Here is a 71,647-nt window from a genome sequence, read left to right on the forward strand (position 1 = left end):
GTGGTTTTCATGCCACAGCTACTCCTCCCAAGTGACTCTTATGTTTTACTCTTCTAGATTGTGACATTGGTACTGAGGACAAGTTTCTTCAGAAGGAAGATGTTTCTGACAGTTTAGAATTTGAGGCAGAAGTGATAGAAGACAATGTCAGTGATGCATCCCAGACACCACCTGAGCTCAGAGGGCTCTCTGATGGCATACTGGAAGAATGGAGCATCCCTGAAAGGAAAAAGAACTTCACACCCATGACACTGCTCTTCAAGAAGACCCCTGCAGAAGAAGATCTAGGCTTTAGCAGTTTGGAGAAATGCTTCAGATTGAACCTAAACCTGGTAGCATGTCAGGGAATTCCTGCAGAAAAGAGGACATGTTCATAGGACACATGTGGTCAGAGCTTCCACCATAACATGGACCTTACTAGTCATGAAGAGGGCCACACAGCTCACAGCCCTTTCATATGCAGGGAGTGTGGAAAAGCCTTCAGAGGCAGCCCTGGTCATATTCAACATCAGATAATCCATAACGAAAATAAGTCCTTTGTGGGTAGTGAATGTGTAAAAGCTTTTAGCCAGACCCAGTTCTTAAAAACCATGAGGGAACTCACATGAGCGAGAAACACTACCAGTGCAGTGAATGTGAGAAAGCCTTCAGTGTGCACGCCAACTTTATCAGGCATCAGATCAACCACAGTGGAGAAAAGCCTTATGTATGCAATGCATGTGGGAAAGCCTTCAGCCAGAACTCAAGTCTTAAAAAGCATGAAAAGTCTCACTTGAGTGAGAAACCATATGAGTGCAATGAATGTGGCAAGGCCTTCAGGCGGAGCTCAAATCTCCTCCAACATCAAAGAATCCATTCTGGAGAGAAACCATATGTATGCAATGAATGTGGGAAGGCTTTCAGGCGGAGCTCAAACCTCATTAAACACCACAGAATTCATACAGGTGAAAGGCCATTTGAGTGTAACGAATGTGGCAAAGCATTTAGCCAGAGTGCACATCTGAGGAAGCATCACAGGGTTCACACTGGAGAAAAGCCCTACGAGTGTAATGACTGTGGCAAACCATTTAGTCGGGTGTCAAACCTCATTAAGCATCACAGGGTTCACACTGGAGAAAAGCCTTATAAATGCAGTGACTGTGGGAAAGCATTTAGTCAAAGCTCAAGCCTTGTTCAACATCAGAGAATCCACACTGGAGAAAAGCCTCATGTGTGTACTGTGTGTGGAAAAGCCTTTAGTTACAGCTCAGTGCTCAGAAAACACCAGATTATCCACACGGGAGAGAAGCCATATGAATGTGGTGTCTGTGGGAAGGCCTTTAGCCATAGCTCAGCCCTCCTTCAGCATCAAGGAATCCACACAGGTGACAAACCCTATGAGGGCCAGGAATGTGGGAAGACTTTTGGTCGTAGTTCTAATCTTATTCTTCACCAGCGAGTTCACACTGGAGAGAAACCTTATGAATGTATTCAGTGTGGGAAAACTTTCAGCCAAAGCTCAACCCTTATTCAGCATCAGAGAATTCATAAAGGATTAAAGCCTCATGAGTGTAATCAGTGTGGCAAAACCTTCAACAGAAGTTCAAATCTCATTCACCACCAGAAAGTTCACACTGGAGAGAAACCCTACACATGCGTGGAATGTGGTAAGGGCTTCAGTCAAAGTTCACGCCTATCCAGCATCAGATCATCCACACTGGTGAGAGACCCTATAAATGCAGTGAATGTGGGAAATCTTTTAGTCAGCATTCAGTCCTCATCCAGCACCTGAGGATTCACACTGGAGAGAAGCCCTACAGCTGTGCCACATGTGGGAAAGCCTTCAGCCAGTGGTCAAAGCTGGTTAAGCATCAGCTGATTCACCAGAAGTAGTAGCTTATTACACTGGTAGGAATGAAATTTCAGTGTGGCTTTACATCTAGCTCCTCTATAGTTGTGACTACAACAATGGGCTCAAGCTTAGGAAAAATGGTGAGGATGGCATAGGACCAGGCAGTATTTTGTTCTTTGTGCATAGCATCCATGTGGATTAGAACCGACTCGATGGCACATAACAACAACAGCCTCCAATCATTGTCTTTCCAGACACGAAACCCAGAGTTCCTCCCCAGTCCCTTTCCGAACCACTGTCTCTCAAACCCAGAAGCTTCCCTTGAACTTTCCTTTTCAGCCCCACACCCTTCCCAGTGCTTTGTACCTCCTGAACAGTTTGTGAGCAGCTTGCCACATTTCTTGAGGTGAGGGAAGACCAACTTATGCCCTGCTGGCCAAGTGTTACAAGCCTCTTCAGTTCTGTCAATAAGTGACCTGGGATACCCCATTCCACCAGTAATCCTTGGATTAAAGGGTTCTCAGATCTTGGTCATTGAGTTTAGCTCACACACATGCCTTTTAGCAGCAAGCCTGCTTGAAGGTACTTTGCTTTCTCACTGTGGATCAGCACATATGCTGCAATCAGCTTGCTCCATGGGTTGGGAAACCCCTGCACCATCGTCTCACACCAATTGACTGATGCTGCTATCATTTGTTTCTTTAACACCACGTCTTACCATCCTATACTACTCCAGGCTGACAGGGATCCCAGCCCAGAGGTAATACTTCCTTCTTCGTTCTTTCTTGGTGGTAGCTTGGTCCCCCTGTTCTGGGATGGCTCATTTTAAGCTTAGCAGGATGCAAAACTGACCAATCCTTTGTTAAGTTCCATACACCTTACATGAATGGTCTCAACTCTTCCAGAGTGCCGTGTACCTTATTTACATTATTAACAAATTGGTCCCCTTGTTAGACCTCAAGTACTTTATAGATAATTCTTAATAATTTAGTGGAAACTGAAAGACTGTGGTGAGAAAGGTCATATAAATGTGAGCTGTCATACCATACAGTCCAAGTTATTTCAGAGTTTATCTAGGAGCATGTGATGAATCTAGCTAGGTATCTCAAAGTGTTTGGTGACAAAAATAGCTGTCCTGTGGGGACTGGGTTTCTAGAGAAATAAAACCAGTGACACATAAATCTGTATAAGAAAGAACTTTATTTAAAAAAGAAAGAACTTTATATCAAGGAAGTGGCCTAGCCCAGTCCACCTCAAGTCCATGGATCAGATGCAGATGATCCCAGAAACTAGACACAGGATCCAAGCAACGGAAGAGGAAAGGGGCAAGAGAGAGTTCTCAGCATCTTATAAATAGATGACACCCAAGGAGATATCATTAGGCTGTGTCTCCATGGACTCCACCCATACCTTTACACAGGTACCGTAAGTTGAAACAAAAATCTAACCATTACCCACCGCCTAGACTAGCATAAAATGATGCAAGTTCACTGGAGGACTGCAAGCATATCCATTGCACAGCACCAAGGACAGGAAGTGGAGGCAGTAACAGCAACTGCAAGCTCTTTGTTCCTCTTCTTGTCCACTTTATTGTCAGGCTTGGGAAAGATCTCAATGTATCTTCGTTAACACTCCTCTCTTCCTCCAGCCTCTACATGAGAACTGGATTCCAAGTTAAGGACATGAAAATTGTCCCCTGGCCTACCCTCCTATGCTCCACAGACAGGCTAGTTCTGAAAGTGCCCATGGATGAGATCATTTCCCAAAAAACTATCATTTTTCATGTCATAAACACTGACCATTGTCCAGTAGACAGCTGAGAAGCTTCAGGAGTGTGTGGGGTTATTTTAGAGGGAAAATTTTAATTGGGGGATATAAGACCAAAGACAGGTGCTGCTTAGGAAATACATATCTCTGGGTTCATCTATCTGGAAATCTTGCACTCAAATCATAAATTCTTCCCAAGAGTGGATTTTTGGGAAAGGGAAGGGATTCTGACTCTACACGATGCCTGACAGGCCAAAGGAACAATAGTTGTCCATTGTGGGAAGGTTATGGTGTAGCTACATTGTTGGAAAGGAATGGGAATGTTTCCATCATCCTTAATCATCACTCACACAACTTGACCGTGGATGTTCCTGTTCATGACATTACAGAACATGGGTGAGGACTGGGTACTTGCTTTGAACACAAAGGCACTGCTTGCAGATAGGTTGCAAACCTGACAGTGCAGATTCCCTTGTCCCCAGTGGTCCATGTCATATCAGGACCTGTAAGCCTCATGTACTTGGTAGAATCTTGGGAGATCTTCAGGGACTCCCACAGCTCATGCACCTTGAATGGGTCCTATACCTAGAATTAAATTGCAGGAGGAAAGTGACAAACACACAGGAAGCAGGCACATCTGCAGTTAGGTAGAATCATCCCTGGTAGTTCTTTAACCCTCTGTAGACCAAAGCATCCTGCTCTACTAGATGGCTCCAGGGCTGGAGGGAGAGCCTGGCCCTGAGTAGCTGAGGACAGTTGGACACATCAGGTGTCCCAGTGGCGGTAGCCAAGTCTCAGCTAGACCCCTCACCTGTGGCTTGGCAAGAGCCAGTCACCCACTTGTCCCTGGCTTTGGCTGCAGGTAGGCAGGATGGTAGGTAATGGGGAGAGCAACCTTGCTCTGAGATGCCCCATGTGGTGTGTTCTGTTCAGAGCTACTGTGCCCACAGACTAGGTTCTAAGTTTTTTCCAAATGAGACCCCTCAAAAATGGGAATGTGGTATAAGAAAAAAAGTGACATCAGGGGGAGAAGAATCTTAATTCATAGAAAACCAAGGAGTTCAGGTGGCACTATAGGTTAGGCATTAGATTGCTAACCACAGAGGCAGTGGCTCAAATCCCCATTGCGGGGTAGAGAGGAAGTAAGCCGCTCTTGTAAAGATTTACAGGCCAGGGTCACTGTAAGTCAGAACCAAACGCAAAACATTTAGAAAAGATACAATTATATTCTTCATACCATATAGCAGAATTCCAGTGGATCAAAAGTGTAAAGAAAAATACAATGACTACATGAAATTATGAATTCTTTTAAAACCTTTCCTATGATTCAAAATCATGAATAATGAAAAATATTGATAACTTTTGTTACATTGAATTAAGCTTTTGCACAGCCAAAAGCACCACAAAGTAAAAAGGCAAATTGGTAAGCTGAGGGGGAATGTTTGTAATTTATATTCCTGCTAATACATGTAAAATATTATAACATTTTGGTTGTTAAAAGTTTCCATCTGCAACAAATGGTGCTAGAACTTTTAACAATCATATCTTTAAAAGAACCATATATGGCTGTTTTTCCTCCAGTCTCCGTGCCGTTCCTCCCGCTATTTGCTGAAGTGCAGCTCAAGCTGATGGAGAACAGAGTGCGGCCCGGTTGGGGTTTCAGGCCAGTGGCACTCCTGGGCTGGAGGAGGAGGGGCTGGGCTCTGTGCCCGTGCCTGCCTGTGTGCTGCTGCTGCTGCTCTTCCCTCCCACGGCTCAGAACGAGAATTTCAGGGAAAAACAGATTGAAGAACTAACTGAAGGGATAGGAAGTTAGTCCCAAAGTGTACTTCATGAAGCAGACCATCGGGAACTTGTGTGGCACCATCGGATTTATCCACGTGGTGGCCAATAAGCAGGATAAGCTGGCCTTCGAGAACGGCTCTGTCCTGCTGTAGGGTGATTTCCCATTTCTTCCCCATGGTCTTAGGGAATGGAGAGGGTGAAAACCCTATCCTAACCGGCCTAATGGGTAAAAAGAGTGGGACTTTACTTTTAGTTAAAAAAGTTCACTTGGGGTTAAGTGAACTTTGGTATTTAGAAATATAACTTGGCTTCTTGGAACTGTTAAGATATGATAGAACAAACTATTTTGCTTAACCTTGACTTGCAGAGTGTGTCTTTATTAAGATATGATAGAACAGACTATTTTGCTTAGCCTTGACTTAACAAGAAAGTGTCTGCAAAATCCAAGTGTCTTTGGACTTGGCTGTTATCCCAGAAGAATATGTTAGAAGCCAAGAAATGGGATATAAAAAGAAACTCAGCTTTTAATAAAGTGCCATTGCATACATTCACGCTTGAGAATGTTTCTTTGGTCCTTCTGAACCCTACTTTTTCTATGTTCTCCTTTTTTCTCAAGACCACTCACCCAACTTCAAGCTTTCTGTTAGGAACACTCCGGAGCCAGTCTTCGGCATCCTGCAGCAGTTATTTTCTGAGATGGAAAAGATGTCCCCAGAAGACAGAGCAAAGTGCTTTGAAAAGAACGAGGCCATCCAGGCAGAGGTCAGTGTCAGGTAGATGACAAAGTGAACTTCCATTTCATCCTATTTAACAATGTGGAGGGCCACCTATATGAACTTGATGAAGGAATGCCTTTTCTGGTGAACCATGGCTCCAATTCAGAGGACTCCCTGCTGCAGGATGCTGTCAAGGTCTGCAGAGAATTCACTGAGCGTGAGCAAGGGGAGGTCCTCTTCTCCACCGTGGCCCTCTGCAAGGCAGCCTAATGCCCTAACCTTCAGCATTGAAACGCGTACCTCTCCCTGCTGTCGAAAATGCTTTGTCTTGTAAAGCAGCTGTTGTCATTTTCTGTTCTGTAGAAACTCTCTTCCCCTCAGCCACACCCGCACAGCAGCACAACACCACTGCTGAGTCAAGCGCTTTTGGGTATATGCTTCAGATAGCCAAACATTCCCCCCACCCCCACCCCAAATTGGATGTCTTTTACCTTAATACCCATCTCATGCTGTAAGTGACTTTCTTTGGTTTACATCTGGAAGTTATGGCCTGGGGTGTGGTATAATCATATTGTTAAAAGAATAAAACTTTTATGCCGGAAAAAAACATACAAAAATTAACAAGAAAATGAACTCAAAATGTAGCATTGACCAATATGTAAGGCATACAACTTTTGGGAGAAATCCTCAGTGTTTAATGTAAGCGAAAATTAAATAAGACACAAGCATAAAATAGGACTTAAGTTTTAAAACTTAAGCTCTGAAAAGTTGAATAAATGAAATAGCAAGCACAAACCAGGAGAACGCGCGTGCGCGCGTGTGTGTGTGACAACCCAATTAAAAATAGGTACGGTTTACCCAAAATAGTAGTGAGGGGGGAGTGGCAGGCCTGGTAGGGAATGATCAAGGGTAAGGTTACGTAAAGAGGTATAGCTGTAACCCAGGTGGGGACGGAGCATGGTAGTGGGGCAGGCGGAAACTCAAGGGAGATGGAAGAAAGAGCTAGGAGTCAAAGGGCATTTATAGAGGTCTAGACAAAGACATGTACATGCAAATATATATATATGAGGATGGGGAAATAGATCTGTCTATATTTATAGGTTTAGTATTAAGGTGGCGGAAGGACCTTGGGCCTCTACTCAAGCACTCCCTCAATGCATGAATACTTTCTTTTATTAAATTGACACTCTATGATGCTCACCCTCCCGACACAACTGCTGAAGCCAAAGCAGGTGGACAAGTAAATGTGGTGAAGAAAGCTGATGGTGCCCGGCTATCAAAAGAGATAGTGTCTGGGATCTTAAAGGCTTGAAGATAAACAAGCGGCCATCTAGCTCAGAAGCCACAAAGCCCACATGGAAGAACACACCAGCCTGTGTGATCACATGGTCCCGAAGGGATCAGTTATCAGGCATCAAAGAACAAAAAATATCTTTGGCTGCACACCTCCGTGATATGATCGCCGAAGACAAACAGGTGCATAAGCAAATGTGGCGAAGAAAGCTGATGGTGCCCGGCTATCAAAAGAGATAGTGTCTGGGGTCTTAAAGGTTTGAAGGTGAACAAGCGGCCATCTAGCTCAGAAGCAACAAAGCCCACATGGAAGAAGCACACCAGCCTGTGCGATCACGAGGTGCCAAAGGGACCAGGTATAAGGCATCATGCAATATATATATATATATATATATATATATATATATATATATATATATATATATATATATATATATATATACCATAGTGAGTGAAGGGAGAAGTACAGAGTGGAGACCCAAAGCCCATTTGTCGGCCACTGGAGATCCCCTCACAGAGGGGTTTAGGAGAGGAGATCGGTTAGTCAGGGTGTGATGTAGTACCGATGAAGAACACAGCTTTCCCCCAGATCCTGGATGCTTCCTCCCACCAACTACCATGATCCGAATTCTACCCTGCAGGACTGGATAGGGCAGAGGTTGTACACTGGTGCATATGGGAGCTGGAGGCACAGGGAATCCAGGGTGGATGATACCTTCAGGACCAGGGGTGTGAGGAGCGATACTGGGAGAGTAGAGGGTGAGTGGGTTGGAAAGGGGGAACCGATTACAAGGATCCACATGTGACCTCCTCCCTGGGAGACGGACGGCAGAGAAGGGGGGGGAAGGGAGACTCCGGATAGGGGAAGATATGACAAAATAGCAATCTATAAATTGTCAGGGGCTCGTGGGGGAGGGGGGAGCGGGGAGGGAGGAGAAAAAAAAAGGAGGACCTGATGCAAGGGGCTTAAGTGGAGAGCAGGTGCTTTGAAAATGATTAGGGCAAAGAATGTACAGATGTGCTTTATACAATTGATGTGAAGAAAAGAACAACAACTTTGTAATGGCGTTTGACAGTTTCTTTAAGTTCAACAACACACCTACTGCACCAAGAAATGATTGATCCTTCTGACCCCAGGGCCTTTCTCTACTATTGAGCAGAAAAATAAACCAAACAAAAAATAGACGTACAGGTAAACAAAACGTTTTCTTAGTTTTGTGATAAAGGAATGACCCCGAAGAGGTGACATTTGAACTGAAAGGGAAGTAGGGCCAGTCAAGGGATCGATCAGGGCAAGTGCTCGGCAGTGGGGCTGGACTCGGCCTGCGAAGTAACGGGTGGGGGTGAGGGGTTGTGTCCGCGCACACGCCCGGATCTGTGGCCCGAATGCAGAGTGGCCTCTCTGGGCGTCACGGAGGACTTGGCTCTTCGTGGTTCCAGGACCCGCCACCAAGCCTTCCGTGGGGAAGAAACGCTCCCGGCGAGGGGGCGGGTCCGACAACAGGACCGAGTGGCGTCGCGATCTAGGATTGGTGGTCCTGACGGTGGGGCCGGGCCCGGAGGGGCGTGCCCTCTCGCTATTGGCGGTACGAGAGACGGGGCGGGGCAGCCCCTTTGTCTGGGTGCTCTGCGGGCCGCCGCCCCTTCACGCGGGAGGCTGCAGCGCCGACGGTGAGTGGGGGCTTGTGTGGCCCGGGGCTGGAACCTCTCCCCTCCCAGGCACCCGAACAGGTCCGTCCTCCTCGCGGAGCGGACACTTGCCCTGTGGGCACACACCGCCTCCTCCACTCACATTGCTCCCCACTGCTCCCGCGCGGACCCTGTGGGCTCCGCCATCCTCGGACCTGGCTCCCTCCAGCCGCTCATAGCCCGCTGCGACCCTCCCCGGGCGCCCACCTTCAGGAACCTCGCCACCCCTCACCGCTTGGCCCTACCGGGACCCTTACCCCGCGCCCCACCCTTGTCCGGAATGTGAGAGTCGCGGGCGGGGTCCCGGCCGCCCCCACGCCGCGCGCTCCACTTGTGGTCGGGTCGGGCCGAGGGTGGGCCACGCCGCAGGAGTTTGGCGCCAGGGCCGGCAGTGTTGCCCAGAGTCCGCAGGCCAAGGGGCTTCAGTGGAGGCTTACTGGTGTTTGACCTTTTTTCCTGTCTTTGCTGACCAAACCAAAACCAAAATCCTCCCTATCTTAATAGGTTGTAAGAGCTTCATTTTAATGAGATCAAGGGTTTTTTGTTGTTTTTTTGCGTAGTTTGCAAATCTTACTAAATTTTTCATGTGAAAGGCTTTTAAAATATAAAAGTATATAGCTTTTTTTTTTTAATACGAGCATGTCAAGAAAATATATTAAGTAAAAATCACTCTCCCCAGCAACCTGCCCACTGCACCCTGAGGTCAGCACTGTGGTCAGTTTTGCAAGCAGCCTTTAAGAATAATTTCATTCAATGACACGCCTGGCCGATGCCCACCACCATTCTGACCCTCACAGGTCTGAGAGTTGTTAGATGTCACTGCCTTGGGGCCTTCTCGGACCAGCAGACTTGAGGAAGTGCAATGAAGGCCAGAGATTAAAGTCTTGACGGGCACACCACATTCCACACTGGGATGTCTTTCTTGCTGGATTTAATTTTCACTCCTGATCATTGGAGAGGCTGAAATCTCTTCAGGTGCACTTTAGCCTTCTCCTTCCTATGTGACTTGCAGATTCCTTGTCCATTTTGTTGGTTTTCACTTAGAGATTGGTGTGATAAAAGTTCGTGTCCCCCAACCTGCCATTTTACTACCATCATTATTATGTTTGTTCTGGTTTGAGGGGTTTTTTTTGTTTGTTTTTTTAAATTTTTTTTTCTGGTTTGAGGTTTTTATGAGGTAAAAAATTTTAAGATTTTTTTTCATGGTTCTTTTTCCCTTAATGCTTTTTGGACTTTCTACTATGATGTAAAGGACTGTTCCACTCCAAGACTATTTTTATAGATACTTTGTTTTTTTCTGGTACTTGTAAAGTGCTTGATCCATCTGGAATGTCTTTTGGTTTAGTGTGAGGTTGAAATACTGCTTCATTCCCCCACACCCCCTAAATCATAGCCGCTGCTAACACTACCTATTGAATAATTCATTTTTTCCATAAAGTTGGAAAAAAAAACATTTGTCTCAGATTAAGTCTCTACATGTCTTTGGGCCTCTTTGGAGTTTGTGCTGGCATTGAGGTTCATAAGATTTTGATTTATATGTGCCAAATGCTGGGTCTCTGCCTCCAACCTTTCTTGTTTTGGTATTTCCTACCCTAAAATACTCTTTAAAATGTGTCCATGTTGTTTTTGTCCATGTTATTTCTATGATACAATATTTCCCTCTTATATCCATTAGACTCTCAGTGTCTAGTATGAGGTGAAGATGTAGAGGTCTGAAGTTTTTTTCTGAACTTTTTCCAATCTCTTTGTCTTGAGCTTTATGTAAAGACCTGAATTTATTTTTCACCAGATAACCCATCATGTTAGATTACTGACTGTTTTCACTCTTGTGTGGATGGTAAACTAAGTAGTTGCTCCGGTTAGATCATACTTTTTGTTAACTTGCTAGTCTGTCTTAGTGTTGTGCTTAGCAATGCACCAAGTATATGGAAGTAATCACATTTTTATGCCAAGTTATATTTTCCTGGATCATCTCCCTCCATATGTCACCACTCAGGGTTGTGCCCCTGAAGCAGATTCCTCTTCAACAGTCCAGAAGAGCCCAGAGCCCATTTACTATAGGATCAAAAGCTCCACAGGACCTCTCTGTCTCCCTACTCTGTCCTCTCTCACGGTTGGAGTGCGGTAGACAAATCAACTGAACTTGAACAAACCTGAACTCTGGTATTTTCTCAGTACCTACCCAATTGATGTCTCCCCTTCTCATTGGGCCACAGGTCCTTATTTAGTTGCTCAGGCCCGTGTGACCTTTGGCCTGGTGGGATCCATAAGACTATGGCTTCAGTTAGGCTCTATGGCCTAACTCTCCTTCCTGCATCATTTTGTATCGAGTCCTATGACACGAGAACCCAACCACTTCCCACACTTCACTGCCAACATCTGGCTCAGTTACCGCCATCTCTTACCTATGTTGCAACAGGAGTAGCAGAGCCTCAAGATAGGTCCATCTACAAGGTAGATAAGCTCACATCCTTGCCAGTCCCACCTGCCGCAGTCTCTCAGGCCTGTGTGGTCTCGCTGATAGTACCTTTTTTTCCTTCTTATTGTGAATTAGGTGAAGGCCCACTGTTAACTTTTGTTTTCCGTGAGTTTTATATCAGGAGATTTTGTTATATGTAGATTTTCTAAAACAATCTTGACCTTGTGATCTGGGTGAAAGTTTAGAGAGCAGATCATAACTTTACATTCCACAGTGCAGACACATTCTGATTCACCTCATTCGTGGTGGTCTCCTCAGTATGACACACTCACCGTGCATCCCATCTCCTTCGTGTGCTCCTTTCTCTTTTGTTAACCAAACTTTTTATTGTTAATTCAGTGAAGGTTTATAGAGCAGACCACAGTATTACATTCAACAATTCACACACATTCGGATTCAGCTCATCCATTGTAACCCCTCAAGGTACCATCCCTTACTCCATTTCCTCCCTGTGTTTCCTGTTTCCATTCTTCCTCCTTTCCTAACTCAAAAGCCCCCCGGGGGTGACCCCCCCCCCAGTGCCTTTACCCTCCGTGGTACCAGTGCCCATCTTCGGCTGTGATCTGGTGCCCACCTGACTGCTGTTGAGCTCTTTGTGGTGACTTGCCATGTCTTCCCTTCTTTATAGCATTGCATTGTGGAAGTTCAATGAGCCTACAAAGCAGAGCCGGGTACACCCCAAACTCGGGTAACTCATTCAATCAATTCAGAATGGATGAGGACCTTAAATGGTGCCTGTAAGTCAAAGGTGCTTTATTTTCATGTGCAGCCTGGCCATATAGGACATGCTAGACAGGCAAGCTGGGGGACCCTTCCTCCACGGCCTGAAGTTGGACATCCAAATCTAGGTGACAGTAAAAAGGCCAGTGAGAAAAACCTCCCATGTGGGCTGAGATGTTACTGAAGGCTCATGGAGGGAACAGTATCAGCCAGATGGCCCTTAGGAAGCTAGGTGGGCAGGTGGTCCAGGGATTTTTCCAGCTCCTTATGTGGATGCAGACTAGTCACCCTGAGGGCTCCAGAGCCCAGGGAGGAGTACCTAGAGCCTTGTGCCTAGGCCAGGTGTTTGAACGTTTACCTGGGCACTTGTTAAATGTGCCTTTCCTAGCTCATGACCCTGAGCGTGGCACTGGCTGGGGCAGGGCTAGGAACCACAGGTTTATTCAGTGCCTGGTTGCAGCCCCAGACTGTGGTGTCGGGGTCTATAGGTGGCGGGGAGCCCAACAAGGGTGGAGCAAAGCTTCAAGGACCAGTGAGAAGTCCTCCTCAACATATCCCTCAGCAATTTTGCTTGCCCGAAGGAACTTGGGAATTCTTAATGCCTCTCAGGAAATGGGGGTCTGCCAGTGACAAGGCTGGATCGCTTACGTGCCCCTTCCTCTTCCTCAGCCCCACGTGGATTCCCATCTGTCCTCAGAGGCCCCAGGACATCAGGCAATGGCAGCAGCTGGGGCCCTGCCAGTGGCAAGACCTCAGGTGAGCTTTCCCCAGGCCCAAACAGCCAACAGGTTCCCTGCTCCACTCAGCCTGGGGATGCCACAGCAGCCAAGGCATCTCTACCATGCCCTGCCCCTGTCAGACCTTCCCATCACTTGGTTCACTCGGCAGTTGACCCCAGGTTTTCTCACAGCCCCTCCCCACCCATTTGCACTTGGTTCTACCCTAGCACAGCGCCTGTCATTGCAGGCTGCAGTGACCTTCGAGGATGTGGCCGTGCTGCTTTCCCAGGAAGAGTGGGACCGCCTGGGCCCTGCTCAGCGGGGGCTCTACCGAAATGTGATGATGGAGACATATGGGAACGTGGTCTCACTGGGTAAGGCCCCCAGAGACAACGTGAGCTAGGCTTTCCATGAACCAAGCCTCATCTGGTAGGTGGGGGGAGGGGGAGGTCGGTGGGGGGAGGGAGTTTTGCAGTGAGTAGGGGCTCCCTCAGGAAGGTGGGAGCCAAGAGTGAGCAGAATATTGACCCTGAGCTCCCAGTGTTTGTGCCCAGTGTCCTCCCACCCCAGCCATATGCAGGGATTTTCTTATTCCTGTTCCCCATCATGTCTCCACAGACAGCATTGGGCACAGGGTGGGAGGTAGCCATATAAACAGAAGGACTTCCCTTCCATGGGCAGGACTCCCAGGATCCAAGCCTGACGTGATCTCCCAGCTGGAGCGAGGAGAAGAGCCGTGGGTCCTGGATGTGAAGGAGGCTGAAAGGGGAGGTAAGTGAGTGAAGCTAGCTGTACCACTCTCACTGAGGGCTGAGCAGTTCCGGCACAGCCCTGGGGCTGAGTTCAGAGGGTGCCCACCCCCTCACACTTGCGCCAGAGTACGATGAGGCCACATCGGTCTTCACCTGACAGAGCAGGATGCAGAGCAAGCAGGGGAAGAAGTGAGTCGGGTGGTGAATCATGGAATGACTGGTAGAGCTGAGTATGCGAAGACAGGGATGGGCATGGAGGGTGGTGCAGAGGTGTGATTCCCACATCTGTGTAACTGTATTTGGGACCCCATGTGTGCAATAAGGCAAAATAAATAATAAACAAAAACCTACAGCTATAAGGGCTGAAAAGGAAAAAGGATGTTTTTTGTTTTGTTTTCATTCAGTTTGCATGATTGTGTACTTGGAATTTCCTAAAGATTTTCAGAATTAGCAAGAGAGCTTAGTAATGTTGCTAGATACAAAAACCAATTGTATTTCTATTCTTTAGTAAAAAAACAGAAGTATAATTATTCAAAAAGATAACAGAAATATAAAAGATTCATGAGTTATTCTACCAAAAGGTATTTGTGGAAACAAATATATATAAAGAAGATGGTGGCAAACACCAAAAGTCCAATCTTACAGGAAGTAGCATCTCATCCTGTCCTACCAGGATGTAGACCACCCTTGGGGGGGGGTGGGGAGATACACTGGCAATCCTGCAGTAGACTTGAGGTGCTTGTATGCAGCAGGTTTCCACTTGAAAAGCAGTAATTTGTTCCTTAGTGACTGTATGGAGGGGTACCCCTTATTACAGACAGCCTGCCTCCCATTGGCCTATAAGATCAGATGTCCTAAGACATGCCAGGCCCAGGAGAATTAAATTTTCCAAAGAAAGCTAAAGAGGACATGGCATTACATTATAGAAATCTTACACAGACTCTTTATACTGTTTGCTCAGTCAGGGTGGATAAGAAAACACAGGGCCCATTTTACAGCCACCACCGAGCCCCAACCCACCCTCCATGGTGAGTGGCTGTAGCCTTACTTGTCTGAGACAACCCCCTTCACACTTGGTATATAAGTGCGAGTAGTATTTTTTCATGAGCATTATGGTGGGGCGATGGAGAGGAAGTTTTACCCAGTAGCAGCAGATGGTCTCTGCACAGGCCATGAAGAAAGGAACCAACTGTGTGTGATGGTTAGCGATTATGTCAACTAGACACTCCTAGGTAAGGGGAGGGACAGAGCTCAGCCTAACCATTGCATCACAACCTGCTGATACCTCCTTATATAAGAGCAAGACACAGAACAGAGTCCTCGGGCCCTTTGCCTTCTGCTAGAGCTGAATCTTGCATCTGGTTCCTCAACCTCCTGTTGTGTCTCCTGCCAATCCCAGGAACCATCAGTGGACTACCAACAGTGCATGGCTTTGGACTTCTACATCCACCAGCCTGTGCCCCTATCTGTCTCTACTTCATCCTTCTGCTTCTTGTTACTCAGCTTCCATGAGTCAGCATAATCCTGACTTGAACTAGAGTGGACTTATGTATTTCTTTTCATTTTTTAATTGTTTTATTAGGGGCTCATACAATTCTTATCACAATCCATACATACATACATCAATTGTGTAAAGCACATTTTTACATTCATTTCCCTCAGCATTCTCAGAACTTTGCTCTCCACTTACGCCCTTGGCATCAGCTCCTCATTTTTCCCCCTCTTTCCCCGCTCCCCCCTCCCTCATGAACCCTTGGTAATTTATAAATTATTATTTTGTCGTATCTTGCCCTGTCTGATGTCTCCCTTCACCCACTTTTCTGTTGTCCGTCCCCCAGGGAGGAGGTCACATGTAGATTCTTGTAATCAGTTCCCCCTTTCCAACCCACCCTCCCAGTATCGCCACTCACACCACTGGTCCTAAAGGGATCATCCGCCCTGAATTCCCTGTGTTTCCAGTTCCTATCTGTACCAGTGTACATCCTCTGGTCTAGCCAGACTTGCAAGGTAGAATTGGGATCATGATAGTGGAGGGGAAGGAAGCATTTAGGAACTAGAGGAAAGTTGTATTTTTCATCGTTGCTGCATCGCACCCTGACTGGCTCGTCTCCTCCCAGAGACAGTTCTGTAAAGGGATGTCCAGTGGCCGACAAATGGGCTTTGGGTCTCCACTCTGCATTACCCTCCACATTCACTATGGTAAAATTTTTTTGTTCTGATGGTGCCTGATAGCTGATCCCTTTTCGGCAGCTCATGATCACACAGGCTGGTGTGCTTCCTTTGGGCTTTGATGTTTCTGAGCTAGATAGCTGCTTGTTTACCTTCAAGCCTTTAAGATCCCAGATGCTATACCTTTTGATAGCCGGGCACCATCAGCTTTCTTCACCACATTTGCTTATTCACCCACTTTGTCTTCAGCAGTTGTGTCGGGAAGGTGAGCATCATAGAATGCCAATTTATTCGAAGAAAGTATTATTACATTGAGGGAGTACTTGAGTAGCGGTCCAATGTCCTTCTGCAACCTTAATACTAAACCTATAAAGATATGCATATAGATTTATTTCCTCATCCTCATATATAAATGTATTTGCTTCTGTACATGCCTTTATCTAGACCTCTATAAATGCCCTTTGCCTCCCAGCTCTTTCTTCTGTTTCCTTTGACTTTCCTCCTGTCCCACTATCATGCTTAGTCCCCACCAAGGGTTCAGTAATTCCTCTTGGTTACATTACCCTTGATCATGTCCTACCAGCCTCCCACACCCTCCTCACCACCGATTTGGATCACTTGTAGTTCCCTTATCCCTGGGTTTGTTAACACCACTACCTTTCCCTCCACTTCCCCCTCTCCCATGTCCCACCAGAACTGTCGGTCCTGTTGTTTTCTCTTCCAGATTGTTCATCCAGTTTATCTTATTTAGACAGACCTACGGAGATAATAACATGTACAAAACAAGACAGAGCAAAACCAAGCAACATTATACACCAAAACAACAACAACCATCCAATGACAAATAAAAACAAAAATACAAGAGAGAAAAGCTTGTAGTTAGTTCCAGGATTGTTTGTTGGCCTTTAGGAGTGTTTTCTAGTCCAGTCTGTTGGGACACCATGCCCTGGCCCCAAAGTCCACCTTCAGCATTTCCTGGGCACCTCACTGCTCCATTCCCTTGCTGTTCTGTTGCACCCCCTTAGTGTTTTGCCTCGGTGTTGTGGGATCAGATCAGGTACAATTCCCACACTGTGTCTCTTGTGTTGTCCCCTGTAGGGCTATGGGTCAGTGAGGGACGTTGTGTCTCATAGTGGGGCCGGCCATGTGGTCCTCTCTGTGTACTGGCTGCCCTAATTGGGAACATCGTCCTCACGGCCTGGTGGGCTAGGATGTGCTCCACTCTCTCCTCCTCCCCCTTCATCTGTTCCCGTGTGCTCCGATTAGATATGTCCCTCTCCCGGAGCTGCAGATTCAGTGCCGTCCTTTGAAATAAATTCTTCTGGGGGGAGAGGCAGGTATCCACTTAGTAGTTGGGATTGGGGCCAGCCCCCCAGACCTCTCCACTGGTTCCCTAATCCACGCTGGCATATTGCATTCACATCTTGGAGCACTAGTTTGAAGTCTGGTCCCTCTTTCCCTGTGGGACTTATGTATTTCTACCACTGTGTGAGCCATCTCTTGATAGGAATCTTTCTGTGGACAATCACATACAAGCAACACTGGGTTTGTATCTCTAGAGAACCCAACTGACATTTTGGGTACCAGAAGTAGTTCCAGAGAAGCAAAACTGTCGAGATGAGTTTTCTGAATTGGTTCTCAGGTCTAATTAGGCCTAACGGCACTGAGAAGTCTGTTTCTGTAAGCATGGAGAAGTCTGTCACTACTAGTAAAGAGCACTGTTAGTCCATGTGTGAAGAGGCAAAGATATGTCTAAAATAGCACCATCGATAGATGAAGTGTTGGTGAGAAGTAAGGCTCTATGTTGGTGGTTCTCAACTTTCCTAATGCCGCAGCCCTTTAATATAGTTCCTCATGTTGTGGTGACCCCCTCAACCATAAAATTATTCTCATTGCTACTTCATAAATGTAATTTTGCTACCGTTAGGAATCGGGCGACCCCTGTGAAAGGGTCATTCGACCCCCCAAAGGGCTATCGACCCACAGGTTGAAAACCGCTGCTCTAGGTAATTGTGTGTTTGATAGCTTTACACAATTTTGTCAGGATGAGAAGTATGGGGAAGCTGATTGGTTGGTACTTATTGCAATAGGCAAACTAGTAAAGGAAATGAATGAACTGAAGAACTTAAGAAGCCTGGTTCAAATGCCTTATAGCCTTATCTCTTTCAGTAACAGGAGTGATATTGCTGAAATCTAAACCCAGAGTCTTATCATAAGTCTTATCATCGAATTACAATGCCAGATTAATTCTCAATCTAGAAAGGTGTATCATATTAAAGTGAGAGCACTTATTGGAAAGATATGGGACCCTGGAACTTGGATGGGAGCATCGGAGCCAATAACCCAGAAGATGGAGACATGGAACCCCAAGATTTCATTGAACACCCTAGCCATCAGCACCATCCACACCTCCCATCTGAAGTGATTAATCCACTCACAGTAAAACAACCATTCCTGCCACCCACACTGGAAGAGATTAGCCCAAATGTGCATACCTACATAGCATCTGGGCCTGTCTGAAGCATTATCAGAGACATGCCTTACAAGATAAGTTCCCAGGAAACACCCTACCCACCCATTATTGCCCCTGGACCTCTAGACGTAAGTCACAGCAAGTCCCCAAAAGTGAAGTCCACCTGGTGACCCAGTAAGAAGTATGCTATACTCCTGACACTGCTAGAGTTGTCAAATATTTACAGACAGAAATCTGGAGAACGTGCATGGGGATTGTTAAGCGTGTAGGATAATGGTGCAGGGAAAATCAGCTTGGACCAATCTGAGTTTATCGACAGGGACCCACCACATATAGATTCTTCATTCAGTGTTTCAGCAGAGATGTTAGAAGAGGATCTGATTGTTTATTTGTTTGGTGTGCTGAAGCATGGGTGATGAGGGAGCCTACAGTCTAGTAGAAGTACCCGCCTGACCTTGTTAGACTGTAGAAGGTTTCCAAAGGCTGAGGGGAATCGGCATGTTAGAATGAATTTATTAGAATAGACCCCCAAAATGGAATGCCCCCGAGGACACACCTTTGACTAAAACACTAAAGAAATAAATGTGTGAAAGGAGCCCCAGCATCTTAGAAGACTCCTGGGATTGCTATTTTATGTCGGCCACGCTTGACAGTGGGAACTGCCCTAAATGAATTAAGGCATGGGCTCCTGGAGGAAGGGAGCAAATGACAGCATTCCATTGACAGAGACAAGGGAGGTGTGGTTAGTGTAATGGACAGCATAGTCAAAGTAGAAATGAGAATAGCCTGACTCATAAGGACCTATAGCATTGGCTACTTACACAAGGTATCTTTAGAAGTAAAACGGATGAGAAGCCTACTGAATATTTGCTTCACACATACCAGCAGAAAAATTCTAGATCAGGTAAATTCAGCAGAAAAATTCTAGATCAGGTCTGACTTAATTGCCAAAATAGAGTCGTGGCCCCTCAATCATTTATCATACTCCAGTTTATAGACCCACGGCCCCTTAAATGAGGGGAGGCCAGGCCCCTTTGAGGAAGAACCTCACACTATCATCAGAGGTTTACACTGTTAGTCTTTCTCCTAGTCTTCCCCAAAGCTATCTGTGGCCTTTCATAAGAGTGACAGTTCATTGGAGAAAAGGAAATAAGCAGACTTTGGGGGGATTACTGAACACTGGCTGTGAATTGACATTAATCTCAGGTGACTCAAACTGTTTTAAAGGCCTACCAGTTACAATGAGAGGATGTGGAAGTCAAGTTATTAATGGAGTCTTCGCTCGGGTCCATCTCACAGTGGGTCCCTAAACCCATCCTCTAGTAATTTTCCCAGTTCCAGCATGCATGAGTAGAGCACACATGCAAAACAGTGGGCAGAACCCCCATATTCGATCCCTTAAATGTAGAATAGGGCTATTATGGTAGGCCAAGACAAGTGCAAGCCTCTGCTAGGAAAATAGTAAACCAAAAGCAATACCAGATTCCTGAAGGGATTACTGAGATTAATGACCATCAAGGACTTGAAGGATGCAGAGATGGGGATTCCTACCAGGTCCCCGTTTAACTCACTTATTGGGCTATCAAGAGATGGCTCATGCAATTGTAGAAATAGGTCAGTCCAGTGTGATTCAAGCCAGATTTTTTCTGATTCCTGGAAGCTGTTGAACAGGAAACAGGATAATGAAGCAGAGACAGAAGGGGGCACAGGCTGGTGTATGTAGAAGTCCAAAGTCATAGACCGAATCTACTGTTGGTAACCTTCTTCTGCGACTACGGGATCGGCAGGTGACACAACAGGAGATGGAGGAATCAGAAGCAAGATCCCACTGCAGCCAAAAGCAAAGGGCCAAACAGAATTCTCTGCTCTTGATTTGATGTAAAAGGATTATGACACCAAGGAGGTAGTCTTTGAACTTTGATGCCATTGTAGATCGACTCCACCCCTATCCTTACCCAGGAGTGTCTAGTTGACCTAGTCCTTAACCATCCCAGTGTTTTAAACTAATCGTGATACCACTAATAGCCAGCGACCACTTGCCATAGCCTGGGGTAGTACCTCCAGTGTCATCAGAGTGAGCATATACAGCACGTGACAGCATTTTAAAGCAAGGATCTGGTGCTGGTGGCTCCTCCGGCTAAAGAAGTTGCTTACCTACCAGAGTTTTTAATTCTGTGAATTGCCTGTTGTAGTAGTAAATGAAAGGCTTTTTCCAGTCAAGAGAGGTATTTGTTTTGACTTCAACTCTTTGTTTCTTTTCTCAGAAAACTTCAACTGTGACCACATTACAGCTTGCACATACCATGATAGTTTATCCTGGCCTATGGGTAAGCTTATATTTGTTTTTCTCTTTACTGTAGTTCAGTCCTGAGGATGTTAATGGCCACGTTTCACTGGCATGTAAAGAGATGCCCCAGGTGCTCTGAATTAGAGCATGTATTATAAGATGACCCAACTATACCAATAAGAAATGCATTCCGAACATGAAGACAGAAATAGATTGAAATTAAAATGATAGAAAAGTATTTATGGTAGCACTAACAGAATTTTATTAGAAGAAATGAAAGACTAAGATGTAGCTGACACAAGCTATGGTATTTTCAGTCTCATCCTATGCATGTGAAAGTTGGATATTGAATTAGAAAGACCAAAGGAGAATTGATGCATCTGAGGTGTTGTGCTGCCTAGGAATGTTAAAAGTACCCTGGAGAGCAAAACCTCACCAATTTGCAATAGAAAATACAGCCCGAATGCTGCCTAGAGACAAGGATGCAAGACTTTATTTCATGCAATAGAAAATACAGCCCGAATGCTGCCTAGAGACAAGGATGCAAGACTTCATTTCATGTACCTTGGACATATTATCAGGAGTGATCAGTTCCTGGAAAAAGATGTCATGCTTGGTACAGTAGAGAAACAGTGAAAAATAGGGTAGCTGACATAGTCACCACATCCATGGGCTCAAGCTCAGGGCAGGGCATGGTGTTTTGTGCTGTTGTACACAGGATCACCATAAGCTGGAACCAACTCCACAGTACCTAACAACAATGAAAGGGAAGCCAGAGTTACTTTAAAATCTGTTACAGTGCTTTTCAAAGCAAAGAATATTACAAGGTTCTTTGTTTATTGAAAGTCTCTATAAGGACAAAGGAATCAATCAGGAGAATATAACAATATAAAACATTTAGGTTCGTGAATATAAAAACATGTGGAACTAGAAGAAGAAATAAATACAAATCCACAATTACAGCCAGAGATTCAATTCCAGCCTCTCAATACCAACAAAACAAGTAGGATGGGAAAAAACAAAGATGTATCATAAACTTGAACAATGCCATCTACCAACCTTTTTTTAAATCAATTACAGTAAATTTCATCCAACAATACTAGAATATATACTCTTTTCTTTTCACTTTTTATTATATTGGGGGCTCGTACAATTTTTATCACAATCCATACATACACCCATTGTGTCAAGAACATTTGTACACTTGTTGCCATCATCTATCTCAAAACGTTTTCTTTCTACTTGAGCCCTTGGTATCAGCTCCTCATTTTTTCCCCCACTCTCCTTGCTCCCCTCCCTCACAAACCCTAGATAATTTATAAATTATTATTTTGTCATGTCTTAACACTGTCCGATGTTTCCCTTCACCCACTTTTCTGTTGTCTGTCCCCCAGAGAGGGGGTTATATGTAAATCCTTGTGATCTGTTCCCCCTTTCGATCCCACCTTCCCTCCACCCTCCCAGTATCACCACTCTCACCACTGGTTCACCTGTCCTGGATTCCCTGTGTTTCCAGTTCATTATCTGTGCTAGTGTACATCCTCTGGCCTATCCAGATTTGTAAGGTAGAATTGGGATTATGATAGTGGAGGAGGAAGCATTAAAGAACTAGAGGAAAGTTGTATGCTTCATCGTTACTGTACTGCACCCTGACTGGCTCTTCTACTCCCTGCAACCCTTCTGTAAGGGAATGACTTTGGACTTTTTTTTTTCTCCTTCCCAGAATTACATTTTAATGACTATAAGTATATTCCCAATAGTCAAACTATCTTACCAAATGCTTTTTAAAAGTTTTTGTTGTTGTTTAACTTAATTCTACAAACTATAGAGCAGTATCTCTAAATGTTTTGGTTCCACAGAGTAATTTTATATTTCTTCAGATTCTTTTTTTTAAATTTAATAAATCTTTTTATTGGGGCTCATACAACTCTTATCACAATCCACACATACATGAATTGAGTAAATCACCCTTATACATTCTTTGCCCTTGTCATTCTCAAAATTTGCCTTCCACTTGGGTTCCTGGAATCAGTTCGTTTTCCTTCCCCCCCCCACTCCCTCCCCGCTCTCCCCTTCCCCCTGCACCCTTAATAGTTTATAAATAATTATTTTATCTTATCTTACACTGCCCACCATCTCCCCTCACCCACCTTCGCATTGCCCATCTTCCAGAGAGGAGGTTACACATAAATCCCCAAGATCGGTTCTCCCTTTCTACATCCGCTTGTCTCCCGGTGTCGCCACTCCCACCGCTGGTCCTGAGGGGTTCATCCGTCCTAGATTCCCTGTGTGGACTTATTGTTTAATGAAAATAAAATGAGTCCATCTGCATTCTTTTTTTTTTGGCTCCCCGTCGGGGAATCTGCATTCTTGTCAGCATAATTCTGGATTGTTCCACAAACACTTCTTTTATAAAGTAAGATGAAATAAATACTTTTATAAAATAAACACTTCACACTGTTTGAAGTACTCACAACTTCATTTTTTGTTCAGTGTTCCTTACTTTCCATTGTGAAAAGTTATTTCTAAAGAATTGTAACCCCAGAAGATAACACAATAAAAGCATGCTAAATGATTTCTTTTTGAAATGCTGATTCAAAGGCAGACTTGAAGAGAAGTATTCAGGAATAACAGAAGGCAAATGTAGCCTGTGAAGGGAACTATTGTAATTATCACCTAAAAAAGTAAAGTTAACCAAGCCCTGAGGACGATATTCCTGCTCTCAGAGCAGCCAGTGCACAGAGAGGACCTTAGAGCCAACCCCACTGTGAGACATGAAGTCCCTTACTGACCCATAGCACTATGGGGGTCAACACTGGAGACACTGTGTGGGAATTGTCCCTGATCTGATCCTACCACATCGATCTGACCCCACCACACCTAGGCAAAACACTAAGGGTGTGCAACGGAATAGCAAGGGGAGCAGAGCAACGAAATCCCCAGGTAATACCAAAAATAGACTTTGGGGCCAGGGCATGGCACCCAGTAGATTTCTAAAGGTCAACAAACAGACTTTGAACTATTTATAGGCTTTTCTTTTTATTGTCATTGTTTTTCTGTTGTTTTGTTTTATTTTGTTGCTTCATTTTGCTGCCTTGTTTTTGTACATATTTTTATCTCTGCAGGTCTACATAGATAAGATAGGCAGGATAAACAATCTGAAGGATAAAACGACAGGACTGACAGTTTGCGGGGACATGGGAGTGGGGGAGGTGGGGAAAAGGAAATAGGTGTTAAACCCAGGGACAAGGGAATAACAAGTGATCTAAAATCGATGGCATGGAGGGTGTAGGAGACCTGGTAGGCCTTGATCAAGGGCAATGTAACCGAGAGGAATTACTGAAACCCAAATGAAGACTGAACATGATAGTGAGACAAAAGGAAAGAACTAGGAGGCCAAGGGCATTTATAGAGGTCTAAATAAAGCCATGTACATATGTAAATATATTTATATATGAGGATGGGGAAATAGATCTAGGTACATATATTTGTAAGTTTAGTATTAAGGTCGTAGATGGACATTGGGCCTCTACTCAAGTACTCCCTCAAAACAAGAACACTTTGTTCTATTAACCTGGCATTCCGTGATGCTCACCTTCTCTACACAATCACTGAAGACAAAGCTGGTACATAAGCAAATGTGGTGAAGAAAGCTGATGGTGCCCAGCTATGATAAGATATAGTGTCTGGGGTCTTAAAGGCTTGAAGATACACAAGCGGCCATCTAGCTCAGAAGCAACAAAGCCCACATGGAAGAAGCACACCAGCCTGTGTGATCATGAGGTGTCAAGTGGATCAGTTACCAGGTATCAAAGACCCAGAACAAAAAATATATATCATTGTGAATGAGGAAGAGTGCGGAGTAGAGATCCAAAGCCCATCTGTAGGCAACTGGACATTCCCTTACAGAAGGGTCACAGAGAGGAGATGAGCCGGTCAGGGTACAGTGTAGCACCAATTAAACATACAACTTTCCTCTAGTTCTTATTTTTTTAAATCATTTTATTGGGGGCTCGTACAATTCTTATCTCAATCCATGCATCCCTCCCCTTGGATGGGTCAGTGCCGTTTTCCCCCATCACACATATTTTTTTTTCCATTTCCCCCCTCCACCCCTGTTTTAGTTGGCTACCGTATGTACCCCTGGGTTTGGTCTGGCCCCTGCCATACTATCTGGACCTCACCCCTGGAGTGTTTGTATACAGTAGCTTTTTCCCTGTGCCCCTTTTGCATTTACCTTTCTGTTCTCTCTTTTTTATATATAAATAAACGTACCTCAGCGGATCCATGTTATACTTGTCCTTTTGTGCTTGGCTCACTTGACGTAACATAATTTCCTCCAGTTCTTCCCATGCATCGATATGCCTCATGCGCTCCTCACTGCTTTTTAGTGACACATAGAACTCCATTGTATGTATGTACCACAGTGTTTTAATGCATTTGTCTGTTGATGGAAATTTGGGTTGTTTCCAACTCCTTGCAATTGTGAACTGTGCCGCAATGAACATTGGAGCACAGATGTCTGGCCGTGGTTTGTTTCTTGCCTCTTCTGGGTAGATGCCCAATAGAGGGATTGCTGGGTCGTATGGTAATTCAATTTCCATCTGTTTGAGAAATCGCCAAATCGATTTCCATAGTGGCTGTACATACCTACAGGTCCACCAACAGTGGATGAGAGTTCTTATCTCACCACAGCCTCCTCCAATACTTGTTGGTTCTGATTTTTTGAACTGGGCTATCTTTGAGGGTGTTAGGTAGTATCTCATAGTTGTTCTGCTTTGCATTTCTCTTATGGCCAATAGACAGGAAGGTTTTCTCATATATTTATTGGCCATTCGGATTTTGCTCCTGTGAAGCTTCTGTTCAGGTCCTTTGGCCACCTCCTCAGTGGGCAATTAGTTTTTCTATTATTGAAAGCTTGCAAAGTATTGTAGATTTTAGTAATAAGGCCTTTGTCTGATGTGTCATTGCTAATGATGTTTTCCCAGTCGGTGGAATCTCTTATTACTCTCTTGGTGAATTATTTTGATGTACACAGGTGTCTTATCTTCAGTATATCCCACTTGTCTACTTGTGTCTCCTCTGTATTTGTATCCTTCCCTATTTCTTTTTCTTTTTTTAAATGTTCATGACCTTTATTCACAAGTACAGTTACTTGTCTTCTGGCTTGTTGAAGCAGTAGGTCAGACAGCATTTGCCGCAGTAATGCCTGTCGAAGTGGCTGGCCATGAAAACCCCAGCACCACACTCGTCTGAAGGGCATTCGCGACGAAGGCGGCTGATTTTGCCATTTTCATCCACCTTATAGTATTTTAAGATGGCCAGCTTAACCTTCTTTCTCTTATGCTTGTTCTTCTTGGGAGTGGTGTAAGAGTTCTTCTTCCTCTTCTTAGCACCACCACGAAGTCTCAGCACAAGGTGAAGAGTGGACTCCTGAATTTTGTAGTCAGACAAGGTACGTCCATCTTCCAGCTGCTTGCCAGCAAAGATCAGCCATTGCTGATCGGGAGGAATTCCCTCCTTGTCCTGGATCTTGGCCTTCACATTCTGTATCGTATCCGAGGGTTCGACCTCGAGAGTGATGGTCTTCCCCGTGAGGGTCTTCACGAAGATCTGCATCCTGGCAGCGGCCCCACCGCAGATGGCGGATCAGAAAGCCCTTCCCTATTTCTTGTAGCCTATGTAATCCCTGTGCCAAGGTTCTCAGATTTGTCCCTATTCCCTCATTGATGGCCCTAATAGTTTGGGGTTTTATCTCAAGGTCTGTGATTCACCTGAGTTTATTCTTGTGCATGGAGTGAGGTAAGGGTCTTGTTTCATTTTTCTGCAGGTAGATATCCATTTTTTCTGATACCATGTATTGAAGATGGCATCTGCTTCCCATGTAATATTTTGGGGGCCCTTATCAAAGATCAGTTGCCTATATGCTGATGTTTTTATTTCTGGGTCTTCAGCTCTTTTCCATTGGTCTGAATATCTGTCATTATGCCACTGTGTTGACTACTGGGGCTGTATAGTACGTGCTAAAATCAGGTAGTGCAAGCCCTCCCTCTTTGTCCTTCTTCTTGAGGAGTTCTCTGCTAATTCTGGGCTTCTTCCCTCTCCATATGAAGTTGGTAATCTGTTTTTCCAATTCTTTGAAGAAGGATGGTGGTATTTGTATCGGGATAGCATTGAGCTTATATAGTGCCTTGGGCAGAACTGACATCTTTACTATATTCAGTCTGCCAATCCACGAGCATGGGATATTCTTCCATTTGTTGATGTCACACTTGATTTCTTAAAGTAGTGTTTTATAATTTTCCTCATACAAATCTTTCGTTGTTTTTTTTTAGTCAAGTATATCCCTAGGTATTTCAATTTGTGCTTTGCAATTATAAAGGGTACTACCTTTTCAGTCATCTCTTCTGTGGTCTTGTCTGATGTGTAGAGCAGTCCAATAGACTTCTGTTTGTTGATTTTGTATCCTGCCACTCTACCGTATTCCTTTATTGCTTCCAACACTCTGTTTGTGGAGTTTAAGGGATCTTCAATATATAGAATCATATCATCTGCGAATAATGATAATTTCGCCTCTTCCTTCCTCAGCTGAATACCTTTGATATCTTTCCTTTGTCTTATGTTGTTAGCTAGGACCTCCAGTACGATGTTAAATAGGAGTGGGGACAAGGGGCATCCTTGTCTGGTCCCCTTTTTCAGTGGAATTGTTTTCATCTTTTCTCCGTTAACTACCACATTAGCTGTTGTTTTTTTCATATATGGCTTGTATAATATTGAGGAATTTTCCTTCTATTCCTATCTTCTTAAATGTCTTAAACAGGAATGCATGTTGGATGTAGTCGAATGCTTTTTCTGCATCTATTGATATTATCATGTGGTTCTTAACATTTTTCGTGCCAATGCGGTGAATAATGGCTGATGGTCTTTCCTATGTTGAACCATCCCTGCATCCCTGGTATGAATTCCACTTGGTCGTGTTTTTTTCTAATATGCTTTTGTATTCTATTGGCCAGTATTTTGTTAAGGATTTTTGCATTGATGTTCATTAGGGATATTGGTCTATAGTTCTCGGTTCTTGTGGCATCTTTGCCCACTTTAGGTATCAAAGTTATACTAGCTTCATAGAAAGAGTTTGGGAGTTTTCCGTCTTTTTCTATGTTCTGGAAGAGTTTGTACAGGAATGGTGTCAGTTCTTCCCTGAATGCTTGGTAGAATTCTCCTGTGAAGCCATCTGGCCCAGGGGATTTTTTGTTGGTAATCCCTTGATTACCTTGTCTATTTCTTCCTTTGCTATGGGTCTGTTGAGGTTGTTGATGTCCATCTGGGATAGTCTAGGGAGGGATTGTGTTTCCAGATATTTGTCCATGTCTTCCAAATTGTTGAATTTGTTAGAATATAGACCTTCATAGTACTGTGAAATTATCTTTTTGATTTCATTAGGGTCTGTTGTACTGTCCCCTGTTTCATCCCTCATCCTTTCAAATGTTTGTTCCTTCCTTTCTTTGGTTAGGTTTGCTAGAGGTCTGTCAATTCTGTTAATTCTTTCAAAGAACCAACTTTTAGCGGCATTAATTTTTCCATAGTTTTCTTGTTTTCTCTCGCCCGTATCTCTGCTCTGATTTTTATTATATCTATCCTCTTGCTATTAGTAGGGTCGTTCTGTTGCCTCTGCTCTAGTTGGTGTAAGTTTGTGTCAGCACATCATGTGTGCATTTATTGCTATCAGCCGTCATCTGATAAATGCCTTTGCTGTGTCCCACAGGTTTTGGTATGTCGTATTTTCATTCTCATTAGTTTCTAGAAACTTCCTGATTTCATCTCTGATCTGGGTCAATACCCACTCCTTTTGCAATAGGAAATTGTTCATCCTCCAATTTTTGATCCTTGTTTTCTTCACTGCCCTTCGTTAATTTCCAGCTTTGTGGCACATTGATCGGAGAGAGATGTCTGTATAATCTCTATGTGCTTGAATTTACTCAAGTTCAACTTGTGTCCCAGCATGTGGTCTATTTTTGAATATGTGCCATGTGAACTTGAAAAGAATGTGAATTTTTTGCATGTGGGTGGAAAGCTCTGAAAATATCCATCAGGTCAAGTCGTCCAATTGTGCTATTTAGATCAGTAGCCTCCCTGTTGAGTTTCTTTCCTAATGATCTGTCTTTATCAGAGTGGTGTATTAAAGTCACCAACTATAATTGTTGAACCTGTGATCTCTTTTTTCATCTTTTGAAGTATTTGATTTACTAATTTCGCAGGTCTCTCGTTAGGTGCATATATGTTTATTATGCTCACTGGTTCTTTGTCTATTGTTCCCTTGAGCATTATATAGTGCCCCTCCTTGTCTCTTGTTATGGCCTGTATCTTGAGGTCAATTTGGTCAGATATTAAGATTGCTACCCTTGCTTTTTTTGCATTACCATTTGCTGGTATATTTTTCTCCAGCCTTTAATTCTCAACCTGTTTTTGTCTGTAAGCTTGAGATGAGTCTCCTGGAGGCAGCAAATTGATGGGTTATGTTTCCTGAGCCACTTTGTTAGTCTCTGCCTTTTAATGCCTAAGTTCAGGCTATTGATAGTGTTATTATATCTATCTGTGGACTCTGTGATGTCATATTGTACCTTTTGTGATGAATATTTTTCTCTTTTTTTATTCTTTTTTTTTTTTGGTGATGAATATTTTTCTATCTGCCTGCCTTATCTGCTTGTCTTGTGTGAGTGGTTTATGTTTGCCTTCTTTCCACTATTGAGCTGATGCTATCCTGGGGGCTGTTTCCTCTTTGTCGCCCTGTGGGTGGAGTTGTTCTAGGTGATGGTCTCTTATTTGCCCTCTGTGAGTGTTGATCTTCTGCCAAAACTGAATTGGCAAGAATCTTGTAGGGCTGGGCTTGTTTTTTATGTATTCTTTGAGGTTGTCCCTGTCTGGGAAGACTCTTACTTCTCCATCTATCTTAATAGATAATTTTGCTGGGTACAGTATTCTTGGGTTTGTGTTGTTTTCCTTCAATTTTTGGAATTTGCTACTCCATTCCCTCCTCTTCTTCATCGTTTCCGCTGATAGACCTGAATATACTCTTATTGGAGATCCTTTATCCGTTACTGTTTGCTTTTCCCTAGCTGCTTTTATGATCTTCTCCTTTTCCTCATAGTTGGATAGTTTGACATTTATGTGTTTTGGTGACTTCTTGGGATTCAGTCTGGCTGGTGTTATTTCTGCCTCATGTATGGTTGCTTGGTTTTCATTTATTAAGCTGGGGAAGTTTTCCTCTAAGAATTCCCTTGTTATTGTCTCTGTTGACTTCTTTGTTGTGTCTTGTTCCGGTAGTCCAATTATTTTAATATTGTTTCTTTTTATAGCATCTGACATGGATCTCAAGTTTTCCTCAGTTTCTTTGATTGTCTTATTTGACTGTTTTTCCCATTTGTTGACTGTTTTTCCCATTTCTGCTTGGTTGTCCTCTAGGTCACTGGTGCTATTTTCTGCCTCCTCAAGCCTATTCGCAAGGTCTGTCAATTTGTCCCTGGATTCTGTTATTTTATCCCTTAACTCTTGTATTTTCCTTTGGTGCGTTGCCTTTATCGCCTCTATCATTTGATCTTTTTTCTGAATTGCTTCCCTCATATCCTATATGACTTTAAGGAGCCTTGTGAAAATTTCTTTTTGTGGCAGGTCAATATCTGCTTCTTCTATGCAGATCATTAGGTTCATGATTTCTTCTGGCATTGTTTTATGTTTTCCTGCTTTTTCGTTGAAGCTGTTGGAAATGGTTGCTGTTTACGTGTTGTTTTAGAGGAGCCTGGAGCCATCTTCCTGAGTCAAAGATCCCTGGGCTCTCTCTTGGGGGATTTGTATGAGTCCTTCTATGAACTACCTGCTGGTAGCCATTCTGAGGAGTCAGGCTATTGCTATATTGTCCTGTGGTTTCACTCTTACCCTTGCCGTCCAGAATTCTGTTACTTTAAATGTGTGTTGGCTATTCCTCTCATGTGACACTGGTTGGATTGTTGTGGGCCCATGATGGCATGGCTTCCCTGGCCTATCTCTAAGTAGACTTCGCAGTTCTTGGAGCACCTCGGCTTGTCCTGTGGTGCTTTTCTCTGTACCTGTACTGCTGAGGAGGGCATGCAGGTATATCCTCCTTGGTGTAGAGCTCTATAGCTGGCAGGGGAATTACGGTAGGCAAAAAGATTGCCTTGGAGGTTGGGTGGATGTTCCCACAGTGTTGGTCAGGAGTTTCCCCCAGTCACTTGTGGGACCTCAGGAATTAGGCTGGGAATGCCCCCACTTTTTTAGGGGAGAAACCCCTGCTGCTTAGTGTGTGGGAGAGGATCGGTGTGAATTCCCCAGCTGCTTGCCACGCCAATAAATGTGGGTGGGGTCTCCCCCAGTTGGGCCTTCACAGTTGCCCTATGCAGAGAGAAGTGGCCTGGAGGACACCAGTGTCTTGTGCTAGGAAAGAGAGTGAAAGGAGAGGAAATGGCAAGAAAGAGGAAGACACACACTGGGGCAATAATGCCAGGCAAACTTATACCCACTCACCCATGTACACCTAAAATGTACACAGAATAAGTAAAGGTGAAAACAGTAAAAAAAGAAAAAGAAAAAAGAAGGAAAAGAGAACAACTAAAAAGGAGAAATAAATCTGTTGAGCTGTGGTAGAAAATAGAGAAGAGCTTGAAGGAGAGGAGAAAAGAAGAAAACATGTAAGGAGAGCGCAGTGAAAGAAAAAAGGGAAGAGAAAAGGAAGGAGGAGAGAGAATTTAAAAAACAGTTAAAGAAATAGCTGACCCTGTGCTGTGCTGTGTGTAGCACTGACTCGTCCTGTGTGCAGCACTGTCTTACGGGTCAGGCTGTCCACTGGGAGGAGGACAGGGTTGCCCTAGGCTGAGTGTAGGGGTCTGGGAACCAGCAGTGGTATGTTCAAGGAATGAGAGGGAGCAGAGAGAATCATACAAGCTGAGAGAGAAGCGAAGAGAGCAAAGACAGAGAGAGGAAAGAACGAAAAAGATAAAGAAGGAAATAAACCCACCTGAGTTCACTAAGGTTGGCTGTGATGGTAGAGAGGGAGGAGAGAGAGAAGGAGGAAATAAAGAATACAGACATAGCTGATTCCTGATTGCTTGGATGTGGGGCCAGAGGGGTTTAGACCCTGCACCCAAATGGTAGGTTGGTGTGCCCTTTTAATGCCAGGACCCAGTGGTGCTGGGCAGAATTGCCCTTGTTGATGAGATCATCTTAGAGGTCTGATGGAGATTTTCTCAGCAGCACAGCGCATTGTAGGTGTTTTCCCCAGGTGCCTTGTGTGGTGTACAGCACTCCCATGGAGGGCAGGCTGGAGTTCCTTCTACTCTTTGGGTTGATTTGCCCTAAGTGGAGGGTAGTGACCTGAAAGTCAGTAGTGGCATATATATGATAGGAGAGAGTGGGAGAGAAGAGGAGAAAGAGGGGGGGGGATAAAGAAGAAAGAGAGAAAATAAAACCGCAACACAAACCTGAGCTCGTTGAGACTGAGTGCGGTGGAAAATTTAGAAGGGCTAGTAAGTATAGAGAGAAGAAATAGAGTAGTAGGTAAGGAAATAACTGAAACTTGCTCGCCTGTCCATGAGGCTGGAGGAGTTCCAACTCTTCCTCAAGGTAGCGGGTGGTATACCTGTTTGGTGTAGGGTTACACAGATGCTGTGTGGGATTACTTCAAAAGCAAACTTGCGCAGTGGCCAGGGTCACTTGGGTGCTGGAGTTCGCTGGTGTACCTGCCTTGTGCTGTATATAGCACTGCAGGAGGGGCTGGGAGGGGGGCACTGGGGTGTTCCCTCAGCCCTGTCTAGGGCCCCAGGACAGGCAAGGCCTCCCCAGCTATGTGTAGACTCACTGAGAGGGAAGCTGGGATTATTGTCCTATCTAGTCTGCTGGTGTTTACTTGATCAGAGGATTTGTTTTTTTATTTCCCTGGCCCGCTAGAGTATAATAAAATAAAATTGTCTCTCTCAGTCACTGGGCTGCAGTTCCTAGCTGTTTGAAGCTTATGCTTGCTACTGCGGGTCTTTATTATGCTAAAAGCTGCCAGGCCCTGTAGCTGAGTTCTGGCGTTCCTTAGCTAGGTTGCTTCTTATGCTGATTTATGTTAATAGACTCCACCTATATACTCCTTGGAGCTAAGCTACCAGACTTGGGTTTGAGTTTTAAACCAATAATATATATTCCACCCGTCTTCTTTTTTCTTTTTTTTGCTTGTTATGTGCTCTGATTTGGGGGCTGTCAGGCTGACCCCCAGAGAGGGATATCCAGCTTATTAGGGGGGTTATTTCCTTCTCTGCCAATTGGAACTAGATTTGCTCCCTGGACTCCCGACTTTGCGCCTATTTTCTCCCACACCGCTATCTTCCTAAGGTAATAATATATTTTTTCTTTTACTCTAACTTATGGCTACCCACAGCCACTCCCCTGGGCGTGAGCTCAAGACAACCAGCCTCGCAGAGAGCTCTGGAGTGGAGATCCCCTCGTGTCTGGGATTCTGTCCCCTCTATGCCGGCTGACTGAAGAAATCGCTACTCCCGGCAAGGACACAGCTTCCACCTGCGGGCTCGCCAAAGCTAGAGCGCTTTAAAGCATTCTTGGTTTGCTTTGTGAGTGGAAATTCCACTAAAAAGGGGTTCAGGAGAAACCCTGGTACCCTACTTCTAATTTCAGAACTCCACCTCCCGGTTTCCTTTTCTTACCTCCCAATTTTCTGGTCTGGCTCCGGACAGATGAGTTCTATCTGTTCGCTATTTTCTCAGAACCCTCTCCCTCTTTCCTCTAGTTCTTAAATGCTTCCTTCCTCCACTATCATGACCCCAATTTTACCTTACAAATCTGGCCAGACTAGAGCATGTACACAGGTGCAGATAAGAGCTGAAAACACAGGGAATCCAGGACAGATAAACTCCTCAGGACCAATATTGAGAACAGCCATACCAGGAGGGGAAAGGGAAGGTGGGGGGACATAGGAAGAACCGATCACAATGATCTACATCAGGGATTTTCAAACTTTTTAAACAGGGGGCCAGTTCACCGTCCGTCAGACCCATTGGAGAGCCAGACTATCGTTTTTTTTTTTTTAAGCTATTAAGAAATTCTTATGCACACTGCATATATCTTATTTTGAAGTAAAAAACCAAACAGGGCAAAAACACCCTGCGGGCCGGATAAATGTCCTCGGTTGGCCGCATGTGGCCCAGGGGCCATACTTTGAGGACGCCTGTTCTACATATAACCCCATCTCAGGGGGGATGGACAACAGAAAAGTATGTGAAAGGAGACATTGGTCAGTGTAAAACATGAAAAAATAATAATTTATAAATTATCAAGGGTTCATGAGGGAGGGAGGGAACAAAATGAGAAGCTGATACCAAGGGCTCAAGTAGAAGAAAATGTTTTGAGAATGATGAGGACAGCAAATGTACAAATGTGTTTGACAGTGGATGTATGTGTGGATTGTGATAAGAACTGTATGAGCTCCCAATAAAATGATTTTTTTTAAAGAAAATTTTTTCGAAATGATGATGGCAACAAATGTACAAATGTGCTTGACATGATGTATGGATGGATGAATGGATAGATGGATTGTGATAAGAGTTGTATGAGCCACCAATAAAATGATGTTTTTAAAAGTTAAGCTATACAACTATATTCAAGGATATAAGTTAAAATAATACTTTAAAACAACAAAAAATAACTGAGCAGGAAAAGAAAAATGAAGTTATGGATAATTTAAGTTGGGACAATGATTGGTCCTAGAAGCCTCTGTTTTCTGAATTTCTTGGATCACATTATTTCTTCCCTCCTATAATGTCTTCATTGAAACTGAACAAATATTTATCATTTAATAAAGATTCAAGAGATATTTATCATTTGGTTATGATTCAAAATTTCAATCCAGTAGCCATTCTGATCTGAACAAATACCAGCCCCTTCATTTTGCCATCATCAGGCTTCTTCACAAATTTCACTCCCAGCTCTTCAAATCTTTCATGCGCCCAGGAAGGTCTGAATTGCCATTGTGGTAACTATGGGTCGCATCCTCTTCGATGCTCCTATTGTGAGTCAGCTCAAGTGTAGCTTTTCTAGAGAACACCCATGCCCACTTTTCTTTCTTTTTTTTTTTAAATCATTTTATTGGGACTCATACAACTCCGATCACAATCCACACATGCATCAATTGTATAAAGCACACTTATATATTTATTGCCCTCATCATTCTCCAAACTCATTTTCCACTTGGGTTCCTGGGATCAGCTCCTCATTTTCCTTTTTCCCCTCCTCTTCCCTCCCTGTTCCCCCCTCCCTCATGAACCCTTGATAATTTATAATTTATTATTTTATCTTACACTGCCCGGCATCTCCCTTCATCCACTTTTCTGTTACCCATCCCCCAGAGAGGAGGTTATATGTAGATCCTTGTGATCGGTTCCCCCTTTCTACCCTCCCTTCCCTCCTGGTATCGCCACTCTCACCACTGGTCCTGAGGGGTTCATCTGTCCTGGATTCCCTGTGTTTCTAGTTCCCATCTGTACTGCTGTGCATCTTCTGGGCTAACCGGGTTTGCAAGGTAGAATTGGGATCATGATAGTGGGGGGCAGAAAGTGTTTAAGAACTAGAGGAAGGTTGTGAGTTTCATTGTTGCTACACTGCACCTTGAGTGGCTCATCTCCTCCCCACTACCCCTCTGCAAGGGATGTCCAGTTGTCTACAGATGAGCATTGGATCCCCATCACGCAGCCCCCTCATTCATGAGGATAGGATTTCCCACCCCCCAGCCTTTGGTGCTTGAAACCTGGTTCCCTCAGCCCTTCATGATCACACATGTTAGTGTGCTGCTTCCATGTGGGCTTTGTTGCTTCTGGGCTAGGTGGCTGCTTGTTTACTTTCAAGCCTTTAAGACCCCAGACACTATATCTCTCGATGGCCGGGCACCATCTGCCTTCTTCACCACACTTACTTATGAACACATTTGTCTTCAGTGTTTATGTGGGGAAGGTGATCACACAGTGATGGTTTTTGTTCTTTGGTGTCTGCTGTCTGATCCCTTCAACACCTCGTGAATCACACAGACTTGTGTGCTTCTTCTCTGTGCATGTCCACTTTTCATCGTTATCATTTTATCCTAAGACAGGAAGTAGAGGGAAATTTTCATAATAGGGAAATCTAACTTTTGAAGCAGTGTCAATCCAAGAATTTTAGTACAAAAATTCAGTGACTTCTTAGGATCTTTACTTTAGAGTATGGTCTGCTGCAATAGGTAATCCTTGGTACTGAGGTCCCTGTGGGAGCAGCACCTGAGGGTGACGTCTTTGGTGAGGCTGCTAGACACCAGCTCTGAGTGTGCCTTGACTGCACTGCCGTTATGTGTCCCAGGAACCTCATTCTTCACATGCACATGAAGACAGGAAGTATCGTGGGCCATTAAAAAGAAAGATTTAAAAAGTCAAACCATACAAAGTATGTTCTTTGATCATATGGAATTAAATTTAAAATAACATCATGATCTCTGGAAAATCCAAAAATATTTGTACTTTAAAAAACTTACTTTTTATAAAACCCAGAATTGTTGGGGGGTGGGGGGGAGTATACTTCTGAATAACTCATGGGTCAAAGAAGAAATAAAAAGGAAAAAGGAAATTTTAAATTAAATGAAAGTGAAAATGCAACATATCAAATTTATGTTATGTATCTAAAATGATATTTATAGTTTTTTAAAGCACTAAAACAACACTCTTCTGTCAGTTTCTCATACCGTGGTGGCTTGTATATTGCTGCTGTGCTGAAAATTAGGCCACCAGCAGGGTCACTCATAGTGGAAAGCTTCCAGCGAAGCTTCTAGACCAGTGGTTCTCAAGCTTCCTAATGCCGCGACCCTTTCATACAGTTCTTCATGTGTGGTGACCCTCCAACCATAAAATCATTTTCGTTGCTACTTCATAACTATAATTTTGCTAGTGTTATGAATCAGGCGACCCCTGTGAAAGGGCCGTGCAGCCCCCCCCCCCAAGGGTCATGACCCACAGGTTGAAAACCACTGTCCTAGACTAAGACAGACTAGAAAGGAGGATCTGGTGTACTACTTCTTAAAAAACTGACCAGTGAAAACTGCATAAATTGCAGCAGAACATTGATATACTGCTGGAAAAGTATCCCCTCAGGTAGAAAGCACTCAAAATACAAATAAAGAGGACTTTTGCCATTGATTTATCCGATGCAATATTGCCATTTGATGCTTTGACTGCTGCTTCCATGGGTAGACCCAAATAGAATGACAACTTCAATCTTTTTTTCACTTATCATTGATGTTGCTTGCTTGTCCAGTTGTGAGGATTTTTTGTTTTCTTTATAAAGAGGTGTAATCTGTACTGAAGTCTTCGTGCAATGAAGATCATGTAATAGAATTTTGCAAGACCATCAATCTTTGCAAATACTATTTCAACAATATAAACTGCAACTCTACATGTAGCCCTCATCAGGTGAACTACACAGGAATCAAATTTACTGCATCTGTGGAAAAAGGCAATGGAGAAACTCACTTATCAACACTCAGTACAAGACCAGAGAACAACTGCAGAACAAACCATCAATGGCTCATATGCAAATTGAAGTTGAAACTGAATAAAATTAAAGCCAATCCACAAGAGCCAAAGTATGACCAACAGTATATCCCACCTGAATTTAGAGACTTGCTCAAGAATAGGTTTTACACATTGGACACTAAAAACCAAGACCAGGTGAGTTATGGATTCACATCAAGCAAATCATACATGAAGAAAGAAAAGGCCATTGAAAAGGTCAGTAACAAAGGAAAAAACAAAGTAGATGTCATGTCAGAAGAAGCTCTGATGAAACTGAAGACCCTCAACAAGATGGATTGGCACAATCGCTGCAACACGGGACTCAAACATAACAAGGATTATGAGGACTGGGTAGTGTATTCTGCTATGATGTGACTTCAAAAAATTAATGGAAAAACTTACTTAAAAGACAATGGAATTATTTCAGGAACTTTTTTAAGCACCCCAGATCATGGGGTTGCTGAATCAGAACTGACTCCTTTTCTTTTTTGCTGCCCCTCCACCAAGTATGGTGCCCTACAACAGGAACTACCCCTCCTTCCAGGACTGGTCCTTCTAACAACCTAACCAAAGCACCCGAGGCACTTCTCACTTCTGAAGAGCATTCTGGTTGGACTGTTGGTGAAATATATTTTTTAATTTTTCTGTCAGTTCATGGATTCAAGAGCCAACACATAACCCAAACCTGTGACAAACGAAAAGCTCGAGGTCGTCGATTTAACAAATAAACCTACTCCTACTGAGTTGATTCCAACTCATAGTGACCCTGGAGACAGTTTCCAAGGCTTTGTATGTCTTTCCAAGATCAGAAAACTGCAACTTTCTTCCATCGAGTGGCTGGTAGTTATGAATTTTGGACTTTGGGGTTACCAGTCCAGCACTTAACTGAGAGGACCACCCAGGCTCTTTACCTTTCTTTCCTCTAATCTGTGTGTTTTAGTGCTTTGTGCTGGTGGTGTTCGGTTTCAACAAGTTGGTTCCAACTCATAGATACCCTATGTGTGTGTAACAGTGTAAAACACTGCCCGGTCATGCACCCTCACAATCATTGCTATGTTTGGGCCCATTGTCGCAGTCATTGGATCCGTCCATCTCCTGGAGGGTCTTCCACTTTTCACTGACCCTCTGTTTTTAAAGCTTTCATTTTAAAAAACTAGGAAAGGAAAACAAAATGAAACACAAAGTCAACAGGGGAAAGGGGGCAAGTTCAGGAGGGTTCAAAAGCTTTATGGGGAAAAATGGAATTAAAAGATCATGGAAGTTTTCTATGTACTCTTTGAAGACCACTCATACATGGTCATTATATTTCTAGTCAGACTGACCAAAGAAAGAAAATACAAATTACTCATATTAGGAATGAAGGAAGTGACATGAGTATAGGTCCTCAAGAATTATGAAAAATTTTATTTTTAAAAATGTGATAACTTAAAAAAATACTTTTATTGGGGGCTCTTACATCTCATCACAATCCATACATTCACCCAGTGTGTCAAGCACATTTGCACATATGCCACCATCATCATTTTCAAAGCATTCTCTTCCCACTTGAGCCCCCGATATCAGCTCCCCATTTCTTCCCCCTCTTCCACCCACCCTCCCTCATGAACCCTTGATAAGTTATAGATTATTATTTCCATATCTTACATGATCCTCCATTGCCCTTCACCCACTTTTCCATTATTTGTCCCCCCGTGGTGGGGTTATAGGTTGATCCTTGTGATCCATACCCTCTTTCTCCCCCCACCCTCCCCTAATCCTCCTGGTATCTCTACTTATTGTTGGCCCTGAGGGGTTTCTCTATCCTGGATTCCTTGTGTTGCTGGCTTTTATTTGTAACAGCGTACATGCTCTGGTCTAATAGGATTTATAAGCTAGAAATTGAAGTCATGATAGTGGGAGCAGTGGGGGGTAGAACTAGAGGAAAATTGTGTGTTTCATCAGTGCTATACTGCACCCTGACTGGCTCATCTCTACCTTGTGATCCTTCTGTAAGGGGATGTCCAGATGGGCTTTGGGTCTCCACTCTGCACTTCCCCTCATTCACAATGATATGATTTTTTTGTTCTGGGTCTTTGATGCCTGATACCTGATCCTCTTGACACCTCGTGATCACACAGGCTAGTGTGCTTCTTCCATGTGGGTTTTTTTGTTTCTGAGCTAGATGGCCGCTTGTTTATCTTCAAGCCTTTAAGATCCCAGACGCTGTATCTTGTGATTGCTGGACACCATCAGCTTTCTTCACCACATTTGCTTATTGCACCTGCTTTGTCTTCAGCGATTGTGTTGGGAAGGTAAGCAACACTGAATTACATGTGATAACTGAAAATGAAACTAAACCCTTGAAAGACTCCAAGTACCAAAGTTCACTAGAGAAATGAGTAACCTTTATAGCTCTTATCTATTAAGAACACTGAGCTTGTATTTTTTAAATCTTCCCACAAGGAAAAGACCAAGCGTAAGTGCCTTCCCTGGTAAATTCAACCAAACATTTAAGAAGTTATAATGTTAGTTCTTGCAAATACTTTTTTAAAATGGAAGAAATACCAATAGTACTGTGTAATTAAAACCAGACAAAGACACAACAAGAATGAAAAACAGGGAACCAATTACAAGGATCTACATGTGACCTCCTCCCTGGGGGACAGACAACAGAAAAGTGGGTGAAGGGAAACGTTGGACAGGGCAAGATATAATAAAATAATAATTTACAAATTATCAAGGGTTCATGAGAGAGGAGGCAGCAGGGAGGGAAAGGAAAAATGAGAAGCTGATGCCAGGGGCTTAGGTAAAGAGCATATGTTTTGAAAATGATGAGGGCAACAAATGTACAAATGTGCTTTACACAATTGATGTATGTATGGATTGTGATAAGAGCTGTATGAGCCCCTAATAAAACAATAAAAAATTCATTGACAGGGTTACTTTTGTCCTGCTTATCTTTCAAATATTTTCTGTTTTTTCTTCTCCTTATATTTTTCTAAATAAAATATGATGCCCCCAACTTTAATAAAAGTAATCTTTTGTGGAATGTAGCAAAATTCATCTTGGTTGGAGTAAAATTTGTATAATGGCCATGTAATTAAACATGAAAAACTGAAACTTTAAAGTTTAGATTTAAGTGTCTGGAATTAATAAAAAGTTGTTTTGAATTAATTAAAAAAAAAAAGAATGAGAAACAAACCAGAATCCCACAGGAACATAGGGCTCAAAAATTCTAAACAAAGACTTTAGTAAGTAGAATCAAACAATAGGAGAGGGCTTCAAAAGTCTGTGAGGGGAAAACCTCATTATCTTTTAACTCAGTTTTTCCTTGTACTTTTTGAAGCTCTCGCATATGTAGAAAAAAATAATAGTATATCATGATCAAGAGGGGTTTATTACAGATATATAGGATTGCTTTGACATTTCAAATATCAATCAGTATTGCAATGCAGACTATGACAAAATACTTCTAAATAAATCACAAATGTATGAAATAACATCAGGGTAAAAGAAACTGGCCTTCCTAACCTTGGAAAACTGTTTTTTGATAGGGCCCTGTAAGGCTAGAGACAATTGAAATATACATAGTCCCTAGGTTACAAATAAGAATCGTTCCTAAGTGTGCCTATTTTTGGTATAAAATGGCATCTTCGTTATTTTGCATACTTTAATTTCAGAACAAAATAAACAAAAAAGAAACCTCACAGATTACACATCTAACCCCATTCCCAAATGAGGGAGGGGACAGGACTTGGGGGCCTTAGATCCTGCTTTACACACAGAACAGGCGAGGGGAAAACCACTAGTTATCATCAGGTAGAGCCAGGTGGGATAGGACCACTCAAGGCTGCTGCGGGAGTCATGGGGACACTGTACAGAGGGCACAAGATTTGAGAGTCGAATGGCCTAAGCTCCATGCGAGATACATTCCCGTCACCCTGGGGGCGGGGTGGGGGGCGAATCTCATCATGAAGAGCAGCACTGGGTTCCTCAGCTGTCACCTCATCTTTGTCAATGTCTAAGCCAGGTTTGAAGATATGGTACATGTGGTTGGAGTGGGTCTGGGGATCCTCAGGGAAGAAGCCAGAGGAGAGCAGTGTGATTTCAAATAGCGGCACCACCAGGTCCTTGACAGGTTTTTTGTTCTTGTCAGCCTTGATCTTCTGCTGCAGTGTCTTCACGATGGAGTGGTCTGGGCTGATCTCCGGGTCTTGTTTGGTCACCATGTAGCCCATTGTAGAATTGTCCCAAAGATCCTGGGTTTTCATGATCTGCTCCATGTTGACCATCCAGCCATATGTGCTAGTCACAATGCAGCAGGGTGAAGACACAAGGCTATTGAAGAATGTCACCTTCCCAACCTTCTTATCTAAAATTTCTTTCATGAGCTTGCAGAGGTTCTCAAATTTGGCCTTGCTTTCCTCCATTTTCTTCATCCTTAGGTAGCTCGAGGCCATCTCCTTGGTCACTGAGACCAGATTCTTCCCATCAAACTCCTTGAGCTGCTGCACCCAGTACTCTTTGATAGGCTCGGTCATGTAGAGCACCTCAAAGCCCCATATCCATATTTGCTACACAAAAGTAGAATTTGCCACCTGCTCTTTGCTCTGGACCTCCTTCCTGCAGTAGGCATATTCTGAGAGGGAAGTCATCTCATCTCTAGAATGGGAGATGTGATAGTGCAGCAGCTCAGGTGCCAATGGAGTCCTTATGGATGCCAAACTTCTGGTTTTTGGAGAAGGCCTCATAAGTTTCTAATAGTTCTGTGTCTGTGAACTCAGAAGAGTGCAAGGCACTTCTTGACAATGTTTTTGTGGATGACCTTCAAGATTTTGCTCTGCTAGAGCATCTCTGGAGATAATGAGGGGCATGTCCTCAGAGTCAACCACACAACAGCTGAAGTTGATGTACGCTGGTATTAATTCATCATAGTTGTTCATGGCTGTCCATAATGAACACCCAGGGGACATAAAGTTTAATGTTCTTTTTTTTCTTCTTGTTCTCAAAGGAGTCTAAGGGAGCCCAGCAGGGGATGAACAGCAATGCCCTGAACTCCAATTGACCTACAGAAATGTGGTTGACTGCCAAGTAGTCTTCCAATACTTCCATACTCCTCCTGGGTGATGACATTAGGATTTCTGGTCCAAATGGGCTTGTGCTGTGTAGTTCTTCCCGGTCAATATATTTCTCCTTAATCTTCTTGGTTTTCTTCTTGTTGCCCTTACCACTATCTTAGCCCACATTTCAATCTCAGGTTACTCTTCTTCCTTATTTATTTTTCTTCTTCCTCCTCACCTCTCTCTTCCTCTGCTTCATCACTGATTTCCTTCTCAAGTTCCTTCTCCTGCCAAAGATGATGGGGTAGCCTATAAACTCTGAGTGCTTCCTCACTGCTTCTTTGACTCGACTCTCCTCTAGGTAGTCTTTGCAGTCTTTGAGGTGAAGAATCACTTTGGTTCCCCAACCAACAGGTTTACCCCTGTCAGCATGGACCCCCCAGTGAAGGACCCCCCAGCAGAAGACTCCCAAGCACACTACTCATCATCATTGTGTTTTGTGATCACAACCACTCTCTCTGCCACCAGGTAGGCAGAATAAAAGCATGGAGATGTTGGCAGCAGTCTGCAGACCCTTCATAAATGCTTTGGTACCTTGGTCATGCCAATGCCTATATCCACTAGACTCAGCATGCATTCCTGGGGGCTGGGAATAATGTCAATTTTTGGCTCTTTACTACTGTCCAACTTGGAGGGATCTGTCAGACCCTCACAGCGAATCATGTCTAAGGCATCAGAAATATTAGCGATCAACTCCAGAAGGAAATTTTACTATTGGAATGGAAGGTATTGATGATGAAGGACATGAGTTGGGCAATCTCTGCATGAAAGGAAAAGATCTTCACCTCCTCTTCTCCATGGTACATGTCCTCAGGCATCTTGAAACAGAGCTGCGAGTACCAGTGAGCAGTAGCTATGGGGCTGTGTGCAGATCACACATGCCCACAGACTATGTGGAGCTGTCTCTAGAGCCCTAAGTGTATCTTTAAGTAGAATTTGTAGGTAAGTCAGAACAGCTGCATGCGGTTCTTACTAAGCCTTATTTTCGTGCAAGAAATGGCTCAGCAACTTTTCAAGCTGCAAGTGAAGCTATAAAGATGATTATAAGGAATGATTTGTTCTGCGTAGGGGTTGATCCAATCAGTGAAAGTAAATTGACATAACATTAAAGGGCACATTCAGTTTGTCCATACTTTGGACATTCATAACTATGGCACTACTTGAATAGTAAGCACTGTCTTCCAGTTGGTAAATTTGTTTCTCATAAGGAGAGAGATTCACACCTCCATGATAGGATCGCTGAAGACAAATGGGTGCATAAGCAAATGTGGTGAAGAAAGCTGATGGTGCCCGGCTATCAAAAGAGATAGTGTCTGGGGTCTTAAAGGCTTGAAGGTGAACAAGCGACCATCTAGCTCAGAAGCAAAAAAGCCCACATGGGAGAAGCACACCAGCCAGTGCGATCACGAGATGCCAAAGGGACCAGGTATAAGGCATCATGCAAAAAAAATATATATATATATATATATATATATATATATATATACCATATTGAATGAAGGGGTAAGAGCAGAGTGGAGACACAAGGCTCAAGTGTCGGCCACTGGAGATCCCCTCATAGAGGGGTTTAGGAGAGGAGATGGGTCAGTCAGGGTACGAGGTAGTACCGATGAAGAACACAGCTTTTCCCCAGATCCTGGATGCTTCCTCCCCCCAACTACCATGATCCGAATTCCACTTTGCAGGACTGGATAGGGCAGAGGATGTACACTGGTGCATATGGGGCCTGGAGGCACAGGGAATCCAGGGTGGATGATACCTTCAGGACCAAGGGTGTGGGGCGCGATGCTGGGAGAGTGGAGGGTGAGTGGATTGGAAATGTGGAACTGATTACAAGGATCCACATGTGACTTCCTCCCTGGGAGATGGATGGCAGGAAAGGGGGGGGAAGGGAGACTCCGGATAGGGCAAGCTATGACAAAATAACAATGTATAAATTACCAAGGGCACATGAGGGAGGGGGGAACGGGGAGGGAGTGGAAAAAAAAGAGGAACTGATGCAAAGGGCTTAAGTGGAGAGCAAATGCTTTGAGAATGATTGGGGCAGGGAATGTGCAGATGTGCTTTATACAATTGATGTATGTATATGTATGGATTGTGATAAGAGTTGTATGAGCCCCTAATAAAATGTAAAAAAAGGAGCGAGATGAACAATTTTACACTAGCTTTACGTTCATGTTGAGGCTGAACAAATAAGTAAATAATTGTTGGACCATAGTAGCTAAGTTTCTCACTATTGGATATTCAAGAAAGGAAAGCTAAAATGAGCCCTGTAGTGGAGGTACTAGAGACATCAGTATAAACTCATGTGTAGTTTAATGGAGAAAAGTGTGTGTGTGTGTGTCCAAAGATGAATAAAGAAACAATTACAGAAATGTGTTTGTTTATATGGGTTATGTAAATGTAAAAGAAAACCAAGATCCTCACAATTGGAACAGTAGACAACATCGTGATTAAATGAGAAAGGATGAAGTTGTCAAGGTTTTTGTCTTGCTTGGATCTATAATCAATGCTCATGAAAGCAGCAGTCAAGGATTAAATGATGCATTGTATTGGGTAAATCTGCTACACAAGACCTCTTTAAGGTATTGAAAAGTAAAAATGTTACTTTGAAAACTAGGGTGTACCTAACCCAAGCCATGGTATTTTCAATCATCTCATATGCATGTGAAAGTTTCACATGGAATAAGAAAGACCAAAAAAGAATCAATGCATTTGAATTGTGGTGCTGATGAAGACTATCAAAAGTACCACACACTGCCAAAAGAATGAACAAATCTGTTTTATAAGAAGTGCAGCTAGAATGCTTCTTAGAAGCAATGATGGCAAGACTTTATCTCATATATTTTGGACATGTTATCAGGATAGACAAGTCCCTGGAAAATAACAATATGTTAAATAAGAGAAGACCTATGACAAGGTAGATTGGCACAGTAGCTACAACAATGGGCTCAAACATAGAAACCATTGTGAGGATGGTACAAGACTAGACTATGTTTTGTTCTATTATATGTAGAGTTGCTGTAGGTCAGAACTGACTCAATAGTACTTAATAACACCATAGGAGTTACTATGCATTTGTATATTATCTAACTCTGTCTGTTAAGAAGGCCTTTCTCAGTGATCACACTAAGAGCCCAGAAACAGCTTTATGTATTTATTTATTATTATTGATTGATTGATTGCTGACCTCCCTCTTTTTATATATTGCCTTCCCCTTCATTCAAACAAATATGTTTGCCCTAAACTAGTGGTTCCTTTCCTTCCTAATGCCATGACCCTTTAATACAGTTCCTCATGTTGTGGTGACCCCCAACCGTAAAATTATGTTTGTTGCTACTTCATAACTGTCATTTTGCAACTGTTATGAATTGGGCAACTCCTGTGAAAGAGTTGTTTGACACCCCTCCCCCCCCCCCCCCCGCAAAGGGTCGCAACCCACAGGTTGAGAACCGCTCCCCTAAAGTTAGTGGTAAAGGGTATCTATGGAGTATCTACAACATCATACTATCTAAAATCAAGAACAAGGCAAGGGCTCCTGCTCTATCACTTCAACATTATAATAAGGCAAGAAAAGGAAAAGAAATAAAATGTATCCAAGTTACAAAGCATTCTCCTTGAAAATGACCTGATCATATTTGCAGAAAAGCCTGAAGAATCTATATTAAAAAAATGTTATTAGAATGAGAGGGTTTTGCACTTTGGAAGGATAACACTCAATATGTAAAAATTCATTGTATTCTATATACTAGCAATGAACAATCAGAAAGTGAAACTTAAAACAGCATAATTTAAAAGGCGTAAAAAAAAAGAACACAAGACTAAATCTAACAGAAGTCTGTGTTGCGGATTTAATTGAGTCCGTGGTCAAGGATCCCTGGTGGTACAGTGGTTAAGCACTTGGCTGCCAACCAGAAGGTTGACAGTTCAAACCCACCCAACTCTGATTTATATCTCACATCAGGTAGCAGACACCAAAGGACAAACACCATCATTGTGTGATCACCTTCCCCACATAAACACTGAAGACAAATGTGCTCATAAGTAAGTGTGGTGAAGAAGGCTGATGGTGCCCAGCTATTGAGAGATATAGCGACTGGGGCCTTAAAGGCTTGAAAGTTAACAAGCGGCCATCTAGCACAGAAGCAACAAAGCCCACATGGAAGCAGCACACCAACATGTGTGATCATGAAGGACTGAGGGAACCAGGTTTCAAGCACCAAAGGTGGGTGGGTGTGGGAATCATATCGTGAATGAGGGGAGCAATGCCCATCTGTAGACAACTGGACATCCCTTGCAGAGGGGTAGTTGGGAGGAGATGAGTCACTCAAGGTGCAGTGTAGCAACAATGAAACTCACAAGCTTCCTCTAGTTCTTAAACGCTTCCTGCCCCGACTATCATGGTCCCAATTCTACCTTGCGAACCTGGTTAGACCAGAGAATTCACAGCGGCACAGATGGGAACTGAAAACACAGGGAATCCAGGACAGATGAACCCCTCAGGACCAGCCATGAGAGTGGCGATACCGGGAGTGAAGGGGCCATAGAAGGGGGGAACCGATCACAAGGATCTACATATAACCTCCGTGGGGGATGGGCAACAGAAAAATGGGTGAAGGGAGATGCGGGGCAGTGTAAGATAAGATAAAATACTAATTTATAAATTATTAAGGATTCATGAAGGAGGGAGGGGGAGGGGAGAAAGGAAAATGAGCTGATTCCAGGAACCCAAGCAGAAAGCGAATAATGATAAGGGCAGCGAATGTATAAGTGTGCTTTACATAATTGATGTATGTATGGATTGTGATAAGAGTATCAGCCCCAATAAAATGATTAAAAAAAATAAACTCAAATCACAGACCTAGATATAGAATAGAACTTAAAAAAAACTTTAGAGAAATTTTGATGTTAGGATAGGCAAAGATTTCTTTAATAAGATACAAATAGCCTAAAATGTTGGTAAATTGGACTTTTCAAGAATTAAGAACATCTATTCTTCAAAGGACACTGTTTAAGAGTGAAAACACAAAGGTATTTTGAAATACAGTATTATAAAAGCAATGAATGAATAAAATTGGGATACCAACTGCATGTGAGGGGACAGAGAATAAGTCAGATTATAGGCAGAGTGGACTGCCAAGATTATGATATCACCTTTTCTTAAATTAGATGATAGGCGACCAGTCATTTTATCAGCATTCTTTTTAAACCATTATTTTAAAATATAATTTACATGCCAAATAGTTTCTAGGCTAATTATGGACTGGAAATCCGACATACCTCCTGTCCAACCTTTTACAAATTCTGACACCAATCATCTCTCTCACGGCAGGCACTATCTATTTCTCTGCTGGGGTTGATAATTAATGTCAGTCAGTGGTCACATAAAACTCTCACACTATACTCACACTTAGGAGTTTATTAGGGAAGTAACAGGGTACAATTTTGGATCCGGTGGTCATTCTTCGGTCAGGATACCTCCTCTTTGACAGTGTCCACAGATAGGCCTCTTAGCCCTTGATTTCTCACTCCTTGATTTGGCCTCTGCTCTGCTCAGACAAGTGTTACAGTTCTACCAATAAGAGCTTGGAAGCACTCCCACTTAAATTCTCTTACTTTGATGTACTTGATTCTTTAGCTCTGTGGACCAAGACGCCAACTGTGCCATCTTGTGCCAGTCTCCTGGATCTACTGCTGCTTTTTCCTGCTGCTTGACTGTACTATTCTTGCTGCTACCTCTTCTCTTTAATACTTTCTCCAGTGTTACAGTGCTCTATCTCCTTGATCTAGGAGGTTCTCGGTGAAAGTACACTAGACCCAAGAAGATATGCTTTGCTCCTGGCTCATCTTCTTGATAGTAGTGAGGCCGCCTCCTCTTCTCTGCATCTTGGATTGGTTCTGTTTAAGCATAGTGCATAAGATCCCTAGGGTCAGAACCAACTCAATGACACCTAACAACAACAACAAGCCTAATGGGTTAGCACAATGATCCACCCTCTCACTAGAATTCCATACATCTTATGTGCATGGTCCCACCCTCACAAAAGTTTTATGTACCTTATTTGTATTGGAAAAAACTGTCCAATGTCTTTGGTGAGTCATAATCACCCTATTTACATAGTCACACTCAATCATTCTGTAGGAGTTATAAGACCATATATGTCTCCAAGACCCATAGTAAGTATTTCACTGAAGTATAATATTCACAGAGTTGTATAACCTTCATAATTTTAGAACAGTTTTATTATCCTCAAATGAAACTTCAGACCCAGTAACACTACATTCCATCCCATCTTCAAAGCCCCTTTCCAAGCCTTAGGCCAAACCAAATGCCATGGAGTTGATTCTGATTCATAGTAACCCTTGGCAATCACTAATATGCTCTCTATCTCTATAGTTATGCCTATTCTGAAATTAATATAAATTGAATATATAATATGTGATATTTTGTGAGTGATTTCTGTCTTTCTTTTTTTGGTGCAGAAACCCAGGAGCGAACCAGATTTCTTTCATTTAGCATAATATTTTCAAGATTCGTACATGATGTACCATTTACCCATACTTTACTATATCCCATTGCCTAATTTCCATTTTATGGATTTATTATATTTTATATACTCATTCATCAAGTGATAAACATTTGGATTGTTTTCATATTCTTATTCTGGAATACCACTCATTTAATAATGTACTTCTTTTGAGATACTGCCTCTAGATTAAACTCTAGAAAGGTAATGGTGACAGCACTGAGGATGGAGTTGGTGTTGCAAAACTCAGGGCTGAAACTGCATACAACAAGAGGTCATAGGGTGGTGTGGGTGGGGCTTGCTGCTGTCCTTCCCTATAGAAGAGACCCATGAATCCTCCCCTTTCGAGAAACTATAAAGCAGTGGTTCTCAACCTTCCTAATGCCTCGACCCTTTCATATAGTTCCTCATGTGTTGACCCCCTAACCATAAAATTATTTTCTTTGCTACTTCTTCACTGTCATTTTGCTGCTGTTATGAATCAGGTGACCCCTGTGAAAGGGACGTTCAACCCCCAAAGGTCACGACCCACAGGTTGAGAGTCGCTGCTATAAAGGATTGACTTTCTATTCCTTCCAGCCTGAATATATGGTGTGTCCTATCATTCCCTGACTACAACCCATTCTCCAAACCAGTGGCTGTTCCCTGTGCACTCTCATTTACATGTGATATCTTATATTCTCAATGTGTCAATCTCTGATTTAGTGAACAATGATGCTCAGCACCCATGCCCCCTCAGCCAGCCCATGGAGCCCCTTGACTTGAGCATAGGGACATTTTGAGACCAATTCTTCACCATGTATACTGCTACTTCTAGCACTCCTTATCTCTGCCTAAACTTAGCAAAAGATTATCTTCACATCTCTATCTGCATTCTTTTTCACATATTACCTTCTAAAAATAAAATATAACAAACTCTTCTGCACCTGCAACATATCAGTGTGTTGGGTCCTTCTCCCTAGGACTACATCCTCCTGCTGACTTGTGTACAATAAGCTCACACCTCTTCTATACACTTCCTAGATCAGGCATGCCATCTATGTGCTACTGATGTCTATCCTGCATAGCTTTCTAAAATTTCCTCCAAATGGCCTCTGAAAACCTGGCTCACATTAAAACTGTGGAGAGGGCAAGGGCACAGGCAGAAATAGGCTCAAACTAGAGTTTACATCATTCGCTCAAATCCTGCACTTAGCCTTTCTGTTTAAATATATATCATCTTCTTATTTCTGGTTGGTTATCCCATTACCTTTCAACAGCAAGACCAGTTCTAGAGTTCTCTTTACATTTGCAAATAGTGTTAACATTTTCACTTTCAATTTGTTGCAGAATGTGAAGCCAAGAAAGAGAACCATAATAGGGATTTGAGTATGAAGCCTTTGATTTCAGAGAAAATATCTGTGATTCTGGGGATAACTCCTGTGGGGAGGACTGATCAAGAGTCCAGTGAAATTGAGAGAAGCTTCTATCTGGGTTTAAACTGCATTGGCCATCAGAAAGTTGAAGGCTCAAGCCAGAACATGCTCCTTACTCGGCATCCAGTGGTTCCTAATGAAGAGAAACCCTACAAGTGCATTGAATGTGGAAAATCCTTTGGTCGCAGCTCCCATCTCCTTCAACATCAGAGAATCCACACTGGGGAGAAGCCATATATATGCAATGTATGTGGGAAAGCCTTTAGCCAAAGCTCAGTCCTCAGTAAACACAGGAGAATTCACACGGGAGAGAAGCCCTATGAGTGTAACGAATGTGGGAAAGCCTTCAGAGTGAGCTCAGATCTTGCCCAACATCATAAAATACACACAGGAGAGAAGCCTCATGAATGTCTCGAATGTAGAAAAGCCTTCACTCAGCTGTCACATCTTATTCAACATCAGCGGATCCACACTGGAGAACGGCCATATGTGTGTCCATTATGTGGGAAAGCCTTTAACCACAGTACAGTGTTGCGGAGCCATCAGAGGGTGCACACAGGTGAAAAGCCTCATGAGTGCAATGAGTGTGGGAAGACCTTCAGTGTGAAGAGGACACTTATTCAGCATCAGAGGATCCACACTGGAGAGAAGCCTTACACATGTAATGAATGTGGGAAAGCCTTCAGTGACCGCTCAGTTCTCATTCAGCATCACAATGTGCACACTGGGGAGAAGCCCTATGAGTGCATTGAATGTGGGAAGACCTTCAGCCACCGATCCACCTTGATGAACCATGAGCGGATCCACACTGAGGAGAAGCCCTATGAGTGCTATGAGTGTGGGAAGGCCTTTGTTCAACACTCACACCTGATTCAGCACCAGAGGATTCACACCGGAGAGAAGCCCTACGTTTGCGGTGAGTGTGGCCATGCATTCAGTGCACGCAGATCTCTAATTCAACATGAGAGAATCCACACAGGTGAGAAGCCCTTTAAATGCATGGAATGTGGCAAGGCCTTCAGCCTGAAAGCAACTCTGATTGTGCACTTGAGGACCCACACAGGTGAGAAACCCTATGAGTGCAATAACTGTGGAAAGGCCTTCAGCCAATACTCTGTGCTTATCCAGCACCAGAGGATTCACACAGGTGAGAAGCCTTATGAGTGTGGGGAGTGTGGGCGTGCCTTCAACCAACACGGGCATCTGATTCAGCACCAGAAAGTACACAAGAAGCTGTAACCCTCAACTTCCACAAAGCCTGGAGAATATTCACATTCAGAGAAACGCATTACGCACAGCACTGTGAGAGGTCTTCAGCTCAGGAGATACTTTAGTTAATTCTGCAGGAAGCCCATTTATGGTGATTCAGTATGAGAAAATAACTCCAAAGATAAGTTCTGGGTATATCCTTTCTGTGGAAATCTTTGGAGAATGTCTGGAGGTTAGTTCAATATCTCACAGTTATATTAAAGAAGAACCATAATGTTAGAGTCAATTTTTCCCAACGTTACCCATATTTTCATTAGAGGTTTCATTAAAAGTGAATATATAAAGGAATTTAAGATATAAGAACAGTTGTCACAGTTAAGCTTCCTTATATGCCAAAAGAACTTATTTTCCACCAAACATTACATGCCTTTCCTAACTATAACTGGCCATCCTGATTTTAGGAGCTCTGGTGGTGTAACTGAGTGGGTTTTGTGTTGGGCTGCTAATCACAAGGTCAATTGTTCAAACATACCAGCCACTCCAGGAAAGAAAAATGAGGCTTTTTTTCTCCTGTAAAGACATACAGCCTAAGAAACCCACAGGGGTGGTTCAATTCTGTCCTGTAGGATTGATGTGAGTCATAATTGATTTGATGGCAGTGAGCATGAGATTCTAATTATGTGACTTTTCAGTATTCTGTTAACAAAGTGCTGTGTATATAAGTGGTGTAAGGTATATACATTTGTTCCTAAATTTATATAAAATGGCTAGAAACCTAAGCATGTGAAATTACCCGTTATGTATGAAAAAAATGCTAGGTATACATTAGGGGCAACCCTTTTATCTGGTGCTTTAACTTTCTTCAAGATCACAAAGAAGGTCTTGACATTTTTAAGTGAAAATTCAACTAAAAACCCACTCTAAAACCTTCAGAGCTTGTGCCCAAGACTGCAGGGTGTCACAGGCCCATGAACCCCAGGAAGGTGCACGAGAGGAACTCCACACTCACAGTCCAACCTCATAGGTACAACACCAAGTGGGTGCTTCTTTAAACCTTATGGTGTTTTGTTTTTTAATAGTTATTTAAAAAGACAGTACATTGGTGCATATTGTTATTAACAACCAAATTCTCAAATTCAAATAGCTCTTTTTAGTTGGTCATTTTTAATTTTTGTGTTTTGTTTTTAATTTTTATTTAAATAAAAAATTAGTGTATTGCCATATACTATGATGAGTGTGATTTACTCACAATTAAAACTTTGTGTCTAAGGTGTTCAAAATTATTTGCAATTTAGTTTGTAAACAATTTGTTTATCTTCAGCAAGCCACAAAAATAACAAATGTTACAGGAGATTCAAAGCATATTAATCTTATAAAAATGTTAAGTACTAACCCAGGATTGATGAACCTATAGGGACAGCAAATAGAATGAGGGTTTCTGGGGGTGGGATGCATGGGGAGTAGTACAGTCGTGCTGCTGGGGGTTGGGGGTAAAAGGTAGACAATGTCAAGGAATTCAGGAAAGAAAAGAATATTTGGAAACTGATTGTGGTAGAAATTGTGTAATACTGCTTGACATGATTGAACTATGGAATTATATGTGTATTAACTCCAATTAATATATATTTTCTTTAAAAAAGATGTTAAGTACTAGTAGAAGGAGAAAGATTTCCCCCTCCTTTGAAAAAAGTTATCCATTTCTCGGGAAAATGAGAAACTAGGGTGTTGATCTTTTAAGTCCATAGCAATATACTATAATACAGGCAAGAGCATAGTGTGCCTTCTCTGAAGTGGAGATTACTGAGGTATTACTTCAGAGAGGAACTCAGATTACTGAGGTGTCATTCCCGAGAGAAGATAACATCACTGAGGTGTCACTTCAGAAGAACTATGATAACTAACATGTTAGCTCAGAAGTTCTCCATAACAGGAAGCCACAGACTCCGCAGCTAGTAGCTTATTCAGTGTCTATTACTCACAGTCTTCCATAACTCAGGTCACTATTTCAACATATATGGACAAGGTAGCGTAAGAGACAAAGTCATATTCCCTCAAGATGAATATAAAAGGTGGATTACATTCAGTATACAGAAATACGTGTCTAGTAAGTCCCTAGTTGTGTCTTACAACTGTGGTTCTCAACCTGTGGGTCACAACCCCTTTGGGCATCCAATGACCCTTTCACAGGGTTTGCCCAATTCATAACTGTAGCAAAATGACAGTGATGAAATAGCAACAAAAATAATGTTATGGTTGGGGAGGGTGTCACCACACATGAGGAACTGTATGAAAGGGTCGTGGCATTAGAAAGGTTGAGAACCACTATATTACAGGATCATTTAAGTTACATGGTATGAGTCATTGTGGATTGCTAAATCCTACAATAATGGGGGTTGCCTCTAAATGGTTTTCAGGAATATCATTCTAAAATGTACCTTTTGCTTTTCTACCTACTTATACGGAGTGTGCTCAGAAATCCTTTTGCTTTTCCTTCTGTGTTGGACTTTCCTTGTGCCATTTATGAGCATATAGGGCTCAGGTTTTGATTGAACTATGAACTGAGCCACCTTCCAGAACATGTGGGCATTCTACCTTTTGAACAGCTGGAAAATTGAAATAGGCTTAAGTGTGCCAATTCTAAAACAAATTTCTACTTTCTCCTAATCATTTAGTAGAAATTACCCTGTAATCCAGGGGAAATTCATAATTTCATGTGTTACTGATGGCATTGTAAGAAGTCCCTGGGTTGCAACTTGTGTTTGCCATCTGTTAGATAGCATTGAGTCAATTGTGATACATAGTGGCCCTGTTTACAGCAGAACAAAATACTCCTTCCTCGGGATTGTTGCTGTTCAAACCCATAGTTGTCCTCACTGTTTGCTTCATCTCATTAATGGTCTTCCTTTTGTTCCTCAAACAACCCTCTACTTTACCAAGCACGATGTCTTTCTTTAGGGAGTGGGCCCTCCTGATAATATATCCAAAGTACAGGAGATAAGAAGTCTTGCCAACCTCACTTCTTTTCTTTCTTTTTTAAATCATTTTATTGGGAGCTCATACAACTCTTATCACAATCCATATATCCATCCATTGTGTCAAGCACATTTGTACATTTGTTGCCATCATCATTCTCAAAGTATTTTCATTCTACTTGAGCCTTTGGTGTCAGCTCCTCATTTTTTCTCCTCCCTTCCTCCCTCCCTCATGAACCTTTGATAATTTATAAATTATTATTATTTTGTCATGTCTTACACTGTCCAACATCTCCCTTCACCCACTTTTCTGTTGTCAATCCTTCAGGGAGGGGGCTATATGTAGATCCTTGTGATCAGATCCCCCTTTCTACCCCACCTTCCCCTTACCCTCCTAGTAATGCTACTCTTATTATTGGTCCTGTGGGGTTTATCTGTCCTGGTTTCCCTGTGTTTCTAGTTTATTATCTGTACCAGTGTACATCCTCTGGTCTAGCTGGATTTGTAAAGTAGTATTGGCTCATGATAGTGGGGAGGAAGCATTAAAGAACTAGAGGAAAGTTGTGTTTCATCAGTGCTATACTGCACCCTGACTGGCTGGTCTCCTCCCCGCGACCCTTCTGTAGGGGGATGTCCAGTTGCCTACAGATGGGCTTTGGGTCTCCACTCTGCACTCCCCCTCATTCACAATTATATGATTTTTTGTTCTTTGATGCCTGATACCTGATCCCATCGACACCTCGTGATCACACAGACTGTTGTGCTTCTTCCATGTGGACTTTGTTGCTTCTCAGCTGGATGGCCGCTTGTTTATTTTCAAGCCTTTAAGGTGCCAGACGCTATATCTTTTTTTTTTCAGATGCTATATCTTTTGATAGCCATCCTCACTTCTAAAAAGCATTCTAGCTATACTTCTTCCAAACAGATTTGTTCGTTCTTCTGGCAGTCCATGGCATATTCAGTATTCCTTACCTACACTATCATTCAAATATATCAATTCTTTTATAGTCTTTCTTAATCCTTGTTCAGCTTTCATATGCATATGGGCAATGGAGAATAACATGGCTTGGGTTAGGCACACACTTTAACGCTGGCTTTTTCAGATTTTCCAAATATGAAATATTTAATTTCGTGACTTGTTTTCATGGACATTGAGTGTGGATCCAAGTAAAATGAAATCTTTGATAGTGTACATCTTCAAATTTCCCCTTTGGTGTTATAGAAAGTTGACCTCACTTTTGAATGTTTGAACCAATAAGTAATGTTTTCAATAAATTCTTCTTGACAACCACCGTCACTTGCAGCACACGCAGTTTTTAAGTCATGGAAAAGTTTTAGACCATTTCTTGCACTGAGGCTGAATAAGAACCATATGCTTCTGTCTCAGGTAATCTACAAATCAATTTAAAGACACACTTGGGCACAGATCACATTTATTTTATATAATAATATAATCATCCCACCCCTGCAACATGCAAGTTTTACTAAACAAAGGTAGAATTCAAATAGCCATGTATAAATGTTCCCTGAAATTTTACTTGCTGAAAGGTCAAGTGCTAATCAGGGAGTACTTGGTTACTAATGTTTTGTTCACTTGGTTGCAGAGTCCCTAAGCCTGAAGGGTTCTTCATAACTCTGTGGTGTAGCTGTTTCTGTTTCTTTCCACAAGGTGGTTTCTTTATACTTAGCACGTGCCAGATTATGGATACAATGATATGACCCAACCTTGTTCTGGAGTGAAGGCTCAACTCAACAGGTGTTGGGAAACTCTGAGGTATCCCTGGGCCACTCCTATCAGACAGGCTGGAAAAATGCAGCCTGCCAAAGAAGCAATGTACAGAGGCATTGGTGGTTGAGGCTGAGAGGGTCTCGCTTAGGAATTAGACTTGTCCCAGAGCAGAGAGTAACCACAGAAAGTGGTGATAGTAACAACACAGTGACCCATTTTGGTGATAATTAAGAAGCATCTTTAGTTTCATGCTTAAAGATTCCTAAACTGAGAAATGCAAATGAGGTGCAAAATTTGGGAAGTATCCCCTAGGTTCAACAGTTTGCTGTAAAGACTCATAGTATTCATTGTGACATTATTACACTTACAACTCAAACTCACTGCTATTGAGTCAATACTAGCTCATAGCAACCCCCTGTGGGTTTCTGGGACTGAACTGTTTACAGGAATAGGAAGCCCAGACTTTCTCCTGTGGAGCTGCTGGTGGTTTTGAACTGCCAATCATGAAGATCACAGCCCAACACTTAATGATGATACCACCAGTGCTGCACTACTTGAACTTAAAGCTATCACTTTGTGTTAGTCCGGGCTTACTAGAGAAACAAATTCATAGACACGCATGTGTATAAGAGAGAGTTTTATATAAAGGGTAATTGTACATTAAGAAAGTATCCCAACTCAGTCCAGGCCAAGCCCATAAGTCTTATATTAGCCCATATGTCCAATACTGATCTATAAAGTCCTCTTCTGACTCACGAAACACATGCAATGACACCGAATGCAGGCTGATCACAGGGGCAGTGGGTAGAAAGTCTTTGGATCCAGTGGCAGTGTAAGCATCTCAGCACTGGCAGGGTCTATACATGGCTTCTCCGGCTTCAGAGGTCTGGTTGCATCAGGGTAGTCCATGTGGCTTCTCTAGCTCAGGGCACTAGTGTAGTTCCATGTATCTTGTCAGCTGCAATGTCTCCCAGGAAGTGAGCCCAGAGAGAGTGTCTTCTGCCTCCAAGAAGGACTTAACAGGATTTCCCAGAATTCTCAGAAGGCCATGCCCACACAGATGCCTCATTGGCTATGATCTTATTGACAGGCTACACTCCACCCCTACACTCTTAATCCTCAAATTAACAAACAATTATATAATTACCATGCACTTATTACAATGAAAGGATAGAGATTAAAATTAACCAAAGAAATACATTCATTGGACAGAGTTTGAGAGAGTCCCAAATGCAAACCTTCTAGTTGTCTTCTACCTGTGGAGTTCTGGTCAATATTAAGTTCTCCCAGCAAAAAAAAAAAAAATGTGTGACAATATGTGTGAAACTGAGAACCTGAAAGAAAGTGGAAGTGGCTACTCTTTACACTCGTGACCAAAAGGGCTTGGAAGACAAGCAATAGTGTTAGAGGAAAACCTCCACAGTTCCAAGATATGGATAATTGTCAACTACACATCCCCATATAGAGAGATTTCTGCATAATACCCTCTATTACAATGTGTAAGGCCAGGTTGACTAGAGAAACAAATCCAGAGACACTCATATGTATAAGGGAGAGTGCTATATAAAGAAGTTTATCAGGAAAACATCCCATCCCAAACCTGATCAAGTCCATAAGTCTGATACTAGTCCACGAACTCCTCTTCAGACTCATGAAGCCAAAAGCAATGATGAAAAATGCAGGAAGATCACAGTCAGGTGAGTAAAAAGTCTTGCAGATCAAATGACAGTGGAAGCACCATAGGACTGACAGAAGTCTCTGTGTGGCTCATCCGCAGGAAGGTGAAAGCAGAGAGGGGAAGTTCCTAGGAAGAAGGTCATGATACTATCAGGCTGTGCCCTGGCTGACAGGCTAGACTCCACTCCTACATTTTCAAGTTGACACAAAATTATATAACTACCACAGACCACCCCTTATCAACTTGACACTTCCACAGCCATGCATAATTTTTAAGCAAAACAAGAACATTTGTGCTAAAGAGGATAAAACTAAAATACATAAAACTCAAAATGTGCCACCCTCATTTAAACATAATACTGTATAAGCAAATAACACAAAAATATTCTATACTTAAGAATTACAGTTATGTGAACACCTATACCATAATCCTGTCGACATATTCCCCACCCATTTAAGTTTGTAAGCCATGCACTTCTTTTCTTTAACCTCCCCATTTGGGGTATCCAAATTTTATACCTCCTACTTATATCAACCCAGTGCTCTGAGGATACAAGCATGTCCTTCGATATGAAGAATCTTTATTCCAGTTGAAATGAGTCTACAACCATAAGCAAAGTCAAGTCAGGACAGGCTGTCCATAAAATCGGCAGCAATATGCACCAATTCATAAGCTCAAAAAGCTTCATCCAATTGGTTCTGGCCAACTCAATGTGGTCTGCCTCACTTAGCCTCACCAGAATGTCCATTGGCTGCCTCAACTTTGGACATTGGGCCCTGTCACAAATTAACCACCCAAGCCCCCTTGGGCTAGGTCATGCCATAGGCTCATGTTCCACTCAGCAATAAACTTCAGACAAGCCAATATGCTCTCATCTCCTCTAGTCCCTATGAGCCAGGCCCATGAGTGTCAATGGCCAGACTCAACCCATCTCTGTATTGCTGCTTTTCTCCCACTTCCACTCAACAAGTGGATCCAGGTGATCACCTAATGAGCAGAGGCTACCTGAAGGCTTTCTTTAACATTCAGTCCCTGAGAGGGGAGTTTCTTCATGGCTCCAAATTTTTCCAGCTTTAGGCACAAACCTCTAGATCAAAATTCAAAAAGCCAAGTAGCTCCTTTTTTCCCCTCCAGTCTGTCAACATCTCTTCCCAGCAAGTCTTTTCAAATTAAAATGTCCAGAACACTCAAGGCACTGGGTGGGGTTTATCTTTTCAGAGTCTTCTTTGCAGGCAACTCCTGTACCCATTTAAAGATATCATTTAATGGCTGAAGGCAGTGGATTTACAAACTTGTTATTTTCATAATGTGTTAGGCCAGATTGACTAGAGAAACAAATCCAGAGACATTCATATATGTGTAAGAGAGAGCTTTATCTCAAGAAGTAATTGTATATCAGGAAAACATCCCATTCCAGTCCAGATCAAGTCCATAAGTCCAGTGCTAGTCCATAAATCTGATATTAGTTCACAAATCCCTCTCTAGACCCACAAAACCACAAGCAGTGATGCAAAATGCAGGAAGATCACAGGCAGGTGGGTGAAAAGTCTTGTGGATCAAATGGCATTGTAAGTATCACAGGGCTGATGCAGGTGTCTGTGGTTTGTCAACAGGGAGGTGAAGGCAGAGAGAATGAGGTTTCTAGGACCCTCCTTATAAGGTCACACAAAGAAGTAACATCAGGCTTGACCTGATTGACAGGCTAAATTCCACCCTGACACTTTCATATCTTTAAGTTGACATGAAATTATATAACTACCAGGGGCGGGGGAAGGGTGTGGTAAGCAAACAATACCAGAGACAGGGGAACACTAAAGAATAAAAATCACGAGGAGGATATAAAGATCCTGGGGGTGCTGGCACAACAGCAATCTATCTGAGAGGACGTACTATGAGGCAGAAGTAGGGCAACGGTGATGGTGGGGCAGAAGGAAGGTAAAGGAAATGGGGGAATGATCCAGAAAGCAAAGCTATAGACAGAGGTATAAGCACAGGTGTGTCCATATATGGAAATACATTAGTCCATAAAATTAGACCTATTGGCCTATGTACATATATTTATATGGCAATGCACTTGACGTAGTGGATGGACTTCGGGCCTCTGCTCATACCCTCCCTCAATACAAGAACACTTTGTTCCAACAAATTGGCAATCTAAGATGCTCACCCTTCCAGCACAATTGCTGAAGACAAAATGGGTACATAAGCAAATGTGGTGAAGAAAGCAGATGATGTCTGGCTATTGAAAGATATAGCATCTGGGGTCTTAAAGGCTTGAAGTGAAATAAGAGGCCATTCAGTAGAGAAACAACAAGCCCACATGGAAGAAGACCACCAGCCTGTGTGATCATGAGGTGTCATCGGGACCAGGTAACAGGCATCAGAAGACCCTTAAACAAACAAACGAAGCCATATGGTTGAGAACTAGGGATCAGAGCAGAGACCCAAAGCTCATCTGTAAACAATGGAACATCCCCCACAGAGGGGTCACGGAAGGGATGAATCAACCAGGGCATAGTAAAGCATGTGTACACAGGTGGAGATAAGAGCTCAGGATACATTCGACCCAGGAGCAGAAATGGGAGGAGGGGTAACCAGATGGGGGGGGAGAAGGGTGGGGGAGGAGGGGAAGAAGGGGAAACTGATCATAATGATCAACACACAACCACACACACCCCTGGGGTGGGGAGAACAATGGAAGCCATGGTGGGAGACAGCGGTTGATGTGAGATATGAAAATAATAATTTACACTCTATCAAAGGATCACAAGGGTGGGTGGGGAGGTAGGGGGGGAAGAGGAGCTGATACCAAGGGCTCAATAGAAGGTAATTTTCTAGAAAAGAATGATGGCAACATATGTACAAATATGCCTGATACAATTGATGTATGGATTTTAAAAAGAATTGTAAGAGCCCTCACCTCAATAATATGATAAAAAAATAGTGAAAGGATCCCCCCCAAAATAGAGAAATGATATAACTACCACAAAATGCTAATATAAAGCTGTCTCCTAAAGGCCTAGCTCCTCACCATGAGGCTAAAGGATGCCTATCTATAAGAGCAGTCAGATTCTTTTGTCTCTTACATACCTGGTACTTACCATGAAGTGTTCCCCTAGGGAGCTCGGGATATCCAAGATTCACACACTGCCCATTCTATTGTGCATGTGCTAACTAGAGGCTTGCAGGCCTCATTACTATTTAACTCCATTGTTGAATAAACTCAAAATTTCTCTTCTCCTGATATTGGACATCAGTCCCCTGTGCCTTGCTTTCCTGTCTCCTTTTTTCTCCCCCTATAATTGCACACGTTGCTTCTAATGACCCATTCGACTGTGGGGCTGGAACCCACAAGAATACAAACGCATATTATCCAGTTTATTAGGGATTAGTCATATAGACATGGTTACCTATAGAGTTGACTTTAGTGTCCAGCCCCCTCCTGAGATTGAGTTTACATTACATGGCCCAAACCTCCCACTATAAATCATATTGTTAGAATAGATTATCTAGTCTGGCCCAAGATTCCCAAGTAAACAAAAAACACTATCAGGTTAGACTTCCAAGAACTTGGAGATTACATTCCAGGAAACAAGGGTAAAAATCATACCTATCTTTGGATAATGACAATCTGACAGGTGGTCTGGACCCATTCCTGTCTCAGACTGCTCTGTGACCTCAGGCAGGCATTTTACCATTCCTGAGCCTCAGGTTCTCATTTGTAGATGAGAATAATACCATGAAATTACCATAGGAATCCCAACCCAACACCCAGGACATAACCAAGGGCACAGCATTCAGGAATTCTGCCTCACTTGTGTTGTTCCAACAACTTATTTTTAGTACAATGACTGTATTCCTTCCACCTTATTTTGATGCTTTCTGCATCATTCTATATGGAATCTCATGGAATTCTTCAACATTGAAACATGATCCTTGGGTTTTTTCTTCAATTTTTTCTGCTTGAGACATACTGAGCATACTGTTCATTTTTGGTTTGCAGACTCCAGACTTTGCAAATTTTGTTATAATAATTTGTCTTTTTGAGAGTCCCTTTGAAATTTTCTTTTCAGCTATTTTATTTCTTCCATCTGTTCAGCTCATTATTTCTTCCATTTACCTTAGCTATTCCTTCATTATGGGATGTAAATTCTAGCTTCCAGTTGTAGTTATGTTCCCATTTTGATGTGAATTGTCTATCATATTAATGAGGCAGGATTAGGATGGAATTTACCTTATTAGAGGATGTGATTCAAAGGTGGTGACCCTCAGTTTCTTTCAGGTGTAGTCTGTTTCCAATATATAGGAATGCTCTGCTGGCTCACTCTTTTGCTCTGAACCCTGCATCTGGCTCGTCTCCATCTGACATTCAGTTCTCTTTCAGAGTTGAATCTATGGTCTGACCGAATTTGAACTGGCATCAATTTCTTGTCACCTAACCTACCAATTTGAGTTTGTCAGCTCCAGCAGCCATATGAGTCCAGGAAACCATACATGCTAGTGCCACAGATTTTGAACTTGCCAGTCTCCACAACTGTGTATGACATTTCCTTGACAATTCATGAGCTCTGTGAGACATTGAAGCAAATTATGAAACCCAGATTTGATTGGGAGTGTCCGCTAGGGAGGAGTACTTGATGCCAGCAATAATTGAGTGGTAAAGCAGCTTGAATATATACATATATATATATATTTTTTAACATTTTATTAGGTGCTCATACAACTCTTTTTAAAACAAGCGCTCGCCAGTTTTATTAAAGAAAAATATTGCGGATTTATTTTTCACCAGTCTGTTCTGGCATGCTTCTAATGATATCAGAATCACCTAGAAGATAAAATAATTTTACATTAATAAATGGCGGCAAATTGTTGCAGAATCCCTACTTTAGACATAATTCTGCAAATGAACTTGAACAAAGATCTCTAGAGTATCAGCCACATACAGAAATTCAGACTTATCACCAGCATTTAAAAAACCAGGCTCAGGGAAAGAACTCAGCCTGGGGACACATTAATATAGCGAATGTTTAACCTGCTCTGGCTACCACAAAACCAGGACAGCGAGAATATTCGCAGGCTCATACAACTCTTATCACAATCCATTCATATACATACATCAATTGTATAAAGCACATCTGTACATTCTTTGCCCTAATCATTTTCTTTTTTTTCTTTTTTTACATTTTATTAAGGGCTCATACAACTCTTATCACAATCCACACATATACATACATCAATTGTATAAAGCTCATTGTACATTCTTTGCCCTAATCACTCTCAAAGCATTTGCTCTCCAGAAAAAGTTATATATTAAGGACATCTTTAACCTCCATATCGTAGGGACTGTTAAATCTCTCTTGTGGGAGAAATACCTCAGTCCTTGGCTTCACTCGAGAAAGAATTCACTCTGAAGTCTGGATTGTGATCTAAGTGAGTTTTATAATGGATTGAAGCAGTTTCCGGTTTTACACAGGTGCCCTCAGGGCACTTGGAGTCCTGAAACCAGAGGAGACACTGCACGGCCTCCAAGGAGCAGCTTGAGAAGCAGAAGGACCTGGAACCTGACTTTTCAGTCCTCAGCTGGAAGGTGTGGTCGACGATCTTGGTCGACCCCATTGGCTGAATTGAATTCACCTGGCCCAAATGGGCCAATCCAGGTGTAACATCGCCTAAGAGTACGTACCTTCCTCGTCAGAAGCTCAAAGCTCTGAGCATGTGCAATGGACATCCCAGACCCTGGGCTAGCTACCTAACATTTCCCCCCTGAAGAGGTATGGACCCAAATATTTGGGGTACTGGGTGACAACATCTCTAGCAACTTCCTGCTGGCAAAAGGGGCAGAATGGGACTTTGGGTCTATATACTCCGTACTCTGTTGGAAGGGGTTGTCCATACAGGGAACAAGATGGATAAGGTTGAGGTGGTCCAGGAGCTGGTGGTCTTGAAGCTGGCACACTTGGTTTAGATACCTTGGTAACCTGAGAACTTCTGGGGGTGGGGGAAATACCCCAAACAGGTGAACAGTTTAGGTGAGACGGGTAAGGTTGTGAGATGGCATTGCCGTTGGAGGTGGGTTAGTGTCATGGGAAGTAAAAAAAATCTTAGGACTGACAGGCATGGGTGTTTGTTTACGTAAACCCAGGAACAGGGCAAAAGCGTTCACTGACTTAAAGGCTGTGAGGGGTCTGAGGTAGAGTTCTCAGTGGAGCCCTTCTCTGTCCTGGAGTGGCAGAGAAACACCCCGAACAGCTCTCAGGGTGCTTGTCTGCGTGCTCCACTTCTGAGGGGTCTGGCGGCAGCAGCTTCCACAGTCACACCTATGAATGGTGCCCAGCGTCCAGGGAAGGTGAGGGCAGGATAGGCAGCCCAGTATCTAGGAGACCTCCACGGACCTTGCTGTCACATTGATTGCTCACCTGAGGTTCCAGACATGCTACAGCTCTCCTGCTGCTTTGCTGGCTGGGCCGGGTCAATCTTCAATGAACAGCTGCTCACTGGCCTGTGGGCGCCTTCCCTCTTGACTATCTGCCATAAGACAAGGGACACCCTGGTGGCCAGCTTGCCTGTGGGGGCGGCACAGCACTTGGGCAGGCCTATGCTGGCTAGAGCAATCTTGTGCCCAAAGGCCCAGTTCCTGACACACATAGCACTTGGTCATGTGTCTGGGAAACCTGGGAGGCAGTTGATGGGCGATTAGCAGGTGTGGCCACCACTTGGGCATGCCCAATGTCCTTCCTTTTCTCCTTTCCCTTGGCCTGAACCTCCCCTTCCTGTTCCTTGTTGTAGAAAGCCAAATTAGCACAAGTAACCATCTCCTCTAGGGTAACTCCTTCAGGTTTCTGCACTCGTTTTTGGAGCATCTTTCAAATGTCTGGTGCAGCCTGTGTGAGAAACTTTTCCCTGAGTAAGACTTGCCCCTCGTAGGAATCTACATCTACAGCAGGGCCTCCTTTAGCCGTTCTAAAAAGCCCACCGGAGGTTCCACAGTTCCTTGTTGAATCGCTGTCACTCTGGCATAATTAATGGCCTTCTGCCTACCTGACTTTAGTCCACTTGGGATGCACACCAGAAAATGTCCCCGTGCCCCCACTTGTCCTGAGGCTCACTATGATTCCAAGCAGGGTCTCTTAAAGGCACAGCTGTTTCCCCTACTGGGTACTTTTCATTCATCACATGTAACTCCTCTGCAAACTTCCTAGCACCTTTGAACTCTTTCCAGGTTAAATCACAGGCTAGGTTGAGGTGCTGGGCGTGTTCTAGGTATGGTTCGGGTTTGTTAGAGTCACTCCCTAAGTCACTTTTCATTTGCTTCAGATCTATTAGAGCAGCGCTTCTCAACCTGTGGGTCACGACCCCCTTGGAGGTCAACCGACCCTTTTGCAGGAGTCACCCAATTCATAACAGTAGCAAAATGACAGTTATGAAGTAGCAAAGAAAATAATTTTATGGTTGGGGTCACCACAACATGAGGAACTGTATTAAAGGGTCATGGCACTAGGAAGGTTGAGAACCACTCAATTAAAGTGAAAGGCTTGTAGACTACCTGGGGACCAAACTCCCCAAATGCCTCTACTACGATTGAATGTTGGCAGGTTCAGGGCTGCGGGAATAGTTGCCCCTAACTTCAGGGTCCCTTAGGGGGTCCTGAGTGCACTGGGAATGAAGCTCTCTACTGCTCCTCAAAAGGAAAAATGCTCTAACAGGGCATCTCTGCCCACTTCCTCATCCTTCTACAGAAATTTTCTAGCTGAATCAGGGTTGGAAGAGAAAGTGTACCATTCTCTAGCCATGGTTCTTCTAAAAGATACTGTGGCAAATAGAGTTGCAAAATAAAATCAGCTTCTGTTTGTCCAGCCTCTCCAGATCAATTCTATTCCAATTGGATAGGATACATCCGAGGGGGCAAGTCCTGGGTATCAAGCTGGTGAGTCCCATCTAGAAAACACAAAACAAGGAGGTTATTGAAAGCTTGATGCCTCAAGGTCAATAACTGCAGCTTCAGTGGGCACCTCTAGGGTGCCATGAATTTGAGGCCTGAGTGAGGGGTTGGGGACCAGTCTCTGCAGTTGATGTAGGTCTGGACCATTCTCTAGACCACAAGCTAGGAGGGCCACTGTTTGGGGTGGCCCCATGGCCTCCAAAGACACCTGCCAGCAGGAGCAGACTCTCAAATCTCTAAAGGGGAGTGATGTTTGTCCAGCAGCTGGGGGAACTTTTAGGGAAATTGGAATTTCTGGCTGGAATATCGTGGCAGCTGAGCTGTATTAAGAACTGTCCAAAAAGTGCTGAAGGCAGTATTGCTGAAAGGCGAAAGTCAATAGTTACTTGTGCTTGGCCTCCAAACGCATCTCAATAGGTCGTAATTCTTCCGTGCGCCCAAGGTGAGCTCGCGTTCCCTTCCCCAATCTAACATAGGCAACATGTACATTTTATTTTCATCCAATTGCCAAAGTTGAAGTTTGGAATGATGAATCTTTTCAGACAAATCGAGGCATGTTGCATTTGGTCCTTGCAGTGATAAATTTAACTCATTCAAGATAGCAAAGATGTCAACCAAGTAAGTTATTTTCTGCAGTTCACTTGTATTGCTGAAAAGTGCTTTGAACTGCGGTCTTGCTTTCTGATTAAAAAACGTTTTGAGTTCATAAAAAAAGTTTTAAAACTTTTCTTCTTGACAACCATCTCACTTCAGTGTGAAATAGAGCATTATTCGGCACATCCAACTCATTGCACAGTTGCGAAAAACAGTCGACTGTTTAAAGTGCTTGCCTTTACAAAATTGACAGAACTTATAACGCTTTTCATTATTTCTTGTAACTTTTGTGGCAGTGTTTTCATTGCTAATATTTGCCAATGAGTCATCCAATGAGTTCCGATGACTTTTGGTGACTCATTCAGTACCAAACATTGAAATCCTGATCAACATCCTAGCATAGTTGGAGCACCATCTGTGAAAACACAAACCTTTTCCCAAGAGAACTTATGCTCTTTCAGAAATGAACCAACTGTGTCAAATACATCACATACAGTAGTTGTCATTTCAAGAGGTTTGCAAAAAAGAACTCATCTTTAAATTTGCCATCATTAATATACCTCGTGTAAACCAGTAACTGAACAGTTTGCAACGTCTGTAGATTCATCATGCTGGATGATAAATATTGGAATTGGAGCAGATTCAATTTCCTGGATCACCTGGTCAAGAATATCAGCAGACATGTCATCTATTCTTCTGCAGACAGTGTCATTAGAGAAGGAAATTGCACTCAATTTCATAACTTCTTTGTCTCCAATCATAGCTCTAACAATGTCTTTGGCCACTGGCAACAGCAAATCCCAGCAACGGTGTGAAGTTTCATAGCTCTTTTGATTCTGTGTGCCACCAAATATGAAGCTTCAATGGCTGCTACGTTTTGCTTGTGGTACTTGCCACCAGAATCAAGTCTGGCTTTCTTGAGTCCATCAGCTTTGCTTCTAAAATAGTTAGCATCCCTGCTGGCAAAGGTTGGATGTTTGCTATCAACATGGTATTTTAGTTTGTTCGGCTTCACAGATTTGGCTGATAGAACTTCACAACAAATAACACATTGCGGTTTCTCAATTCCTGTTGTAATTATTGAGGTAAAACCATACTGTAAAAAATCCTCACTATATTTTCTTTTCTTAACAGTCCTCTCCACACGATCCATTGTCATGGGATGGCTTGCTAATGAAAATAATGTATAACAATAGCTTTAATGATACAAAAGACGATACATGGCACAGTTCAGTCAATACAGTTCATAAAAGTTTCCTCTGATATACCATTGTGTTGTTTTATTTACATACGTGTTACTATCACAAGGGGGCAGTATTCACATCAACCACAACTAAATAAAGACCAATCAGCATCTAGGTTAAGTTCCCATAGTACAGACTTATATATTTTTGCAGTAGTTGATTTTACAGTACATGATTTTACATTTACCCAGTAATTATAATTCATGAAGTGTTATTTTACCTCCAATACTACAGCTTTCTACACAGTAGCTGCTCTCTACACGTGTGACTGGCCCACATAAGTACCTTATGGCGCCAACCCGAGCACATACACATGTATTTGTATGGGGTGTATGTGACGGGGTTGTTGCGATGATGTCATCACGCTGGGTACTCATATATGGACGTATCTGCATGTCGGTGGACCCACCTGGAGAAGGATAGAGGAGCAGTGTCTGTTCCTAAGACCATCGGAAATATGTGTTTTCCAATAGTCTTAGGGGATCCCTGTGAAAGAGTCATTTGACCCCATGTTGAGAACCACTGGTCTAGGAGCATCTAAACCTTCCATCCAGGAACACAGAGACCTGGGCTTGGTATAAGTTAGCAACACCCATTCCAAAGTGTGGGCTTGGTAAGGGAAAGGACTCCAGTGATCTGGTGGCCATGAAGGGCGTTGCTCCCAGTCTCTTACATCTGTGACACTGACCATTCATGGGACTCCGTGTTCAGAGGCTCATCTGGTGTATGAACCAGCTGAATGTCAACCCGGCCCTGTCTAGCTGCAGTGGTTGAGTTGGCCTGCTTCCAGCTGTTTCAGGGCCTTGGTGATTCTTTGGAGGGACAGAGGTAGAGTGAGGGCCTAGCTGCCTCCTCACCAGTAATGTCTGATTCCAAGGACTAGTGGGACCTCTCATGACCCCCACACCCTGAATGTCCAAGTTGGTCTTAAATCTGCCCACTCCTAATCCTTTTTCTGCCTTCTGGGCCTCAGACCGCACTGACTCCAAAACTCCAAAGGGCCCCAGCCCTAGTATAGACTGTGGTATCTCCTGAGCCCCCATTCTGTGACAGTCCTCCAGCTGCCTCCCACCCGTGGCCTCATACACCAGATCCATCCCCCGGTGCCTCTCCTCCCTCACCATCTCTTTTTTGTGACTTTACTATGTTCAGGTAGGAAACGCCAGGCCCTCAGAGGGGTCTCCTGACTTCACACTGCGGTGTCCATACTACCAGAACATTTTACCACCTCCTTTTTTTCTGGGGTCCTTACTTGGACCCATGTCTACTGTTAGAGGGGTCCCCCCTCCTTTCCTGACTATATCTTGGGACGCTCCTGTCTTGGGAATAGCCTCTAATTCAGTGCTTGAGTTCCCACTCCTCCAAGACTCCAGGAAACTCCTTCCTCACAGCACATCCCCTGCTGGACACCCTCACTTGCCAGAAATTCCTGGACTCTCCTTTCTAGCCTTCACAGTCCCTGGCCCCATCCTGGGCTTGCCCCAACATCCCTCCTTCACCCATACTCTGCTCTGCAGGGCTCCCTCCCCCTAGATCACTCATCCAGTCTCCCTTTCCTCACCCTCTCCCACCACCCCTGGGCCCTGTAACTTCTCCTGGGCCGCCTCCCTAGCACCCTTTCCACTCTAGGTAAGATGGGTCCCAGGATCCCCTGAGCCCCACACCCAGGCTTGCCACAGAGGTCCTTACCATCTAGCACCCAAACCGCTCCCCACCATCCCCTGGCCAGAGAGCACCCAAAGGTGCCCCTCAGCGGACAAAGCCATCCCAGGCCCTACAATGGGGCTCCTCACTGGGAAAAGGGTCCTCCTGACAAAAGAGCCCTGGCAGGGACAGAAATGGGGGCTTCAGCCCTGCTTACTAAGGGAATGAACAAAGGGCCCTGTGAAACAAGTAATGAGCCGAAAACTCTGAGTACTGGCTTGGCAAACACTTTAAACTTGAAGCCAGGCCCTAGTGAAATCCTGACACAGGACTGAACTGGGAGATAATTGAGACATGTTGGTCCAGAGCCGCTGCCCATTTCAAAGACCTAATGTCTGTGCCCCCTTCTCCTTTGAAACTGCCATTTAAAAACCAGAAGTGTTTCCCTAGACAAACGTCCCTTCTCAATTGGAGAGGGGGACTCGCTTCATTTCTTCTGGAGTGACTCCACCAGGCATCCTCAAACTTCAGTCCGCCGAGTGTTTTTGCCCCGTTTGGTTTTTTTCTTCAAAATAACATGTGCAGTGTGCATAGGAATTTGTTCAGAATTTTTTTTAAAAACCATAGTCCGGCCCACCAACGCGTCTGAGGGAGAGTAAATAGGCTCCCTGTTTTAAAATTTTGAGGACCCCTGCTTCTAAGCTTTAACAAAGGTGTCGTTTAACTCTTTGCTGCTGTGTGCGCAGCTTCCGTTATCGCTGGACCCTCAATAACCATATGGGTCTGGACAACAGCTCAGGTATTGAACTTCAACGGCCTCTCGCACTAGAGGGGACTGCCGTCTTCAAGTTACTGGCAAACTCTTAACATGTGGGTGCCTTTTCGGGCCCTCAACAAGGAGGTACAGTCAGGGGGGCGGGGGGGGGGGGAATCCCTAGGCAAACGACTAGCAAGCACAAGCACGGACTGAGTGCGCGACCTCAATGCGCACGCGCAAACGCTACGGTGACGGAGAGAAGCGCGCCGCGGGAAGGACTACAGGTCCCAGTGTGCACTGCGCGTCCGACCCGGAAGATAAGGCGGCTTGTAACCGTGGTGGTTCCTCTTTCGGCCGTGCTTGAAAGCAGGTAAGACGTGTTTGTGGTGCTGAGGAGTCGGCTTCATCCGCTGCCATCCTCCGCCCTGGGGCCTGCGGGGAATCTCTTAAACCCTTTCTGTAAGGGCAATGGGGCTTATGGCCCCGCCGGGGCCGCGAGATGGGTCGGAACTGGAGGAGAGGGTAGGGGAAGGCGGGATGTCTGGTCACAAGCGCACTATGTTCGACCCCCAGAACTGCCGCCATGGGTCGCGTCATCCGGGGACAGAGGAAAGGCGCTGGTTCTGTGTTCCGTGCGCATGTGAAGCACCGTAAGGGCGCCGCGCGACTGCGCGCCGTGGACTTCGCCGAGCGGCACGGCTACATCAAGGGCATAGTGAAGGTACGGGGCGCCGGGTCTTGACTCGCGGCGGGGCGGGACGCCAGTCGGGATCCCGCTCTCAATCACGCTGCCTTGACCCGCAGGACATTATCCACGACCCGGGCCGCGGCGCGCCCCTCGCCAAGGTGGTCTTCAGAGATCCCTACCGGTTTAAGAAACGGACGGAACTGTTCATCGCAGCTGAAGGCATACACACTGGCCAGTTTGTGTACTGCGGCAAGAAGGGTGAGCCTTTGGGCGGGGCGTGGAGGCTATAGCTGCCTGGGCAACCTCCAGGCGGAAGGCCTTGCCTGAAGTCACCTGTGTGGCCCGACCTTAGGGGCCTATGGGGACCGTCTTGGCAGCCACTCACCCAGCTTCCCTTCGCAGCCCAGCTCAACATCGGCAATGTTCTCCCGGTGGGCACCATGCCTGAGGGCACCATCGTGTGCTGTCTGGAGGAGAAGCCTGGAGACCGAGGCAAGCTAGCTCGGGCCTCCGGGAACTATGCCACTGTTATCTCCCACAATCCCGAGACCAAGAAAACCCGAGTGAAGCTGCCCTCGGGCTCCAAGAAGGTCATCTCCTCTGCCAACAGAGCAGTGGTTGGTAAGTGATGGGGCGGATGGACACTACCGAAGGTCTGCAAAAGGGACGATAGTCAATGCCGCTGATCACTGTCTAAAGTTGAGTGAGACGGTGCAGCCGGCACAATCAGGGATGAAGTGTGCCCGATTCCGGGTATTGGAAATAACCTTGTTCGGACCATAGGGAGGAATTTGCCTTACAGCAAGAGGGAAAAGGGATTGGAACACAGGCTGTCTGTGCTCTTGGCTGCTTGGTAGTGCTGTGTGGCAAATGCTCG

At 43.6% G+C, this 71,647-nt stretch overlaps 4 protein-coding genes and 2 pseudogenes across 5 annotated transcripts in view; 3 read left to right on the forward strand and 3 right to left on the reverse strand.

Annotated features, from left to right (window-relative positions):
* Positions 1-3,028, forward strand: part of ZNF16 (zinc finger protein 16) — an 11,423-nt gene extending 8,395 nt beyond the window's left edge. The window contains 2 exon segments of the mRNA XM_075549069.1: positions 58-1,661; positions 1,664-3,028. Coding sequence (XP_075405184.1) covers positions 605-1,661; positions 1,664-1,872 — 1,266 coding nt within the window. The 5' untranslated portion in view covers positions 58-604 and the 3' untranslated portion in view covers positions 1,873-3,028.
* A 5,967-nt stretch (positions 3,029-8,995) lies between these two features.
* Positions 8,996-52,746, forward strand: ZNF250 (zinc finger protein 250). Its single transcript, XM_075549066.1, has 6 exons — positions 8,996-9,063; positions 12,950-13,036; positions 13,247-13,373; positions 13,681-13,770; positions 20,658-20,720; positions 50,231-52,746. The coding sequence occupies exons 2-6, from the start codon at positions 12,998-13,000 to the stop codon at positions 51,553-51,555; spliced, it is 1,644 nt and encodes a 547-aa protein (XP_075405181.1). The 5' UTR covers positions 8,996-9,063; positions 12,950-12,997; the 3' UTR covers positions 51,556-52,746.
* Positions 25,784-26,339, reverse strand: LOC142447828 (ubiquitin-ribosomal protein eS31 fusion protein-like). The gene has a single exon (XM_075549075.1). It carries the CDS (start codon positions 26,297-26,299, stop codon positions 25,832-25,834), a length of 468 nt encoding a protein of 155 aa, XP_075405190.1. The 5' UTR covers positions 26,300-26,339; the 3' UTR covers positions 25,784-25,831.
* Positions 41,070-43,192, reverse strand: LOC142448467 (heat shock protein HSP 90-beta pseudogene; annotated as a pseudogene).
* A 10,111-nt stretch (positions 52,747-62,857) lies between the features above and the next one.
* Positions 62,858-62,980, reverse strand: LOC142449591 (small nucleolar RNA SNORA72; annotated as a pseudogene).
* Positions 62,981-70,332: 7,352 nt separating this feature from the next.
* The window catches only part of RPL8 (ribosomal protein L8), a 2,136-nt gene continuing 821 nt past the window's right edge, over positions 70,333-71,647 (forward strand). The window contains exons 1-4 of one of the 2 annotated variants that reach the window (XM_075549070.1): positions 70,333-70,452; positions 70,656-70,803; positions 70,887-71,028; positions 71,173-71,391. In XM_075549070.1, coding sequence (XP_075405185.1) covers positions 70,666-70,803; positions 70,887-71,028; positions 71,173-71,391 — 499 coding nt within the window. In that variant the 5' untranslated portion in view covers positions 70,333-70,452; positions 70,656-70,665. The other variant, XM_075549071.1, reaches the window with a different exon arrangement.

The sequence above is a fragment of the Tenrec ecaudatus genome, chromosome 5, assembly GCF_050624435.1.
Source record: "Tenrec ecaudatus isolate mTenEca1 chromosome 5, mTenEca1.hap1, whole genome shotgun sequence".
In the NCBI taxonomy this organism is placed as follows: Eukaryota; Metazoa; Chordata; class Mammalia; order Afrosoricida; family Tenrecidae; genus Tenrec; species Tenrec ecaudatus.

Coding starts and splice junctions, on each gene's coding strand:
- ZNF250 (XM_075549066.1), top strand. CDS start 12,998: ATGGCAGCAGCTGGGGCCCTGCCAGTGGCAAGACCTCAG. Junction 13,037..13,246: donor TGCCAGTGGCAAGACCTCAG/GTGAGCTTTCCC, acceptor CTGTCATTGCAG/GCTGCAGTGACCTTCGAGGA. Junction 13,374..13,680: donor TGGGAACGTGGTCTCACTGG/GTAAGGCCCCCA, acceptor TTCCATGGGCAG/GACTCCCAGGATCCAAGCCT.
- LOC142447828 (XM_075549075.1), bottom strand. CDS start 26,299: ATGCAGATCTTCGTGAAGACCCTCACGGGGAAGACCATCACTCTCGAG.